This window comes from Vitis vinifera, chromosome 18 (genome assembly GCF_030704535.1).
Source record: "Vitis vinifera cultivar Pinot Noir 40024 chromosome 18, ASM3070453v1".
NCBI lineage: Eukaryota > Viridiplantae > Streptophyta > Magnoliopsida > Vitales > Vitaceae > Vitis > Vitis vinifera.
Window position 1 is genome coordinate 26,774,391 of NC_081822.1, and position 72,089 is coordinate 26,846,479.

Consider the following 72,089-nt stretch of genomic DNA (forward strand, 5'->3'; position numbering starts at 1 on the left):
TTGTTAAAGAAAACATCTATAATATTTAAATATAAAAATATATTGAAAATGAAAGAAAAATTGTATTATATAATATTATATATATGTTCACTTATATTATTTTTTGAAATAACATATGTAATTTATTTTTTGTTTTTATAATTTTTAACATCAACAAAAGAGTGACAGAGTGGTGAAACCATTCTACACCTGTCGTCCAAGTTTATTTTTCTTTAAATTAGCCACTACAATGATGAATCTAGCCCAGTTTGCCAAAAAAGAAAATGACATTTAACCGTTTGATTCTTGAAGAACCGTTCAACTCCATCGATCCAATCACCGGTTCAAACAGTTCAAAATTGGTCCAATAAATAAACCTTTTAAAAGGAGAAATCGAACCGGAAATGTCACTTGGTGGTTGGATCAATTAGACCACTTGATTTGGTTCAATTTTCAAAAAATATTGCTTTAACATGTATGATAATCAAAACATAGAAAAAAAAACTATTTACTAAGAAACGAGATTATTATAAAATAATTGAAAATGTAATTTATTTTAATGATATGATAACTTGTAACTAGATGAAACTTTGACCGGCAAAGAAAAAGAAAAAGAGCTTAAGGAATTAGAAAATATTATTTTTTTATATTAAACTTATCTTTTTGTAAAAGCTCTCTACAATTAACTATATGTTTTCATAAAGCTTTATTTAGGCTATGTTACATTCTTGGAAATTAAAAAAAAAAATGTAAGAAAAATAAAAAATACAAAAAATTAATAAATTATTTTTTTTCATTAATATAAATTAAATAATTTAAAATAGCCCATGCATCATCTGCTAAAGTGAAGCACAACAGCCTTATAATAGTGATGTCACATAGCAATTCATTATTCATTATTTTGTTTTCCCTTTTCAATGTGGATTTTCTTAAAGCTATTAAAAAAAAACACACAATATCAAGATTTGAGTGTGGGTCTTTCACAATATCTTTTATAGACTAATAATTATAAATTAATTAAAATAAAATTATTATAAATAAGTTAATTTCAATTATCTTATTATGTATCTTATATAGTGATGAAATATAGAACAAATATAAATTTATAAATAAAATTATTAACATTTTCAAAAAAAATATATAAATATATATATCAATATATTTTTTTTTATATCCTTTAATATATCTAAACTTAATGCATTATCATTTTATTATTAATATTTCCCAATTCGGTATATTATTTTCTAATATTAAAAATTTATTATACATTTATCAATTTTTCTTAAAACAATTTCAATATATATTATTATTTTTTCTATCATTTTTTGAGTTATTTCTAACATTTCATGAGTTTTTATCAATTTCCATCTCATATATATTTCAGAATTTTCATTGATATTTCTTTATATAACTATAAACTCCAACTAATGATACATCGGTAAAAATCAATATTTTCATTTTTACTTAACAAAAATAAAAAATTATTCAAATGATGCGTAAGTTAATGTGACCTCTTGATGAGAATGACAACAAAAACCATGAGTCATAGTTAGTGTACGTGTGTGGTAAATTAACTTAGTGTTTGATAAAATAATTATTTATCATCATTTAAAATTAAAAATAAATTTAAATATTAAATCAAAATAATTAACTTATTTTAAATACTAAATTTGTTTATTTTCTTTGTTCATATTTGGTGATAATCACGCTTTACTTTTAGAATTCTTTTTTTTTTTAGTAAATATTTTGTAGTTATTTTGTAGCTTCACAATAGTACTTTTTAATATAAATATTTAACAAGCTTAAGTTTATGAAGATAAATATTAATAAAAATTAACGAGTTTAAATATATCAATATAATAACATTAAAAAAAAAGTTGATTTTACTAAAATAAAAATAAAAATAAAAATAATTCATCTTAAAATTAATTTCAATAATTTAGTCATAAGGATTAAGTTTTATCATACACTCTCTTAATTAATAAATGGCATAACTTCTTTCAACAACTTCTTCATTCTACTTTTGAAAAAATAAATTAAATTAAATTAAAAAAATTAATGTGATATTTAATTATTTATTTATATCTAAAATTTAAATATATTTGAATTTGACTTAAATCTAAATATAGTTTAATATCATTAAGTGTTTAGACTTTTTTTTATTAGTGTCTAAACATTATTAACTGCTAAATTGTTTATTTTTATTAATATCAAAATATGTGAAGTGTTAAAATTATTTATTTTTAGTTAAAAACATTTATAAAAGTAATTTTTATATTTCTTCTTATTTTAATTTGAAAAGCTATAATTTAACAAAACAGTAATTTAATTAACACATCTAAAAATATTATAATACATTATCAAAGTAAAATTTTATAATGATAATTATGTAATTAGTAAATTATATATATTATTATACAATCCATTGTTCCATGTCATATATTATAGCATAGTTGTGCATACCCATCAATGCATAGACATATATCTTTTGATAATCTATCATGAATGTCTTGTGGATATAAGTGACGTATGTAGCTATTATAGTATAAAGATGGCGTAGGAAGTCCATGTTTACTAGTTCATATTCAACCATAGCAATAGGGAATATATTGCACATTATTTCCATCTAAAAAAAAAGGTAGAAAAGACCTTAGAAATGGAACTTTTAGATAACACCTAAGGGTGGCAATGACATGAGTCTAAGAAAGATCACCTCAATCTCAATCTTGTGTCATTTATATTATATTAAATGGGGTGAGATTAGACAAAATCATATTCGAACCTATCTTGAGCTTGGTCCAAGGGCAACAAGGGTCTTTAAAAAAATCAGCTTCATTGTCATTCTTAGGTACACATCTATACCAATGAAAGTTTTTACATCTATTCAAAAATTCAATGTTCCCGATGTTAATTAACTTCACCAAACTACATACACTTAATATGCATGAAAATGTGTCAAAAATTCTCAACCAATCAATGACATAAACTACAATCAAGTTTAGTACATCGTAACCCTAAAATACCTCCAAACCCCATTTCTTGTAGGACCCCCTTCTAATTAGATTGCAAGTGTTGAAGTACTTTATACACCTAATTAGGCGAATAACAAGTGTCAAGATAAGACTGTAAGCCATACATACATATATATATATATATATATATATATATATATGCATATAAATTTAAATTTGAAAAAAAAAATATTATCAAATTTTAAAAAGATAAATTTCAATTTTTTATTTATTTATTTATTTATTTATTTATTTTTTTTACGTTTGATACATTTTTTGACCTTGAACCCTTTTGTTTTACATATTCATTGGAGCATTTCTTTGACTTCCCCAAGAACTTTTTTTTTTCTAGGACTAAAATTTTTTCCTTATTCGACTTGGGATATATATACACCCACAACCTAACTTAATAGTTTTAAAATTAATTAGTTAAAAAGAATGAAATAATCCCAGAATTTATAAATATAACAAGATTGTGTTTTTGCTTGAAAAGTAACCCATTTTGACATAAATATCTTTCACCATTTCAATTATTTACATTTAAATTTTTTAAAAAAAAATTATGACATTTTTGTCAAAAGGAGGACAAAAAAATCAAAAGTTAAATTTCTAGATTTAGATTTTTAATGAATATTTTAATCAAATAACCCTTAGTTTTATATCACACAATGTTTCTTCTTTATTGTTCTTTAATCCCTTTTATTTATTTTTTTTATCATACACAACCTATTAAATTTGAAAATTTTAATAATTTCTTGTACTGCATGTGCTTATCACATGAGCTTCTCTATCTATGCTAGCTAGGGATCCATTTGATAATTTCTTGTAGTGTCTACATGTTTATCACATGGACCTCTTCATTTATATTAATAGGAGTCCATTTGGTATTTCAAAAATAGTTAAAGGGGCTTTGCTTAAGAAAAGCTTAGAGATCAATTAGAAACAATGTTTTTAGAACCCAACTAGTTATTGAATAAAAAAAGTTATTGATTCACGGTTTAGTAGTCGAACCAATGTTTGAACCGTAGTCAAACTGGTATCATAAATATATAAATTATATATTAAAAATAAATTATAAAATTATAAAACTTATTTTTCATCTTTGATATTACCAAACTTAAATCATGAATAAATATAAATGTATTAATATTTTAAATTTTATAAATAAAATTTGTATAGCATTCATATGTAAAGAAATATATTTAAATAGAATAAAATTCTTTTATTCATAATTTATTTTACTTATATTATATTATTTAGTTATATTAAAAAATTTAAAATAGTTATGTTAATTTTGGTTTAGTTTGCATTTTTTAAATTATAATCATTAATAACAAAGTGGTTATAGGCTAAACATGATGTAAAGGTCCATGGTTTAAACCCTCGGTTCCTCATTGTTTTCCTGGTCTCATGAGGTGGGCTAGGCTTGGTATGTGAAGGGCTAACCTTCCACCCATGAACGAACCTTTTAGTTGATGAAAAAAGAAGGCTAACCTAGAACTGACAGACCATGGTTCAAAGTTGTGGTCACGGTCACTAACTTGGAGGGTCTTGAGACACATCAATCTTGACATCTCAGCTTGATATCAGATGATATGTAAAATAAGATAAATAAAAATTATAAAAATTATAATAAATATTAAAAACAAATAAATATAATTAAATAAACTTAAAAATTAATAAAATAAAATATTATGAAAATTAAAATTGTTCAATAAATTTTTAATATTGAAATTGAAAACAAAAACTCTTTAATTACCAAACTCAAATTAAAAAATAAAATAAAATGTGATGATTTTTACCACACATTAGCATTTAAAAATTGAAAAAATAAAATAATATATAATATTGATACTAGCAGTTAAAACAACAAATATATTGTTGATAATGGCATTTAAAACAATAAAATAGTGCATTAGACCTGCATTCAAATCTTCAATTCTCAAACACCGCCAACCCACCCATGAATAGAGAGAGAGAAGAGAACCCTAGCAAAAGTAGAGAGCTTACTCTGCAACCCACACCCACTCCCACGCCGACGTCGGCGACACTATGGAGATGAAGTAGAGAGATAAGAGATCAACACCCAAGATCGTCGCTAATGAAGGAGGAGGGGTCCACGAAGGTGTTGCAGTCCACCCTGTGGTGAGGCTAGCAAAGAAATGCCCTCCACCTCCTCTTCTCATACACCTCAAAGACAATCACGGCTTGGACTAAAAAACTTTTCAATGACTTCATTGGGGTCATCTTCTTCATCATGGGTCGTGATTCTCATGAAAATTTTTTCCTTTGAAGAGTCATTATTTTAAAAAAATTTATCAGTTATGGTTGTTGTTTTGGTGTTTTTTTTTTCTCAATTTTGGGTGTTGTTTTGCTATGATTTAGAAGGACATTTGTTTGTATTGAGTTTAACTCAAAAAAAATTTAGTAACTCGAATGATTTGCGCAAGTTAACTCAGTTTCTCAACTAAATCAACTGAGTTTAATCGATTCTTGGCCGAGTCTTTACTTAAAATGGCATGGAGTATCGGATTTGGCGTGGAAGGGGTTGAGGCGGATACAACTCGTCGATACTTTGAATCATGCAACAGACTGGTTCATTGACTCACTAGTCCAACTGTTAGTCTATCCGATTCAGGGCTGATTCATTGTGTACTCCAACTCAAAGGCCAAACTAGACCAGGCTTCGGTCGACAGTCCGGCTTGGTCCTGGTTAGATTTTTTAATTTATCCAAACTTTTAAGAAACCTCAAATGTAAAAAAATATTGATAATAATAATAATAATAATAATAATAATAATAATAATAATAATAATAATAATATGTTTTTCAACTTTTGAAAAAGAAAAAAGGAAAATATATTATTATTTTCTAATAGTTAAATTGCTTATTATATAATGGTAAAGCTTTAGAGGAATCTTAAATATAAAAAACTATTATTACAATCTCCAGCTTCTCAAAATGAGAAAATTGAATTTTATTTCCAACTATAATAAATTGTATAGATTGATAAATATATATAAAAAAATGGGTTTCATATGCATCTTAGGGTGTGTTTGGTATATAAGAATGATGAATGAGAATAAATATTTTGTTTCCATTTTTATTTCCTCTTGAATAGGAATGAATTTGGTGATTCTAATTCTTGTGTTTGGATGCATATAGGAATGTAAAGTTGGAATAACAATTTGTTTCCATTTTAATGTTATAAAAATGAGAATGAAAATGGGAAAAAAGAATACATACGGTTTAAAATAATTTTTAAAAAAAATTTTGAGAGTTTTTTCTGCTTAATATTAACAATCTATTTCGGTGCATGATTTTCAATAAAAATTGTGGACCCCGCATTTTGGTTCATGCGCTTTCACTCGATGGCGAGCTCAATTTTTATTTAAAAAATGATTTTTATTTATTAAGAAAATAACTTGGAGTCATCACTTACTTTTGTTTTATTTTTAAAAGATAAACAAAATAAGAAAGAAACCCTAAATGTGACTCCTTATTTTGGAAAAGGTGGTCTGTGAAAAACCGGATCAAGCTTGGGGGTCAGGTTACTTATCGGGAATATACGGTAAAGACCGTAACACCCCTCTAAGTCCCTAAAGTCGGGTCTCTACTAATAAAATGAAGTTGACATGATAATTGATGAGGAAATCAATGAATACTCAAAGTGATCATGCACATGTGAGAATCAAAACACTCAATAAAGAACGACCGAAATGAGAGCGGGGCATCAAACGATCAATGTGCTATCAAGAGAGGGGGTTAGTGCACAATTAAGGAATAATTTCATGCATGTCATAGAGCAGAATAAATAAATCATTTATGACCATCGAATCAACCAATCATAAAATCCCGTATGTGGGGACCCCCACCAAAGCCCGATTTATTCCAATAAATTCATTATTCGGAATTATAAAATTTAATTCATGCTTATTAAAAATGTGAAAATTAGGAAATTATTAAAAAAACAATGAGGATTTATAAAAAAAAATGTTTGCCAAAAGTAAAGATGACAATCAATTTTATTTTATTATTATTATTATTATTATTATTTAAAAAAAAATATTTAAAGTCAAGAAAAGAAGACAGAAAGAGAAAATAATAATAATAATAATAATAATGAAAATAATAATGATAATAATAATAGAAAAAAATAAAAATGAAAATATGAATAAAAATAAAAATAAAGTAAAGATGCACGATTAGTGGAAAATGATTAGAATCAATTTTTTGAAAACAATGCATGGGAATGTAGGGGTGAGGCACGTGGGTTTCCGGAGTGGCCCACCAAAGGTGGCCATGCATGCCAGGCTAGAAAGGGAGAATGGGTCCTGAAGGTGCCATAGAAATTGCCGCATTCATTGCCTCAGCCGTTGCTTCAACATTCCAAACACCCACGTATAATATAGAGCCAAAATATGTTGATCATCCGATACAGATAGCATGCTGTTTGAGAAGTAAATGGCATTAGCTTGAATTGTCGGCCAAGGAACATCAAAAGCTTGTATAGTTGATGCCATATAAGTATCAACCCTGGAGGATAGACGTAGAGAGAATGGCTTTGAAAGGTCTCTGACAAAGTCCTCATAATCACTTCGATGGTCGGAATTAAAGGAATGAGTATTGAATAGGGCAAACATTCCTTCTCTTCACTTAATGTTGCAGGTGTCTCCACTGGGGCCTCTGTGACGGAAGCAGGTTCTTTTTTTCAGCTCAGTTTCAAACTCCTTTGCTGCTTGTTGAAAGCTTTTGGCAGTCTTTCCAATGCTGCGGCCTACCTCCGGCAACTTCTTGGGGCCGAAAACGAGTGCTGCGACGCCGGCCATGACGACAAGCTCCGGTACGCCGAGACCAAACAAGCAGGTACAGGTAAGACGCTTCTGGGTTCGGATTCGGGTCTGGCTCCGAGCCACAACCAGAGACTTGGGGTTGAAAAAAATTGGAGTCAGAAGAAGAGAAGGAGAGGGTTTGCGTGGGTTTTGGAATTGAAGAGAGACAGAGGGCGGCCGCCATTTTCTTCTTCTCTTCTCTTTCTCGTTTCCTTGCTCTGTTTGTTGACGAGTATTTACCTCTCTAGAATCACCCAGTACGATTTGGAGGATACTCGGCTACGCATCATTCCGCCGAGAAATCCAAGCTCCGACACGGATGTCTGCGCTGGCATTGGTTCTGGGCAAAGACTTCAACTGCTAGCCCATAGTGAGCAGCGTTTGTCTTTCCGATCACCTCATCCAGGTCCTTGAATTTCAAAATGAACTGCACTGGTATAAGAATCTTTTCTGTTGCTATCAACATATTACCATGGACATTTGAGAAGTCGGTGGATTGGATATAATAGCTTTTAGAACCGAATTTCCCACCTCTGACTCCTAAAATTGCACCAGCTTCAATACCAGATTTTGTGTAACCAAGGATCTGATGAAATTGCTGATGATTAACACAAGGTCCTTATTCAACTCTTTTCTTAAAAGGATCATCAACTATACGTTTTAGAGCATAAACTCATCATTTTGCATACGAATATGGGTGATCCATTACAGCAACACTGCCTCGGCGCCAATTGACCCTATGAAAGCAAGCTTTCTCACATCCATATGACCAGAAAGAGTGCCCTAGCTATATGACCGAAGCCAGAACCCACATTTAAATCACCAAGAGGGAATTTCGCTTTGTGAAAGCCCGTTTTATAGTTTCTGATCACCTCGCATGGCTCTGTTTTAGATCATTATTTCTTCTCCTTCTAAGAATAGCTGTAACACGATACCCTTATGTCTGAGTAGAACATCTGTTGGCTGACTTTTCTGGCAGAGACCTTCGTATTTCCATATTAGAAAATAGGCAAAGACAGTGGACATCAAGATCCTTATGCTGTAAAGCAAGACTCCATTTTTCCTGAGCAAATCCCAACTACATCAAACTTGGTGAACAGAAAACAGCCGACATCGGGATGATTAATAATGAGACTCAGATCGAAATAACATGGCGTGGAACTTCAGCCTGGAAACACTCTTTCCGGGGAACATTACTCTCATAAAGCCACCAGTGCTGCTTGTCTCAGGTAGTAAAATGGGGATCAAAACTTTCCACAACTAGTTCCATGAGGGCAGATAGGTGTGAAGGATGAAATTGCTTAAAAAACAAGAGTAAAAATGATAAGATCCAAGAAATATTCAGGCAAAACCCCATTTGATGAATAATGAATGAGCTCAAAACTGGTGGGACAAACGGGAAATCTTCAATACAACTATTAAACATCAAACTCAAACCCAAAAGAAGAATCCCGCCATTGCAGGGGAAAAGATCAAGAGTATAAGGGGAAAACAAAACAGAGCATGTATAGATCGATAATCATATTCAACCAAAACAATCTGTGGCCCTTGATGTCCACAGAAAACCACAAAACGATATTCATAGATTAGCAGAGAATGAAGTGGGACATTAAGAATCGAAAACGTACCGAGTGTTGGGCTTTGTGGAGCCTAGTTTTGTTTGATCGGGTTTGACGACCCGACCCGAATAATATTGCATGGCTTTTTAATGGGAGATTTATTGAGGCCTGTTGGACCCGTTTAGCCCATTGTGGAACCACCTTTTGTAATTAGGGTTTTTTTAGTGTGGTGGGATTACCGTGTTATATATATAGAGAGAATATTGTAGCCGCTAGGTTGTACTCTGTATTCTTCCCTAATAATAGTGATATCCCTACAACTCCGTGGATGTAGGCAAATTGCCGAACCACATAAATACTGTTTTGTGCGTGTGATTGGTTTTCTTTGACGTGTGTTTTCTCTAATTTTTGTTTCTCACGGGTTGGGAATTCGGTTTAATTCCCTACAACTGGTATCAGAGCCTCGGGTTAGGTTTAAGTGGGAGCAATGGCAGAGGAAGCAGGAAAGGCGTCTAGAATAGAAAAGTTTGATGGCACAGACTTTGCGTATTGGAGGATGCAGATTGAAGATTATCTCTATGGGAGGAAATTGCATCTGCCTCTTTTGGGGACAAAACCTGAGAGTATGAAGGCTGAGGAATGGGCGCTTCTTGATAGACAGGTTCTAGGAGTTATTAGGTTAACTCTGTCTAGGTTTGTTGCACATAATGTTGTAAAGGAGAAGACCACAACAGATTTGATGAAGGCTTTGTCCGGTATGTATGAAAAGCCGTCCACAAACAATAAGGTGCATCTGATGAAGAAATTGTTCAATTTGAAGATGGCAGAGAATGCATCAGTAGCACAACATCTGAATGAATTTAATACAATCACAAATCAATTGTTGTGTGTAGAAATTGATTTTGATGATGAGATTCGTGCTCTGATCGTCTTGGCTTCTTTGCCAAACAGTTGGGAGGCAATGAAGATGGTAGTAAGTAATTCTACGGGAAAGGAAAATCTCAAGTACAATGATATACGAGATTTAATTCTGCCTGAGGAGATTCGCCGAAGAGATGCAGGTGAAACCTCAAGATCTGGTTCTACCCTAAACCTTGAGACAAGAGGCAAAGGTAATGACAGAAATTCAAATTGGGGTAGATCAAATTCCAGAAATTCTAATCGGAACAGAAGCAAATCTAGATCAGGCCAACAAGTACAATGCTGGAATTGTGGGAAAACAGGTCACTTTAAAAGGCAATGCAAAAGCCCTAAGAAGAAGAATGAAGGTGATTCTGCTAATGCTGTAACAGAAAAGGTACAGGATGCATTACTTCTTGCAGTAGACAGTCCACTTGATGATTGGGTTTTGGATTTAGGAGCTTCGTTTCATACCACTCCACACCGAGAAATCATATAGAATTATGTTGCAGGTGATTTTGGTAAGGTGTATTTGGCTGATGGTTCAACCTTGGATGTTGTGGGTCTGGGAGACGTCCGGATATCATTGCCCAATGGGTCTGTTTGGTTACTGGAGAATGTTCGACATATTCCTAACCTGAGGAGGAATCTGATTTATGTTGGACAACTTGATGATGAAGGACATGCAATACTATTTGTTGGTGGTACTTGGAAGGTTACAAAGGGAGTTAGGGTATTGGCTCGTGGAAAGAAGACTGGTACCCTGTATATGACCTCATGTCCAAGAGACACAATTGCAGTTGCTAATGCAAGTACTGATGCAAGCCTATGGCACCGCAGACTTGGTCACATGAGTGAGAAAGGGATGAAGATGTTGTTGTCAAAAGGAAAACTACCAGAATTGAAGTCCATTGATTTTGACATGTGTGAAAGTTGCATCTTAGGAAAGCAAAAAAAGGTGAGCTTCTTGAAATTGGCAGGACACCGAAGGCTGAAAAATTGGAACTAGTACACACTGATTTGTGGGGGCCTTCTCTGGTTGCATCCCTAGGAGGTTCAAGGTACTACATCACTTTTATTGATGACTTAAGTAGAAAGGCATGAGTTTATTTTCTGAAAAATAAATCTGATGTATTTGAAACTTTTAAGAAGTGGAAGGCCATGGTTGAGACAGAAACAGGTTTGAAAATAAAATGTTTGAGGTCAGATAATGGAGGAGAGTACATAGATGGAAGGTTCAGTAAGTATTGTGCTGCACAGGGAATTAGGATGGAGAAGACCATTCCTGGGACACCACAGCAGAATGGTGTGGCTGAGCGCATGAACAGAACTCTCAATGAGCGTGCTAGAAGTATGAGGTTGCATGCTGGACTACCAAAAAATTTTTGGGCTGATGCTATTAGCACTGCAGCTTACCTGATAAACCGAGGACCATCAATTCCCATGGAGTTCAGACTTCCTGAGGAGGTTTGGAGCGGTAAAGAGATGAAGTTTTCACATTTAAAAGTTTTTGGTTGTGTTTCTTATGTTCATATTGATTCTGATGCTCGTAGTAAACTTGATGCAAAGTCAAAAATATGTTTTTTCATTGGCTATGGTGATGAGAAATTTGGTTATAGGTTTTGGGATGAACAAAACAGGAAAATCATCAGAAGTAGAAATGTGATATTTAATGAACAGGTTATGTACAAGGATAGGTCAACTGTAGTGTCAGATGTTACAGAGATAGATCAAAAGAAATCTGAGTTTGTCAAATTAGATGAATTGACTGAAAGTACTGTCCAAAAAGGGGGTAAAGAAGATAAGGAGAATGTAAATTCACAGGTAGATTTGAGTACACCTATAGCTGAAGTTCGCAGATCTTCCAGGAACATTAGACCTCCGAAACGTTATTCACCTGGTTTAAATTATCTCCTGTTGACTGATGGTGGTGAGCCAGAGTGTTATGATGAAGCCTTGCAAGATGAGAATTCAAGCAAGTGGGAGTTAACCATGAAGGATGAGATGGATTCCCTATTGGGGAATCAGACATGGGAACTGATTGAATTGCCAGTAGGAAAGAAGGCTTTGCACAACAAGTGGGTATACAGAATAAAGAATGAGCATGATGGTAGCAAACGTTACAAGGCCAGATTAGTTGTTAAAGGGTTCCAGCAGAAGGAAGGCATTGACTACACAGAGATATTTTCTCCAGTTGTGAAGATGTCAACAATTAGACTTGTACTTGGAATGGTGGCTGCAGAAAACTTACATCTTGAGCAGTTAGATGTGAAGACAACATTCCTTCATGGTGACTTGGAGGAAGACCTTTACATGATTCAACCAGAAGGGTTCATTGTTCAGGGACAAGAGAATCTAGTCTGCAAACTGAGAAAGAGCTTGTATGGCCTTAAACAAGCTCCTAGACAGTGGTACAAGAAGTTTGACAATTTTATGCATAGAATTGGGTTCAAGAGATGTGAAGCTGATCATTGTTGCTATGTTAAGTCCTTTGACAATTCTTACATCATATTATTGTTGTATGTGGATGATATGCTTATTGTAGGGTCTGACATTGAGAAGATTAATAATCTGAAGAAGCAATTGTCCAAACAGTTTGCAATGAAGGATTTGGGAGTTGCAAAGCAAATCCTTGGTATGAGAATCATTAGAGACAAGGCTAATGGTACATTGAAGCTTTCACAGTCAGAGTATGTGAAGAAAGTTCTCAGCAAGTTCAACATGAATGAAGCTAAACCAATGAGCACACCCTTGGGTAGTCATTTCAAACTAAGCAAAGAACAGTCATCGAAGACAGATGAAGAAGGGGACCATATGAGCAAGGTGCCCTATGCCTCAGCTATTGGCAGCTTGATGTATGCTATGGTGTGTACAAGGCCAGACATTGCACATGCAGTGGGAATTGTGAGCAGATTCATGAGTAGGCCTGGAAAGCAGCATTGGGAGGCAGTCAAGTGGATTTTAAGATATCTGAAGGGTTCATTAGATACATGTCTTTGCTTCACAGGTGCAAGTTTGAAACTGCAGGGTTATGTAGATGCTGATTTTGCAGGTGATATTGATAGTAGAAAGAGTACTACTGGGTTTGTTTTTACTCTAGGTGGTACAGCTATATCATGGACTTCAAATCTACAAAAGATTGTTACTTTGTCTACTACAGAAGCTGAGTATGTTGTAGCAACTGAAGCTGGAAAGGAGATGATTTGGCTACATGGTTTCTTAGATGAATTGGGTAAGAAGTAGGAGATGGGCATTCTACACAGTGACAGTCAGAGTGCAATTTTTCTTGCCAAAAATTCGGCTTTTCATTCAAAGTCGAAACATATACAAACAAAATACCACTTTATCCGTTATCTTGTTGAGGATAAACTGGTAATACTTGAGAAGATTTATGGATCTAAGAACCCTACAGACATGTTGACTAAGGGTGTCACTATTGAGAAGTTGAAGCTGTGCGCAGCTTCAATTGGTCTTCTAGCTTGAGGATAGGAGGATGAGTTGTAGGGATGAGGGATTGTTTCTTGGAGGATAGCGGTTTGATGTTGGTGATTGAACTAGTCTCCAAGTGGGAGATTTGTTGGGCTTTGTGGAGCCTAGTTTTGTTTGATTCGGTTTGACGACCCGACCCGAATAATATTGCATGGCTTTTTAATGGGAGATTTATTGAGGCATGTTGGACCCGTTTAGCCCATTGTGGAACCACCTTTTTTAATTAGGGTTTTTTTTAGTGTGGTGGGGTTACCGTGTTATATATATAGAGAGAATATTGTAGCCGCTAGGTTGTACTCTGTATTCTTCCCTGATAATAGTGATATCCCTGCAACTCCGTGGATGTAGGCAAATTGCCGAACCACGTAAATACTGTCTTGTGCATGTGATTGTTTTTCTTTGGCATGTGTTTTCTCTAATTTTTGTTTCTCACGGGTTGGGAATTCGGTTTAATTCCCTACACCGAGCTCAAGGTGATCTTCCCTGATGATCCACAACGCAACTTTCCTCTACTTTTTCTCCTCCTCTAATTTTCCTCTGTAACCTTTCTTTCCCCTGTTTCAACTTTCCTTTGCCTTTTCTTTCCAACCACTCTCCTGGTTCTCACTCTAGCTAGAGAACCCTCCTCCTGCCTCTAGCTTCTCTCTAAAAATCTTCTCTAGCAGCCTTTTCCTTAGCTCCCCGAAATCCCCTCCCAACCCAAAGCTCCCAAACTCCTCAAAAAATATCCCTCTACTCTCTACAGCCACCACCCTCTCTCCACTAACGGCCTGCCGCCCCTCTCAAAGCTCCATGACCCCTAAAAAATATCTCCTAACCGAAAATCCGCTCCCCTCTGATTCTCTTGTCCAACTCCCATTTCATCTCCCATCCACTATTATGATTCTCTGAAGACCTCTTAGGAGTCGACACGTGGCTGACTCTAATCCTAGCACCTGGCAAAATGAACTGCATGTAAATGAGCCCCACATGGGGGTCTATAAAATGTTTTTAAAAAATTATACCTAGTTATTATTCTTTAGAAACAATTTTTAAAAATAAAGTAAAATACAAAATTGTCATTCCATTTTTTTTTTCATTTGAGAAAATACATTTCAAATAAAGTGAACTTTGTATTGAATTTATTAATAAGTTTAATAATTTAAAACTCAAAAAATATATGTAACAATTATAAATAAAAATAATAGACATAATTAATACTTTCAATTTTTTAATAAATCTTGTAATTTTTAAGAATAATTTAATATTTAAAAAACTAATTAATTAATATTAGATTAAATAAAACAATTTAGAATGTCATCTTCGTAATTGAGTGATAAATATATGCATATAATGAAAATTTTGGCTTATTTATACCTTACAATTTTAAGGGCAAGGAAGTGATCTAATGCGAGTTGCTTAATATGAAAAGATGCTTTAAAATTTAAGAGCTTTTCATGGAGCTCATCAAATGTAATTGGGGTGTCATGTGCTTGAATGACATAGACTAGTTCTTTGTATTCGTCAACAAGGCCATAAAAGATTTTCTCCATGGCATCCTCTTCATCCATTAGGGCACCAAGGAGAGCAAGTTCATTGGCACGAGCTTTAATGGTATGTAGGAAGGCAGTGATGGTTTGCAAACCCCTGGTGAGATTCTTAAGGTGGTTGTTGACTTTTTTAATGTAGACATGCGATAGTTTGACATAGGTATTGGTGAAGATGATCTATGTTTCACAAGAGGTTGTGGCACAAGCAATGAATGGAAGTATGGTGGGTGAAACAGAGCCAATAAGTTCATTTAGGATCAATTGATCTTGACGAAGCCATGAAGAATAGGTTGAGTTGGGTATTACGGTGTCATTGGCAATGCGAGTGGTGGGTGGACAAGGTTTGGTTCTATCAATATAGCTAAATAGGTCAAAGCCAATAAACAGTGTTTGGAATCGAAACCTTTATGATATGTAGTTGGTAGTGGTTAGTTTAAGTGGGGCTTGAGCAAAAACATTTATTGAGATGAGTATTTGGTGTGATTCATGGGTGTTGTGAATATTGAGAGTAGAAGTTGTAGAAGTGGTGGCATCTTAGGTGGCCATGAGGCTATGATGATGGGGAGGAGCATTAGATGGCTTTGGCAGAGAAAAAGAGGTAAGGAAGAACAAGTGGTGGTGAGGGTTTTCAGGTCAAGAAGCTTGAATGCTCTGATGCCATATTGAAGAATGAGATAGGTAAATTAATTATTGTGTTTTTTTTTCCTTTGATTATGAAGAATATATATATACATGTACAAAGAATATAAATTTGGAAAGTTTCCTAATTACCTAAAATGATAACCTAGAATGTAACTAATTTACGATCACTACGTTATTTATAAAAGGAAACAAATTATCTATAAAAGAAAACAAATTATCTACAAAAGAAAACAAATTAGTGATTGATAGAGAATATGTTGACTTCCTTTATTAGCGTCAAGTTCAACACTCCCCACATCACGAGGTGTATTTGGAACCATGTACATATCTCTGTTCTTGAATTTCATTAATTAAGATGTCCAACTTTTTTGCCTTTCAAAGAAATTTCTCCTTCTCATCAATCTGAAAATTGTAATGGAAAGCTTCAAAAAGCATCAATAGTCTCCCAGTCTATCACCAATCAGAGTGCAAATGCCACTATACAAGCTTTGCTACCATCATATGACCTTTCTGTTGAAATGATGACATTGCCCCTTGATTTTTTACAAGTTAAATTATTCTAAAAGTGGTTATGGACTCAGTTTAAGGAAAAGTACCGGAGCTAGGCAAGGGTTGCAATGGGTCATCACAGCGCTAAGATCCTTAATTAGGTTTTGCCATTCCCAATTCCACAAATATTGTGATCCCATACGAGTCTCCCACTTAGTCCAATGCATCAATTAGCACATAATAAGACCCTATGCTTAGAAATTGTACATGTGCAACATTGTGAGTTTTGTGTTTGACAAAAATATGAATTCTAGTTAAAACAAAATCTCGTTAAGAAAACACCTCTCCATTAGGGACAAGTGAAGTCATTAAAATGGAGAAACAATTTTTTATTTGCAAGCCTATCATAGAATGCCCATTTACGCATATCATATATTTGCAATGCCTAATATAAAATTTAATAAAACAATAATAATAATATTTTTTTCAACTTTTGAAAAAGAAAAAGGAAAATATATTATGATTTTTTATTTCAGCTATGAATGGTATTTTTTTTAGCAACTAATTAATATCATGCAATAGAAAAACAAAGTTAAAATTTGAGATAATAAATATAATTAAAGTACAAAGAAAGTAACTTATGGGGAGCGAATTTCGCCTCTAGATTGAATATAACTTTATTTTTATCATTAAGTTAATAGATTGAATAATTTATTAGTAATATCTTCTTTCTTTCTAAACTTTATCGCGATTTATGGAAGTTTCTAAAAACCAATGCCCAAAGCCCAGACTATAAAAGGGAGACAATCACTTGGAGAGAGGGGTTGTCTGTTTTTTGAGAGCCCAATAAACACAATGTCATAAATAGAAAGAGGCGGAAGAGGTGATCTGGAGGATCAAGAACCACGACCGTTCTTCTCTTTCATTATGGTTTTTGGCTCTAAGTCTGACACCGCCATACCTTCCTGGCCTCTCATTTCTATACATATCCTTCCATGCATTCTTTGGCTCTATTTGGTTTCCAAGAAAGTGGTCTAGGTCTCTTCCTTTTTCTTGATTCATCTTTGGTTTAAAACAATTAGGAGTGAAGTAAAGTGTGTTCTTGATTTATTCTAGATTTCTCTTTTTCAAACCTACGTTTTGATCTTTTCTCTCCTGCTCTGTTTAGTTTCCAAGAAAGTGGTCTAGGCCTAATATGCATTGTGTTTTCTTTCTTTTTTCTTAGTTTCTGTTTGGTTTTCTAGGAAAGTGAAGGAAAATGAACTCTCTGCTATCTTTTTCTTGGTTTATCTTTGGTTTACCAAGCACAACGGTGAAGTAAATGGGTTTTTTATTTACGTTTGACTTCTCTTTTTCAAACCTCCGTTTCGATCTTTCCTCTTCAGTTCTGTTTAGTTTCCAAGAAAGCAATCTAGGTCTAATATGGATCATAGTTTCTTTCCTTTTCTTAGTTTTTGTTAGAGGTATTCTTTTACTTGGTATATCTTTGGTTTACAAGAAACAGGAGTGAAGTAAAGTAGGTTCTTTATTATTATTTTTTTTTGTACTTTGGTTTCTCGTTCTCAAACCTACGTTTTTATCTTTCCTCTTCTGCTCTGTTTGGTTTCCAAGAAAGTGGTCTAGATCCAATATGCACTGTGTTTTCTTTCTTTTTCTTGCTGTCTGTTTGATTTACAAGAAATAGGAATGAAGTACAGTGCATTCTTGATTTTTGTTTGGTTTCGAAGAAAGTGAAGGAAAATGATGTAGTACTTGTTATCGTTTTTTTTCTGGATGCAGAACTTAAACATCTTCAATGTTCCTCACCCCCAAATGCATCATACAACATTTAGTTGTTCAAAGGTCAGATGGAAAATCTATCTGTTCTTGTTGCCTACATGTTTGTCTTCACAAATCATAGATGACTTCATTAGCATGCATATGTATGAGCTGACATGATAGTGCACATGGCATATGTTGGATTGGAAAATACATATGTTTATATGTTTTCATAGTGCTAGGATAAACATATACCAAACAAACAATTCTGTAAATGAAATATCATTTTATTTATTTTAATTGTTGCTTATAGATATGATTTCAATATACTCAGAGACTCTTATTTTCAGTCTTTTCTTTGGTGCCAAATTAAGCTAGAGACCCACCCTCCAACTTGTCGCATTAAATGTAGGCACTCAAGTTTAAAATAGGTTCCAAGTGTCATTTTATCCTTGTATTTATTTTCAGGACAAGTTAATTAAATTAAATATCATTGTATTTATTTTATTCAAAATTATTTGATATTATTGTGAAGTCCAGACGACCAATTAACTAACCCCCTAGGGAACCAAATCTGAAATTGCTTGTCCATATTTTTGTTCTCATATTCTAGGAAGTGATGTATATTAATATTTCATGGCTATGTTGAGCAACTATTTTAGACATGTTGTTAGGAACCTTAGATTACTTCGTTCCCATGCCTTGGATCATGTAAGGTGCATGCAAATCTATCCTAAACTCTCTAAATCTATTACAGTGAATAAACAGGTATTCAAAATAATAAGAATACAATAGAAAGCATAGATGTAGAGAATAAAGCCACATACCTTTGATCTGAATGTTCTTGGACCGATTCTAATTGATGTAGATAACCCCAAAGCTGTAGTAGATCTCGTAAACACCATGATCTTCCGCTCGATGACTCTTCCTTTTATTTAAGCACTAAGATAGTGGAGATCTCAAGGGTGGAGGTTAGGGTTATCTCTAAGACATTGAAACCCTAACCCTTAAAGGGGTATTTATGGATTTCCTACTAGGCTTAAGTGACTTAAGTCCACCATGGGCTTGGGTTACTTAATCTAACCCATAAAGGTTGCTAATTGATTAATTAACTATACAAGACCTTAATTAATCAATTAGCTCAATCCAAAGATGTTGCTCACTCATCCCTATGCAACATTGCATAATTACCAAAACACCCTTATACACAAAAGTGAACTAAAAACCCATCCAACCCTCATAACTATGCCATTAAGGAATATGAGCTCAGAGTGAGGACCATTGGGACCCATAAGAGTACTGATTCCCTCATAATCAAATTATAAAATTGAACATCTCACTATAGAGAGTCAACTGCTCTCTAGTATGCTATGTAAATTACAACGAGACACCAAGTGCTCAGGTCCATGACTTACTATCCACTACATGTAGACTCACCATGAACTAATGTCCATAATCTAACAAGACAGTACTATCACCTATCAAGATTACCTTTCAAATCCTTGAGTTACAGATCCAACTTATTATGTGGTCAACTAACATACTTTAGCTCCAAGGAGTATACGACAAATTCCACTAAAGGAATTACTATAGTCATAGATTTCATGATCATATTTCCTTTGGATCACCCAAGGGGACACACTGTCTCAATCCCATGAGATATCATGGTGCCTTTATTGAGAATACCTATTGCCACCAGCCTCCATCAACAATGACCCAATCCATAGGGATATATGACCACTTTAGGGTCTCGCCCATAGGTCAAAACTTCCTGTTGATTTGGGCATAGGCTCAATATCCTCTCAAGGTTGAGAGTCCATGCAGTTTAGTAGCTTGGTGAATCATGACAATTAATAGCCTTGTATCATGATTCATCGTAGGTCCTATCTAGTGTGCATCACATACACTAGTACACTCATCATAGGAAACCCATCTTGATGGCCAAGACAAACCATCCCTTCAATTAGGAGGTGGTGCACTACAGTCTTAATTGGATTGCCCAAATCCATGAACCAACTGTGGACAACTTATCTACTTATAGGGAACCCATGACTTGTATCTTCTACGCAACTCCTAATGTACCCAAGTCATGTACAATGTAAGAAACATGTGTTGAATACTCAAATCAATGTCAATATACCAAGGGGATAGCAAGAGGATAGTTAAGTATAACTTTGTCACATCATGTCTTGCTTTTTGGGGCTCAATCCCAACAATGTGAACATTGTAGGTTTAGGTTGAATATTTTTATTCAAAATCTGAATTCAAATGCAGATTTAAGGAAGAATAGGTTCTGTACTCCTTCTGAATTAATTCCTAAAAGAAATGCCAATATGAATAGGATCCTTGAGATAACTCAGAAACCCATCTTTATTTAGTCCATGTGTATATATAATTACCCTTTCCAAGTGGTGCAAATAGGTTGTGTTGAGAGAGAGAACATGAGGATTTTTGTAGAAGTATGACATGAGAGTGGGCTGTTGAGGAGGATTCACGTGAGACTTAGAGGATAAAATCAAAATTAGTGAAGTTGAGAGCATCAGAACGTGGAGAACACCTAAGCTGATTGTGGAAACGGTGGCAGTTGATGTGAGCACTAGATTTTTCTAGAATTGAGGCTATTTGGTGCACGATTTGTGGAAAAAAAAAAAGTGGCAGAATGTTCTAGAGAGTCACATGGATTCAGTGCATGGTTTTGGCCTAGAGGGAAGATGATGAGAAGGTTTTAGAGAGGTGGCTGTTAGTGGACAAATTTGAATTTTTGAGGGAATGCAAGAATGGTCAGATTTTTTAGAGGGAAGTCTCTAGAACTTTGGGGAGGTCTGAATACAGTCGGGGAGGAAAAATAGAGTGAACTGAATTTTTCTTCAAGAGAGAATATATATTATGCGACATAATTCTTTAGTGGAGAAACGTGCAGCTGAATTCGGTCTTAAAGGAGGGAAAGATGCAACCGATTGAAGAGAGATTATACGGGAAAGGAAAAACTCAAGTACAATGATATACGAGATTTAATTCTGGCTGAGGAGATTCGCCGAAGAGATGCAGACGAAACTTCAGGATCTGGTTCTGCACTAAACCTTGAGACAAGAGGCAAAAGTAATGACAGAAATTCAAATAAGGGTAGATCAAAATCCAGAAATTCTAATCAGAACATAAGCAAATGTAGATCAGGCCAACAAGTATAATGCTGGAATTGTGGAAAAACAGGTCACTTTAGAAGGCAATGCAAAAGTCCAAAGAAGAAGAATGAAGATGATTCTGCTAATGCTGTAACAGAATAGGTACAGGATGCATTACTTCTTGTAGTAGACAATCCACTTGATGATTGAGTTTTGGATTCAACAGCTTCGTTTCATACCACTCCACACCGAGAAATCATACAGAATTATGTTGCAGGTGATTTTGGTAAGGTGTATTTGGCTGATGGTTCAGTCTTGGATGTTGTGGGTCTGGGAGACGTCCGGATATCGTTGCCCAATGGGTCTGTTTGGTTATTGGAGAAGGTTCGACATATTCCTGACCTGAGGAGGAATCTGATTTCTATTGGACAACTTGATGATGAAGGACATGCAATACTATTTATTGGTGGTACTTGGAAGGTAACAAAGGGAGCTAGGGTATTGGCTCGTGGAAAGAAGACTGGTACTTTGTATATGACCTCATGTCCAAGAGACACAATTGCAGTGGCTGATGCAAGTACTGATACAAGCCTATGGCACCATAAACTTGGTCACATGAGTGAAAAAGGGATGAAGATGTTGTTGTCAAAAGGAAAACTACCAGAATTGAAGTCCATTGATTTTGACATGTGTGAAAGTTGCATCTTAGGAAAGCAAAAAAATGTGAGCTTCTTGAAAATTGGCAGGACACTGAAGGCTGAAAAATTGGAACTAGTACACATTGATTTGTGGGGGCCTTCTCCGGTTGCATCCCTTGGAGGTTCAAGGTACTACATCACTTTTATTGATGACTCAAGTAGAAAGGTATGGGTTTATTTTTTGAAAAATAAATCTGATGTATTTGAAACTTTTAAGAAGTGGAAGGCCATGGTTGAGAAAGAAACAGGGTTGAAAGTAAAATGTTTGAGGTCAGATAATGGAGGAGAGTACATAGATGGAGAGTTCAGTGAGTATTGTGCTGCATAGGGAATTAGGATGGAGAAGACCATTCTTGGAACACCACAGCAGAATGGTGTGGTTGAGTGCATGAATAGAACTCTCAATGAGCGTGCTAGAAGTATGAGGTTGCATGCTGGACTACCAAAAACTTTTTGGGTTGATGTTGTTAGCACTACAGCTTACCTGATAAACTGAGGACCATCAGTTCCCATGGAGTTCAGACTTCCTGAGGAGGTTTGGAGCGGTAAAGAGGTGAAGTTTTCACATTTAAAAGTTTTTGGTTGTGTTTCTTATGTTCATATTGATTATGATGCTCGTAGTAAACTTGATGCAAAGTCAAAAATATGTTTTTTCATTGGCTATGGTGATGAGAAATTTGGCTATAGGTTTTGGGATGAACAAAATAGGAAAATCATCAGAAGTAGAAATGTGATATTTAATGAATAGGTTATATACAAGGATAGGTCAACTATAGTGTCAGATGTTACAGAGATAGATCAAAAGAAATCTGAGTTTGTCAACTTCGATGAATTGACTAAAAGTATTGCCCAAAAAGGAGGTGAAGAAGATAAGGAGAATGTAAATTCACATGTAAAACTAAGTACACCTATAGGTGAAGTTCGCAGATCTTCCAGGAACATTAGACCTCCGTAGCATTATTCACCTGTTTTAAATTATGTCCTGTTGACTAATGGTGGTGAGCCAGAGTGTTATGATGAAGCCTTGCAAGATGAGAATTCAAGCAAATGGGAGTTAGCCATGAAGGATGAGATGGATTCCTTGTTGGGGAATCAAACATGGGAACTGACTGAATTGCTAGTAGGAAAGAAGGCTTTGCACAACAAGTGGGTATACAAAATAAAGAATGAGCATGATGGTAGCAAACGTTACAAGGCCAGATTAGTTATTAAAGGGTTCCAGCAGAAGAAGGGCATTGACTACATAGAGATATTTTCTCCAGTTATGAAGATGTCAACAATCAGACTTGTACAGGGAATGGTGGTTGTAGAAAACTTACATCTTGAGCAATTAGATGTGAAGACAGCATTCTTTCATGGTGACTTGGAGGAAGACCTTTACATGATTCAGCCAGAGGGGTTCATTGTTCAGGGACAAGAGAATCTAGTTTGCAAACTGAGAAAGAGCTTGTATGGCCTTAAACAAGCTCCTAGACAGTGGTACAAGAAGTTTGACAATTTTATGCATAGAATTGGGTTCAAGAGATGTGAAGTTGATCACTGTTGCTATGTTAAGTTTTTTGACAATTCTTACATGATATTACTGTTGTATGTGGATGATATGCTTATTGTAGGGTCTGACATTGAGGAGATTAATAATCTGAAGAAGCAATTGTCCAAGCAGTTTACAATGAAGGATTTGGGAGCTACAAAGCAAATCCTTGGTATGAGAATCATTAGAGACAAGGCTAATAGTACATTTGCTTCACAGGTGCAAGTTTGAAACTGTGGGGTTATGTAGATGCTGATTTTGCTGGTGATATTGATAGTAGAAAGAGTACTATTGGGTTTGTTTTTACTCTAGGTGGTACAACTATATCATGGGCTTCAAATCTATAGAAGATTGTTACTTTGTCTACTACAGAAGCTGAATATGTTGCAGCAACTGAAGTTGGAAAGGAGATGATTTGGCTACATGGTTTCTTAGATGAATTGGGTAAGAAGCAAGAGATGGGCATTCTACACAGTGATAGTCAGAGTGCAATTTTTCTTGCCAAAAAATCGGCTTTTCATTCAAAGTCGAAGCATATACAAACAAAATACCACTTTAGCCGTTACCTTGTTGAAGATAAACTGGTAATACTTGAGAAGATTTGTGGATCTAAGAACCCGGTAGACATGTTGACTAAGGGTGTCACTATTGAGAAGTTGAAGTTGTGCGCAACTTCAATTGGTCTTCTAGCTTGAGGACAGGAGGATGAGTTGCAGGGATGAGGGATTGTTTTTTGGAGTATAGCGGTTTGATGTTGGTGATTGAACTAGTCTCCAAGTGGGAGATTTGTTGGGCTTTGTGGAGCCTAGTTTTGTTTGATCCGGTTTGACGATCTGACCCAAATAATATTGCATGGCTTTTTAATGGGAGATTTATTGAGGATTGTTGGACTCATTTAGCCCATTGCGGAACTACCTTTTGTAATTAGGGTTTTTTTGTGTGGTGTGGTTGCCGTGTTATAGAGAGAGAGCAAATATTGTAGTTGTTGTGGTTGTACTCTATATTCTTCCTTGATAATAGTGATATCCCTGCAACTTCGTGGATGTAGGCAAATTACTGAACCACGTAAATACTGTCTTGTGCGTGTGATTGTTTTTCTTCGGTTTAATTCCCTACACATAATTCACCAAGCAATCCACATTTAATCATTTAGTTTCCTAAATATCAAATTCTAACAACACTCATGTGTAGCCCAAATTGTCCACACCCAACCTAAACTAACATGTATTCAAAAAAATCATGAATAAAGTGAAAATATTGGCAATAAACATTAGAATTAAGGAATCGAATATTATACTTGGAACTAAAATGACAACACTAAACATGTAGAAGAAAAAAATAATACATATGAACAAGGCACCATAACTTGTCATCAAGAGCCACTAAAAACACTTATTGCTGGTTATACATCTACTTTTCTATATGTAGCATTTACTAAAAAAATCAACAAGCATCAACATTATCCCGTAACCCATTGTGTATTATTTACTACAACTGCCATTATTCCATAACATATATCTAGATATAGTAATCATAGTCAGCCTCTATTCATTCTCTAATTTTGATAAAAGCATGTCACAAACAGCCGTGAGTTTCAAAATCAACAAACCAATTTCATCTATTAGCCTTAACTTCATCAATGAATAACTTAAAAATCATTAATAAACTAATTCAAATGGTAAAGATTCATTGAGACTTACCTTCATGTCCAACTGTTGTGGTGAAGAATAAATGAAGAAAAACACCAAGTTTGGCAGCACAATATGGAAATAATGCATGCTTGAGATTCAGATCAATGCAAAATCCGAGTTCATCTATGGAGATCCGATGCACATAGAAACCGGGATAACCTTCGAGATACAAGTATAGAGAGTGAAGACGATGAAGAGATTCACGTCTCTTCTTTCAGAACTTGTGCACGATCGTGAAGATGATGGAGGTCAATCAATCATGGAGGTTCAGGAATCGGGATGCCAATGCTGCCGTGAAGAAGATGTTCATGAAGGTCTAGAATGACGAGAACCTTGACTCTAACGAGAAGCTCTATAAATTCTTTGAATCGGTGCATGTGATGATCTTCTACAGAAAGAAGATCTTTGAACTCTCTTCCAAAAAACGCCCAGAAACAGAGACTCTCTGTGTCAGTTTTCCTTTCCTCTCTCCTCCTCCGAAGTCTCTAGAACGGCCCTCTTTATTCTTTCTGGCGTGATCTTTATATTCCCGATGCATGGCAGTTAGAGAACGTGACTGGCATGCTCCCTTGCATGGCTTATGGTGATCTCTCTCACGCGCAGGAGTTATGGTTCTAAACCGGTCAGTTTCAAATCCAAGGCGATGCAAGAAGGGCCCAATGTGGAGGACCACGAAGAGGAGATGACCTATTCATGAAATATTAAAAATAAATTATCGTATTTTATGTTTCAAAATGTATATTTAATGACAATATTAAAAAAATTATTTTAAATTATGGTTTATGAAACAAAAAGAAAGAATATCACTTGTATATACATCTTTTTATTTACTTTTATTGTGTGTTTTTATTTTAATTTTAATTTTTAGAGATAGAAAATGGGTAGATGATTAGAGATATAAGAATGGTGTGATGCTTGAATGGAATATTAAAAAATATGGGTGATGTAGACTTAAATAATGTGGTCTTGAAATGCATGGGGTTATGATGGCTAGGTGGATAGATCATGGATGATCATATGAAAAATGAAAAAATATGTTTATTGTTAAAATCTACAAATACAATAGAGATAATATGTTTGTTATCAATAAAAACTAACTTATTTTCGTATTATTTAAGCATAGATTTAATAATAATGTAAAAACTCAAACTCTTATATTAATTTACAATTTGTGAGATATTTTCAATATGTTTAAAACTTATTTTTTATTTTGTCATTTGAAGTATAATTTAATAGTCGTAATAAACTTGAATTTTTAATTTTAATTTATGGTTCATGAAATATTGGGAAGAAGATTATTTAAGCATATACAAAAAAAAAAAACTTAAAACATGTATTGAGTAATCATAATACATTAATTTTTAATTTTGCTCATTTAACCATCTTCATTAATATTTGATGCTAACAAAATAGTTGGATCAAATTAAATCATATCCGTGAAAAATCATTTCTTAAATCAATACCAATCCTTCATTGTACATTTTTAAGAAAATAAAATCTATTATCAATTATTCCAAATTACGAATTTATCTTATGGCATCAAAGGTTTTAAAAGTTCTAAACAAGCCTAAATATGTTATAAATCAATCAAAACAAAGTCCTAAACTAATATATTTGTTTTTTTTTCTTTTCATTTCTTTTATTTTTTTCACATTCAATTGTTTTTCATATTCTTCTTATATTTTAAAACAAAATAATTTCTTTAAATAATAAATTATAAAATGATTTTTTCACCAAAAGTAGATTATGTAAAATGATTTTATTATATTCAATGTTTTAATATGAAATTCATAACTCGATTTTTTTAAATAAAAATTATTATTAAAATTTTAAAATAAACAATATTTAATTGAAATGGTTTTTTTTATATTAGACCATCATTAAGGACTGAAAAACACGTTAGACCACAATTACCCACTAAAGCATCAAAGGATGTAGGAGGGCAATCCTAGGTGGAATGTGCCAAGAGGACAAAATAGAAGGTTTACACCATTGTGTCTTGTAAGCCAAAGATAAACCAAGAAAAGGGGAGTAGAGAGTTCATTTTCCTTCACTTTCTTGGAAAACAAAATAGAAACCAAGAAAAAAGAAAGAAAACACAACACATATTAGACCTAAACCACTTTCTTGGAAATTAAACAAGAGTTGGAGAGAAAAGATCAAAACGTAGGTTTGAAACAAATAAATCAAAAATAAATCAAGAACCCACTTTACTTCACTCTTGATTCTTGTAAACCAAAGATAAATCAAGAAAAAGAAAGAGACCTAGACAACTTTCTTAGAAACCAAACAGGGTCTATGGGGAAAGATGTAGCTTTGAAAAACAGAATCGGAGAGCGAGAGAATGCATGGAAGGATATGTATAGAAAAGAGAGGCCATTATTCTAAGAGGAAGGTAAAGACGGTCTTAGATTCAGAGCCAAAAACCATAATGAAAGAGAAGAATGGTTGTGTTTCTTGATCCTCCGAATCAACTCAAATATATGATATGCATAAATGGGCATTCTATGATAGCAAATGAAATATTGTTTCTCCACATCTATGGGCATTCTACAATGTTAGGATTAATTTTCTATACTAAGAAGTGCATGATATATACACCAAGGAAATACTAGACCCAAGTAGTAGCTGGAATCATTTAACAAATAAAAATGACTTGAACATGAAGATAGGCATATGCTAGAGTACTTGAGGAGTTCTTTAAAACTGTTATAAAAAACATTTAACTCAGTTTAAGAACTTGGCATTCGCACCAACCTTAACAAACTCTAATTTTCCTTTCTCATACCTTTCTATGCTTACCTTTATTATTCCAATTGACCACACGACAACTTCGAGTTTTCAAAGGAGAGCGACACATAATCTAAAAAAGCCCTAAGTCAAAATAAATGAAACAAAATTATCAATCTTAAACTATATAACTTAATGTACCAACACTCACAAATAAGAAACCTTGGGGTTCATTTAACAAGAGGGATTTCTATCAAGCATGTTGGGTTTGCTTCGAAAATGACTTATTATGAGATGAGAATCATACCAAAATGCTTCAAAGTATAACAAATACTATGGTGCCAATCACAATATGGTGGAATAAGAAAATATATGACTAGTGAAGTGCTTATTTATTTAAGAAAATTTTAAGGTTAGGTTGTTAGGATGTCCTAGCATTATAAATTAATTATAAAGAAGTCATTAAGGAAACCAAGGGAATTGGTTGAACTGCTGGAGTGCAATATATTATTAATCCTTCATCTGGTCTGTCATTGGGTTCAGCCACCCTTAGCTAATGCTTGTCAGAAACCCTTGGTGAATCATGCATATAAGAAACATAGAATCAACCTAGAACAATAATTTACCAATCTCATTCTTCAATATGACATCAGAGCATTCAAGCTTCTTGACCTAAAAAACCTCACCACCACTTGTTCTTCCTTCTTACCTCTTTTTCTATGCCAAAGCCATCTAATGCTCCTCCCCATCATCATAGCCTCATGGCCACCTAAGATGTCACCACTTCTATTACTTCTACTCTCAATATTCACAACACCCATGAGTCACACCAAATACTCACCTCAATAAATGTTTTTGTTCGAGCCCCACTTAAACTAACCACTACCAACTACATATCATAAAGATTTCAATTCCAAACACTATTTATTGGCTTTGACCTCCTTAGCTATATTGATAGAACCAAACCTTGTCCACCCACCACTCTCACTGCCAACGACACTGTAATACCCAACCCAACCTATTCTTCATGGCTTCGTCAAGATCAATTGATCCTAAATGCACTTATTGGCTCCGTTTCACCCACCATAATTCCATTCATTGCCTATGCCACAACCTTTCGTGAAGCATAGATCATCTTCACCAATACCTATGTCAAACAATCACATGTCTACATTAAACAAGTCAACAACCACCTAAAGAATCACACCAAGGGTTTGCAAAGCATCACTACCTTCATACATACTATTAAAGCACGTGCCAATGAACTTGCTCTCCTTGGTGCCCTAATGGATGAAGACCCATGATGAAGAAATGCTCCAATGAATATGTAAAACAAAATGGTACAAGCTCAAAAAATGTATCAAAGGCAAAAAAAATTGAAATTTATCTTTTTAAAATTTGATAATATTTTCTTTCAATTTCAAATTTATATGCATATGTATATGTATGGCTTGCAATCTTATCTTGACACTTGTTGTTCGCCTAATTAGGTGTATAAAGTACTTCAACGTTTGCAACCTAATCATAAGGGGGTCTTACAAGAAATGGGGTTTGGAGGTATTTTAGGGTTACGATGTACTAAACTTGATTGTAGTTTATGTCATTGATTGGTTGAGAATTTTGACACTTTTTCACAATTATTAAGTGTGTGTAGTCTGGTGAAGTTAATTAACATCGGGAACATTGAATTTTTTAATAGATGTAAAAACTTTCATTAGTATAGATGCGTACCTAAGAATGACAATGAGGCTGATTTTTTTAAAGACCCTTCTTGCCCTCGGACCAAGTTCAAGACAGGTTCGAATATAATTTTGTCTTATCTCACCCCATTTAATATAAATAAATGACATAAGATTGAGATTGAGGTGATCCTTCTTAGACTCATCTCATTGTCACCCTTAGGTTTTATCTAAAAGTTCCATTTCTAAGGTCTTTTCTACCTTTCTTTTAGATGGAAATAATGTGCAATATATTCTCTATTGCTATGGTTGAGTGAGAACTAGTAAACCCAGAGCCTCTTCCTATGCCATCTTTATACTATAATAGCTACATACTTCACTTAGAGTCCACGAGACATTCATGATAGATTATCAAAAGATATATGTCTATGCACTGATGGGTATGCACAACTATGCTATAATATATGACATGGAACAATGGATTGTACAATAATATAATTTACTAGTTACATAATTATCATTATAAAATTTTTACTTTGTCAATGTATCATAATATTTTTAGATGTGCTAATTAAATTACCATTTTGTTAAATTATAACTTTTCAAATCAAAATAAGAAGAAATATAAAAATTGCTTTTATAAATGTTTTTAACCAAAAATAAATAAATTTAACACTTCACATATTTTGATATTAATAAAAATAAACAATTTAACCGTTAATAATATTTAGACACTAATAAAAAAAAATAGTTTGAACACTGAATGATATTAGGCTGTATTTAGATTTAAGTTAAATTCAAGTATATTTAAATTTTAGACATAAATAAATAAATATCACGTTAATTTTTTAATTTAATTTAATTTATTTTTTCAAAAGTAGAATGAAGAAGTTGTTAAAAGAAGTTAAGTCATTTATTAATTAAGAGAGTGTATGATAAAACTTAATCCTTATTACTTAATTATTGAAATTAATTTTAAGATGAATTATTTTTATTTTTATTTTGGTAAAATCAACTTAATTTTTTAAAAGTTATTATATTAATATATTTAAACTCATTAATTTCTCTTAATATTTATCTTCATAAACTTAAGCTTGTTAAACATTTATATTAAAAAGTACTATTGTGAACCTACAAAATAACTACAAAATATTTACTAAAAAAAAAAAAGAATTCTAAAAATAAAGCATGGTTATCACCAAATATGAACAAAGAGAATAAAAAAAAAAATAGTATTTAGAATAAGTTAATTATTTTGATTTAATTTTAAATTTTAAATGATGATAAATAATTATTTTATCAAACACTAAGTTAATTTGCCACACACATCCAGTAACTATGACTCATGGTTGTTGTTGTCATTCTCATCAGGAGGTCGCATTAATTTAAGCACCATTTGAATAATTTTCTTTCTTATGTTAGATAAGAATGAAAATATTGATTTTTACCAATATATCATTAGTTGGAGTTTATAGATATATAAAGAAATATCAATGAAAATTCTAAAATATATGTATATGAGATGGAAATTGACAAAACCTCATGAAATGTTGGAAATAACTCAAAAAATGATAGAAAAATATTAATGTATATATTGATATTGTTTTAAGAAAAATTGATAAATGTATAATAAATTTGAAATATTAGACAATAATATACCGAATTGGGAAACATTAATACTAAAATGATAATGCATTAAGTTTAGATATATTGAAGGATATAAAAAATATATTGATATATATATTTATATTTTTTATTTGAAAATGTTAATAATTTTATTTATAAATTTATATTTGTCCTATATTTAATCACTATATAAGAGACATAATAAGATAATTAAAATTAACTTATTTATAATAATTTTATTTTAATTAATATATAATTATTAGTATATAAAAGATATTGTGAAAGACCCACGCTCAAATCTTGATATTGTGTGTTTTTTTAATAGCTTTAAGAAAATCCACATTGAAAAGGGAAAACAAAATAATGAATAATGAATTGCTATGTGACATCACTATTATAAGGTTGTTGTGCTTCACTTTGGCAAATGATGCATGGGCTATCTTTGGTTGATCAAAGGCCCACTACCATGATTAAAATTTTTGAAAAACTTAGGTATCTTAATTATTTATTTTATATTAATGAAAAAATAATTTATTAATCTTATCTATTTTTTATTTTTCTTACCATTTTTTTTTTTAAATTTCCAAGAATGTAACATAGCCTAAATAAAGCTTTATGAAAACATATAGTTAATTATAGAGAGCTTTTACACAAAGCTAAGTTTAATATAAAAGATAATATCTTCTAATTCCTTAAGATCTGTTTCTTTTTCTTTGCCTGTCAAAGTTTCATCTAGTTACAAGTTATCATATCATTAAAATAGATTACATTTTCTATTATTTTATAATAATCTCATTTCTTGGTAAATAGTTTTTTTTTCCTATGTTTTGATTATCATAAATGTTAAAGCAATATTTTTTGAAAATTGAAACAAATCAATTGGTCTAATTGATCCAACCACCAAGCGACATTATGGTTTTTGGCTCTAAGTCTAACACCGCCTTACCTTCCTGGCCTCTCATTTCTATACATATCCTTCCATGCATTCTCTGGCTCTCCCATTCTCTTTTTCAAAGCTGCATCTTTCCTAATGGCTCTATTTGGTTTCCAAGAAAGTGGTCTAGGTCTCTTTCTTTTTCTTGATTTATCTTTGGTTTAAAAGAATTAGGAGTGAAGTAAAGTGTGTTCTTGATTTATGCTAGATTTCTCTTTTTCAAACCTACGTTTTGATCTTTTCTCTCCTGCTCTGTTTAGTTTCCAAGAAAGTGGTCTAGGTCTAATATGCGCTGTGTTTTCTTTCTTTTTTCTTAGTTTCTGTTTGGTTTTCCAAGAAAGTGAAGGAAAATGAACTCTCTGCTCTCTTTTTCTTGGTTTATCGATCTTTGGTTTACCAGGCACAACGGTGAAGTAAAGGGGTTCTTGATTCACGTTTGACTTCTCTTTTTCAAACCTCCGTTTCGATCTTTCCTCTTCGGTTCGGTTTAGTTTCCAAGAAAGCGGTCTAGGTTTAATATGGATCATAGTTTCTTTCCTTTTCTTGGTTTTTGTTAGGGTTTTTCTTTTACTTGGTATATCTTTGGTTTACAAGAAACAAGAGTGAAGTAAAGTAGGTTCTTTATTTATTTATTTTTTTTGTACTTTGGTTTCTCGTTCTCAAACCTACGTTTTTATCTTTCCTCTTCTGCTCTATTTGGTTTCCAAGAAAGTGGTCTAGATCCAATATGCACTGTGTTTTCTTTCTTTTTCTTGCTGTCTGTTTGATTTACAAGAAGTAGGAATGAAGTACAGTGCATTCTTGATTTTTGTTTGGTTTCGAAGAAAGTGAAGGAAAATGATGTATTACTTGTTATCGTTTTTTTCTCGATGCAGAACTTAAACATCTTCAATGTTCCTCACCCCCAAATGCATCATACAACATTCAGTTGTTCAAAGGTCAGATGGAAAATCTATCTGTTCTTGTTGCCTGCATGTTTGTCTTCACAAATCATAGATGACTTCATTAGCATGCATATGTATGAGCTGACATGATAGTGCACATGGCATATGTTGGATTGGAAAATACATATGTCTATATGTTTTCATAGTTAGGATAAACATATACCAAACAAACAATTCTGTAAATGAAATATCATTGTATTTATTTTAATTGTTGCTTATAGATATGATTTCAATATACTCAGAGACTCTTATTTTCAGTCTTTTCTTTGGTGTCAAATTAAGCTGGAGACCCACCCTCCAACTTGTCTTAGCATTCAATGTAGGCACTCAAGTTTAAAATAGGTTCCAAGTGTCATTTTATCATTGTATTTATTTTCAGGTCAAGTTAATTAAATGAAATATCATTGTATTCATTTTATCCAGAATTATTTGATATTATTGCGAAGTCCAGACGACCAATTAACTAACCCCCTAGGGAACCAAATCTGAAATTACTTGTCCATATTTTTGTTCTCATATTCTAGGAAGTGATGTATATTAATATTTCATGGCTATGTTGAGCAACTATTTTAGACATGTTGTTGGGAACCTTAGATTACTTCGTTCCCATGCCTTGGATCATGTAAGGTGCATGCAAATCTATCCTAAACTCTCTAAATCTATTACAGCGAATAAATAGGTATTCAAAAACAATAAGAATACAATAGAAAGCATAGATGTAGAGAATAAAGCCACATACCTTTGATCTGAATGTTCTCGGATCGATTCCAATTGATGTAGATAACCCCAAAGTTGTAGTAGATCTCGTAAACACCATGATCTTCCGCTTGATGACTCCTCCTTGTATTTAAGCACTGAGATAGTGGAGATCTCAAGGGTGGAGGCTAGGGTTCTCTCTAAGACATTGAAACCCTAACCCCTAAAGGGGTATTTATAGGTTTCCTACTAGACTTAAGTGACTTAAGTCCACCATGGGGGGCTTGGGTCACTTAATCTAACCCAAAAAGGTTGCTAATTGATTAATTAACTATACAAGACCTTAATTAATCAATTAGCCCAATCCAAATATGCTGCTCACTCATCCCTATGCAACATTGGATAATTACCAAAACACCCTTATACACAAAAGTGAACTAAAAACCCATCCAACCCTCATAAACTACGCCATTAAGGAATATGAGCTCATAGTGGGGACCACTGGGACCCATAGGTACTGACTCCCTCATAATCAAATTATAAAATTGACTCAACATCCCACTACAGAGAGTCAACTACTCTCTAGTACTCTATGTAAATTACGAGACACCAAGTGCTCAGGTCCATGACCTACTATCCACTACATGTAGACTCACCATGAACTAATATCCATAATCTAACAAGGCAGTGCTATTACCTATCAAGATTACCTTTCAAATCCTTGAGTTACAGATCCAACTTATTATGTGGTCAACTAACATACTCTAGCTCCAATGAGTACATGTCAAATTCCACTATAGGAATTACTATAGTCACAAATTTCATGATCACATTTCCTTTGGATCACCCAAGGGGACACACTGTCTCAATCCCATGAGATATCATGGTACCTTTATTGAGAATATCTATTGTCACCAGCCTCCATCAATAACGACCCAATCCATAGGGATATATGACCACTTTAGGGTCTCACCCATAGGTCAAAACTTCCTGTTGATTTGGGCATAGGCTCAATATCCTCTCAAGGTTGAGAGTCCATGCAATTTAGTAGCTTGGTGAATCATGACAATTAATAGCCTTGCATCATGATTCATCATAGGTCCTGTCTAGTGTGCATCACATACACTAGTACACTCATCATAGGAAACTCATCTTGATGGCCTAGACAAACCATCCCTTCAATTAGGAGGTGGTGCACTACAGTCTCAATTGGTTTGCCCAAATCCATAAACAAACTGTGGACAACTTATCTACTTATAGGGAACCCATGACTTGTATCTTGTACGCAACTCCTAATGTACCCAAGTCATGTACAATATAAGAAACATGAGTTGAATACTCAAATTAATGTCAATATACCAAGGGGATAGCAAGAGGATAGTTAAGTCTAACTTTGTCACAGCATGTCTTGCTTTTTGGGGCTCAATCCCAACAATGTGTGAACATTGTAGGTTTAGGTTGAATATTTTTATTCAAAATCTGAATTCAGATGCAGATTTAAGGAAGGTTCTGTACTCTTGTTGAATTAATTCCTAAAAGAAATGTCAGTATGAATAGGATCCTTGAGATAACTCAGAAACCCATCTTTATTTAGTCCATGTGTATATATAATTACCCTTTCCAAGTGGTGCAAATGGGCTGTGATGAGAGAGAGAACATGAGGATTTCTGTAGAAGTAGGGCATGAGAGTGGGCAGTTGAGGAGGATTCACGTGAGACTTAGAGGACAAAATCAGAATTAGTGAAGTTGAGAGCATCGGAACGTGGAGAACACCTAAGCTGATTGTGGAAACGGTGGCAGTTGATGTGAGCACTAGATTTTTCTAGAATTGAGGCTATTTGGTGCACGGTTTGTGGAAAAAAAGGTGGCAGAATGTTCTAGAGAGTCACATGGATTCAGTGCATGGTTTTGGCTTGGAGGGAAGATGATGAGAAGGTTTTAGAGAGGTGGCTGTTAGTGGACAAATTTGAATTTGAGGGAATGAAAGAATGGTCAGATTTTTTAGAGGGAAGTCTCTAGAACTTTGGGGAGGTCTGAATACAGTCGGGGAGGAAAAATAGAGTGAACTGAATTTTTCTTCAAGAGAGAATATATATTATGCGACATAATTCTTTAGTGGAGAAACGTGCAGCTGAATTCGGTCTTAAAGGAGGGAAAGATGTAGCCGAGTGAAGAGAGATTATAGGAGAATTGAGGGCACGGATCAGCTTGGAAAATTGAGAGAACAATCAGAATTTTGGGAAGAAAAGTTGAACACAGAATGGTTGTTATTGGTTGAGAGCATGAGATTCTTGGGGAGGCAAGCTGATTGTGTATGACTGTTAATGGTGGAGAGGTAAGTTGATAGTGCATGGCTGTGGGGAGAAAAGCAACAAGCATATGATCACACCATCAGATTTTGAAACCACCAGATTGCTAGCATAAGCATGCATCAGGTTGCTGAATTTTGAGAATTTGCATAAGCTTGTGAAGAACAACACCACGAGCTGAATTTTGGAGAATACACACTAGCCGAACTGATGAAGAAGGCATGCATAGCTGCATAGAGAAGGAGACCACCCACCAGGTTGCTGATTGAAGCAACACGCATCAGCCACTGAAGATACCATCAACATGCATCAGCCATTGAAAACACCATCAGCATGAATCAGGTTTTAAAGAGATACATCACTGAACTTTGAAGAGGATTTTGAGGTAAGCTGCTGAATTTTTTTTTTAGTTTTTGATTTCATCTTCTTCAGCTTTTTCTTCTTCTTCTTCTTCTTCTTTTGCATCTTTTGAATATGAGATTTTACCATGCTTGGGTGTGGTTATTGGAGGCCACACAGATTGTTGAATCTGATTGAGATATGCTTCTCTTTTTAATTATGAATTCATGTTGAAAATTGGATCATGATGTGTTCTCTTTTTAGTTGTGATTTCATGTGGAAATTTGTTTGTGATGCTCTCTATCTGTGGCTGTGAATTCATTAGCATTGTTGGCAATTTAGTTTCTATTAATCTTTGTTAGAATCTCAAATCATTTTTCTTAAAATCTTCTCATGTTCATCACCTAATTCAAGCCTTTGGAGACCACATGAAATAAGACTTTGTGTGAAATTAATTTTTTGATTTTGTTTTCTTTGCTTTGATCTCAATTTGGTTGTTTGGTTTTGTGATGATCAACTTGTTCACTTGCAGCCATGATGCCACTATGAACACACAAATATCAGCCACACTTTCACTTTCATCACACACAACTCAGCATGCTTCACTCACTTTCAGCACACACCACTTTGTTTCCTGAGGAATTTTCTTCTTTTACTTGTGTGATTATTTGTGTTTGTTAGTGATTTCAAAATGCTTATCAATCTACCTTTCTAAAAATCAATTCTCAAATTTTCAAATTCATCTTAGACATTGTTAGGTTATGAAAATTAATTTTTCAAAATCATGCAACCACTTTATTTCGGTATGCATTCTTACTTTGGTTTTCAATGATTTTCAATTTTCTTACACTTAATAAAATTCACAACTCTAAAATAATGGAGTAATTCATGGCCTTCATGAGCTTCATCATGATTATTAAGGGTTTAGGGAAGTGTGGATCAATTCATGAAAATTAAATTAGGCCTTGGTGAAGCCCAACATTCTAAGTCTCCAAAACAACCCCTTAAGCTATGAGTCTATGACCTTCAAGATATTAAATTGAGTTTGGACACTTTAGAAATTATCAAAAAATCTTTTTCATGATTGGATGAATTTTTTAATCTTCTTGAAAAAGTTGGAGAAATTTTATTTTGAACAAAAATAATCTCCAAGCTAATAAGTAAAATCAGTTTTTTCAGAAGGTCTAGATTCAATTCAATTTTTGATACATGACATGTTTCTATAAAATTAAATTGGTTTTAGAGGTTTTTTAATTTATTTTGATATTTTTCTCATATTTTGGACTTCTCAAATAGAATTTTAGGCTTTTATTTCACTCAAAAATAACTTTCTATGTATGAGAAATAAACCCATCTTTTTGTGTATTGTGCTAACTCTAATCTGTAGATGTTGAATGTTTAATTAAATTTTTGAATTGATGAATATATTTTTTTAATATCCTAAATATTTTTCATGTAATCTAGACATCTCAAATAAATTGTAAAATTTTTAGTTTGATTTTATCACACTCTTAAGATAGTTTTCCAAATTCACCTTTGCATATAATCATATTCTTCCTTATTTTTGAATGATCAAATGTTTGATTAAATATGGGATAGATGGGGTATAATTAGGATTCTTGGACACTTGGGCTCTATTCTAGATCATTAAGGATGATGCACAATTTTTATTTTTTATTTTTGGATTTAATATCACCTCTAGCTATTTTTTACGGATTTATTTTGTGCATGTATATGTTATGTCTTGTTTTATGAGTGATCCCAAGTTTAATTAAATGTAGGGTAATTCAAGTATAATTAAGTTTCTTGGTCACTTGGGTTTATTCAAAACTCTTTAAGGATGATGTACAATTTTTGTTTTGATGAAATATCACTTCCAAATATTTCTTACGGATTTATAAAAGCATGCCACTATTATGACAGTTGTGTAATTTGTATGTTTTTATTTATTCAACATCTTTCCACATATTTTTGAATTTCTTTGATCCTTCATATGTATTGTGGACATGTTGTACATATTTGATAAACCTTCTTGTCTTTGCTTTGTTTCATGATCTCATATTTAATTTAGTTTTGAAAAATTATTAGTTTGGTTGCTCTATTGATATTATGTTTGGTTTAATTATCTTAAAAATCATTAGGTTGATTTTTTTTTTAATCTCATGCTTAGTTTAGTTTTTAAACATTATTAGTTTGGTTGCTTTGTGGATATTACTCATAGTTTAGTTTCTATTAAAAATCATTAGTTTGGTAATTCTGTTGATCTCGTGTTTTGTTCAATTTTTAAAAGTTATTGGTTTAATAACTTTGCTGATATTATGCTTAGTTTAGTTTCTTTGAAAAATCATTAGTTTGGTTATTCTTTTTATCTCATACTTAATTTAGCTTTTAAATATTATTAGTTTTGTTGTTTTGTTGATATTATGTTTAGTTTAGTTTCTTTGAAAAATCATTAGTTTGGTTATTCTTTTCATCTCATGCTTAATTTAGCTTTTAAATATTATTAGTTTTATTGCTTTGTTGATATTATGCTTAGTTTAGTTTCTTTTAAAAATCATTAGTTTGGTTATTCCATTAATCTTATTTTTAGTTTAGTTTTTAAAAAATTATTGCTTTAGTCGCTTTGTTGATATTATACTGGGTATATTCTTTTAAAAATCATTAGTTTGGTTATTCCATTAATCTTATTTTTAGTTTAGTTTTTAAAAAATTATTGCTTTAGTCGCTTTGTTGATATTATACTGGGTATATTCTTTTAAAAATCATTAGTTTGGTTCTTCAACCAGTGAATGCAAAGTCTCCATGTATTTCTCAATGCTAGGTCCCTTTGCATCCACAACACACATTGCACTTATCATTTCATCAAGCTTTTCAGTAGCTTCATCTAATTTATTTTTTCTAAAATGCTTCCTAGATGATTCTAAGACGTCACAACTCTTCTCAAGATCATCACGATCAAAACTTTGTGAAGGTAAACCGGGATATAGCATAGTTAATGTCTTTCTCTAAATTAAAACGTGGAGCAACACGAGAGCTCCCCGTTACTAGCACACCTTCAAATAAACTTTCTAGCTCTTCAACAATAGCCAATGGCCTACTCAAAAAATATTTTGCTTTTGGATGGTTCTATTATTCATGATTTCAACTCATTATTTATATTTATAGAATATAAGAGCTAAAAGAAAATATTGCTCACCTTCACATAGTTTTCCCACCTCTCATTAGGCCAATTGAATGTTTTTGTTGATTCGTAACCATGTCATGTTGCCTCAATCAATCTCTTCCTTATTAAATATTGTTTTTTCATATAATCCCACCCATTCCTACACTGTTTAATATTAAAACCAACTCATGTTCGCTTCTTCATTTCTTCTATAATCCTAGCCCATGCAATAGGTTTCAATGTTCCTCCCAATCTAAAGCCCATATTTGCTTTTTGAGACAAAGCTCAATAAAATTTTCCCTAGTCGTAGGATCACTCCAATTTGCTTTAGGCTGTTACCCATCTATAAAAATAATGCTAATTAGGGATATTGAAATGATATTTATAATATTCTAAGATAAGCTAATAAAAAGGGAAATTGAAATTTAAACATCAAGCATGATAATATAATTTAAACACATAAAATAACATGAGGATATTCCAAATTTTTTAAACACATTTTTATTCTAAAAGGCATCATAGAAGTGCATTTGAATACTTTTTGAAAACTATTTTTTATATACTTGAAAGTACATGTTTCAACCACTTTTTACATTATTTCAATATTAATATAATTAGTATAAATCTACAAATGTTCCCAGTGATCTCACCTGCCCACAAAAATGCCTATTTTCGACTCCAACAAATCACAATTTCCCATTAATTTTTTTCATTTAAAAACCCTTAAAAAATAAATTAAAGGAAAAAAAAAAAAAAAAGTGAACAAAAGTTGTACCCACCAAGCCTTTTGTATAAAATTGGGGACTAAAAATGAAGACTTTAGGGTGGTAGTAGCGCAGGGTGATTCATCAAGGAGTTGTCAATCAACACTTTTGATCTCATGTTTGGTGCCCATGACACACCCTAAGGCCTTTGAATGCTAGGAATATTCATAGAAAAAATTCAAGATATTGGTTTCATACTATATTCTCACCAAATCTCAATTAATAGACCAATAACTAAAAAATTAGCCTTCAATCAATGTATTAGTTGGGGCATGAGAAAAAATTTAGGAAAAATTTAAACATATAAAATAATAATCCCACTTACAAAAGAATGAGCACAAAATATAGAATAATAGGTCGGATATGAAATGTACTTGTGATCATATTTTTTATTAAGTATTGATTCAACAAGGGTTCAATAAAATTTATGAGGATACTTTTTGGGTTTTAAATATGATGTAAAGTGTATTTAACCCTAATAATGATATCTACATGGACATTGTTCCAATCTGTTTATTTGTTCTTTGTACTTGAGGTTGATTTTATGAGAGAAGAAGGGTGGCTTACAATGAGCAAGGTAGTCGATTGCACAAGATCATTAACTATTCTATGGTTGAGAGAAGCATCTTGAGGTTGTTATAGAGCATCAAGAATGGGATATTTATGCATGATTTCAGAGTGATGGAATGTCTACATTTTGATATTGTGCACCAATCTTTAGTGTCGATCATGCAAGAATTTAACTCATAGGATCAATATTACTAACAAATAAATAAATAAATAAATTACAAAACATTAAATTGATGGCAAACAAATAAACAAACAAACAAACAAATAATCAATAATTAAGTGAATCAAGACTAAATTGAATAAAGAACAAATTATATTTATATTTTTTCAAAGTAAAGCTACATAAAATTATGTTTTCTTCTAAATGTAATAAAATAAGTTATAATCTTTAAACACATGCTGCCATATTTAAAGCAATTCACGCTAGAGCTAGTATTGTTGGTCAAACCACCCAATACAATAATAATTCCACTAATAATAATAATAATCTAGACGTGCACGCACTGTTACTGAAAACCCATATAATAACAATTCTAATCTTTAAACTCATGCTGCTATATCAAAACCAATACATCTAGTAAAAGTCAAACCACCCAATATAATAATAATTCCACTTGAAAAAAGTAATCTAGACTTGCACTATTACTGAAAACCCATACATAGAAAAAACAAATAACTCACCTAGCTGGCTTACCAAACAACCTGGTGGTGTGTAGCTGTTTTCACTTCTCTAACGGTGCTCGGGAACAATGGCGTGCTGGTTGATGGGAAATGATTGATTTTTTTTTTTATTCCTCAGCTAATACATTTTCAAGGATGCGCGGATGGATGGGTTGTTGTCCATATGGTCCCGTCAGTGAGTTTAAATGTCGTCTCTCTTCCCTTTGAAAACTCTCTACCGATCCATTCAGACAACCGTATTTCTCACGCTCTCAAAAACTCTTCCTTTCGATCCCTTCAAACAGCCCCTCTCATGCTGTAAAAAATTTTCCTTTTTGATACCCTCTCATAGCCTTTCTATCTCTATAAAACCCTCCATCTCTTATCCCAAAATGGAAGCCTGGTGATGATAAAAAAAAATCAAGAACAGCCCGTTGATAATAAAAAATCAGTAGCAGCCCGGTGATGATAAAAAATCATAGCAGCAGCAATCCACTCTTCCTTTTTTTTTTTTTTTGTTCTTTATGGCAGCCTCCTCCACTCTGAAAAACTCCTTCCCACTCATTTTAAAATGGCACCCTTCCTCCCAAACTCTCTTATTACGGATCACTTCAAATATCCTCCCTCCTACGTTGTACTCCTCTCATTTTTTCTCAAAACTCCGTCAGACTCGTCTCTCTCAGTCAATCCGTGGTTCCTCCAATCAGTCCTGTTGACTTTACCAACATGGAAAAAAAACCCCTCACCAGTCTGGAGAAAACCCGTAATCTTTCGCGTCAATCCAACATGATTAGAACCCTCTCCTTTTGAACCTAGCCTTCATTCATCCCTATACACACCGAACATCTTCTTTTCACCTGCCAAAATCAGTTTTGGTAAGTTTCTAAACCTTCCCATCTCTCTCTTTCTTCCCTTTTTCATATCCGTCTTGGGTTGAATGCTCTTTCAAATCACGGCTAAATCTCTCTTCCATAGAACCATGCAATAAAAATAATAAAAACAAAATCATCCAATTTAAAAAATAAAAAAATAAAAAATAAAATAAAAATAAAAATAAATAAATAATAATAATAATAATAATAATAATAATAAAAATGATTAATCATATACATGTATAAGATAACCAAAATATTATTTCATGATAAAGAAACATAACGTTAGTATCATATAATATCCTAAAATAAATAAATAAAAGAACAAATAAATAAATAAACAAATAAACTAAAACCTACTTAAAACAAAAATCAAACAAATAGAATTCCAAATGACAAACCTTAGTGTACTAAGCTTAAAGAACTACCTAAGGGATTCTAAGTGGACCTAAAGTGGTGCCTAGGGTGGTGCCTAACAGACCTAGGATGCGTAAATGGGCCTAGAGTGGTGCCTAATGGGCCTAAGTGTATCTAAGTGAACCTAAGGTGCCTAAGTGGGCCTATGGTAGTGCCTAAGTGGGCTTAAAGTGGTGCCTAATGGGTCAGGTGTGTTTAATGGGCCTAGGGCGGTGCCTAATGGGCTAGGTGTGTCTAATGGGCCAAGTGTGTCTAATGGGCTTAAGGTGTACTAAGTGAACCTAAGGTGCCTAAGTGGGCTTAGGGTGGTGCCTAAATGGGCTTAAAGTGGTGTCTAATGGGCCTAGGGTGTACTAAGTGGGCCTAAGGTGGTGCCTAATGGGCCAGGTGTGTCTAAGTGGGCCTAAGGTGGTGTCTAATGGGCCAGGTGTGTCTAAGTGGGCCTAAAATGTACTAAGTGAACCTAAGGTGCCTAAATGGGCCTAGGGTGGTGCATAAGTGGGCCTAGGATGCCTAAGTGGGCTTAAAGTGGTGCCTAATGGGCCAGGTGTGTCTAATGGGCTTAGGGTGTACTAAGTGGGTCTAGGGTGGTGCTTAATGGGCCATGTGTGTCTAAGTGGGCCTAAGGTGGTGCCTAATTGGGCTTAAAGTGGTGCCTAATGGGTCAGGTGTGTCTAAGTGGGCCTAAGGTGTACTAAGTGAACCTAAGGTGCCTAAGTTCGCCTAGGGTGGTGCCTAAATGGGCCTAGGATACCTAAGTGGGCTTAAAGTGGTGCTTAATGGGCCAGGTGTGTCTAATGGGTTTAGGGTGTACTAAGTGGGCCTAGGGTGGTGCCTAATGGGCCAGATGTGTCTAAGTGGGCCTAAAGTGGTGCCTAAGTGGGCTTGAAGTGGTGCCTAATGGGCCAGGTGTGTCTAAGTGGGCCTAAGGTGTACTTAGTGAACCTAAGGTGACTAAGTGAGCCTACGGTGGTGCTTAAGTATGCCTAAGTCTAAATAGGGTTGCCAAGAATGGGTTAAGTAAATCCCTTAGCCAATGTCTCCAAGGTGGCTTAGAAAAAATACGCTACATGAGTAGCAATGGGCCACTTGGAAATTGTTGTAAAGTATCAAACAAATATCTAATAAGACATGTGCTAGGAGAACAAAATGGAGGGTCTAAAAATATGCCCCTCTTTTGTAGAGATCATGAGTGTAGGGAATGTGAGTAAAAATAAGAATAATGAGCAGAACAAAGTGAACTATACCGAACAACTAAAAAAAAAGGACCAGAGATTTTGTCCAAGCACATGATGAGAGTAAGCTCAAAACACGGGGTCGCAATCACAAAGATGGAACAACTCTATGTTGTGAGCTCAAGGCTCTACGCAGAAAATGATGACTCTGGGTCATAGAAGAGAAACACCTTTGGGTGGTGAGCTTTGGGCTCTCTATGGAAAAGAAATGACTCTGGGTCATAAATGAAAATGGACTCTAAGTTGAGAGCTCTAGGCTCTAAATGGAAAAGAAATGAATTTGGGTCATAAATGAAAAAATCGACTCTAGGTCGAGAGCTCTGGGCTCTAAATGGAAAAAAAATGACTCTAGGTCATAAATGAAAATCAACTTTGAGTTGAGAGCTCAAGGCTCTAAATGGAAAAGAAATGATTCTAGGTCATAAATGAAAAATGACTCTAGGTCGAGAGCTCTGCGCTCTAAATGGAAAAGAAATGACTTTGGGTCATAAATGAAATCGACTCTGGGTCAAGAACTCTGGGCTTTAAATGGAAAAGAAATGACTCTGGGTCATAAAAGAAAAATGACTCTAGGTTAAGAGCTCTAGGCTCTAAATGAAAAAGAAATGACTCTAGGTCATAAATGAAAATGACTCTAGGTCAAGAGCTCTAGGCTCTAAAGGAAAAAGAAATGACTTTGGGTCATAAATGAAAATCAACTCTGGGTCGAGACCTCTAGGCTCTAAATTGAAAATAAATGACTTTGGGTCATAAATGAAAAACGACTTTAGGTCGAGAGCTCTAGGCTCTAAATGGAAAAGAAATGACTCTGGCTTATAAATGAAAAAACGACTCTAGGTCGAGAGCTCTTGGCTCTAAATGGAAAAGAAATGACTCTGGGTCATAGATGAAAATTGACTCTAGGTCAAGAGCTCTCGGCTCTAAATGGAAAAGAAATGACTCTAAGTCATAAAAGAAAAACGACTCTAAGTCGAGAGCTCTAGGCTCTAAATGAAAAAGAAATGACTCTGGGTCATAAATGAAAAATGACTCTAGGTCGAGAGCTTTGAGCTCTAAATGAAAAAGAAATGACTCTAAATCATAAATAAAAATCAACTCTGGGTCGAGAGCTATGGGCTCTAAATGGAAAAGAAATTACTCTGCGTCATAAATGAAAAATCGACTCTAGGTCGAGAGTTCAAGGCTCTAAATGGAAAAGAAATGACTCTGGGTCATAAATGAAAAAAAATTGACTTTGGGTTGAAAGCTCTAGGCTTTAAATGGAAAAGAAATGACTCTAGGTCATAAATGAAAATTTGACTTTAGGTCGAGAGCTCTGGGCCCTAAATGGAAAAGAAATGACTCTGGGTCATAAATTAAAAACGACTCTAGGTCGAAACCTCTAAATATAAAAAGAAATGACTTTGGGTCATAAATGAAAAACAACTCTAGGTCGAGAGCTCTAGGCTCTAAATGGAAAAGAAATGACTCTGGGTCATAAATGAAGAATCGAATCTAGGTTGAGAGCTTTGGGATCTAAATGAAAAAGAAATGACTCTGGTCATAAATGAAAATCGTCTCTAGGTCGAGAGCTCTCAACTCTAAATGGAAAAGAAATGACTCTGGGTCATAAATGAAAAATCAACTCTAGGTCGAGAGCTCTAGGCTCTAAATGGAAAAGAAATGACTTTGGGTCATAAATGAAGAATCGAATCTAGTTCGAGAGCTCTAGGCTCTAAAGGAAAAGAAATGATTCTGGGTCATAAATGAAAATCAACTCTAGGTCGAGAGCTTTGGGCTCTAAATGGAAAAGAAATGGCGACCAACTTGGAAGTGGATAGGAAGGAAATTGGCTCAAATCCGTATACTCGAAATGTCGAGGGTCGGACTACTGAACTTGTAAGGAGAAATATGCCCCAATATCTAGGGTGCTCACACTCCTGAAACAACCAGTGAATCAATCATCCGTCGAAATCACTGGGTCAGAAACTGATGCATCATGGCAAACCTCTGAAAAAATCTGAACTGAAAGAACTCTCTATGTCTCAATAGTTGCTCTATCGACGGATCTCGAAAGGTACATCTCAGAGTATGTATCGAAACTCATCTAAAAGCATATCTTGAAGTGCACAAAAAATATTACTCATCTAGATAACCTAATTCGCAATGTAACAATGACGAAAGCAATCTATCTCATGAGCATCTGGCTAAAAGATCCACCCATGCTCCTCGGGTGGAGCTTGATGTGATCCATCTCTATCTCAACAAATCCATGTAAGGAGGTCCTGATACAGTCAATCATCGAAAGCCCTATACTAGTACTCAATCTAAAACCAAGTTGGTCATTGTCCCAATCTCAAGAATACTTAAAGAAAATGAGGAAATATGCCCCAGTAAAAGATCTGATGTCAAGGTCATGAGATAAATAAACAACACCTATTATCCATCGTCATACCACCGCGCAAACAAAATATCATCAAGGAGAGGGGAATATGCCCCAGTATGGATATTTGATGTCGAAATCATAAGGTAAACAACCAACAATAATCATTCATCTATGCACAATCTCATCAAAGAGAGGGAAATATGCCCCAATATGGATATTTGGTACACAATAAAAAACATGACATCGTCAACCAAACATCTGTCAACATCAATCAATCTCCTCATAACATCAATCAAACATCTCAATGATCAAGATCAAGGATAGCCACATAACCCAACCACGACTAAGGATCTCATAGCAAAGGGAAAATATGCCACAGTGTGGATATCTGATGCACAGCAAAAGGATGAATCCAATATCATCAATGGACTGTCTCCAACTCAAAAATCCAATAAACATTAATATACCAAGCAGGAGAGAGAAACTAAATGCTTCCAAAAGTATCTCACATAAGAGAAAGCATGGTAACGACTAACTTCAACCAATCTACAAAAGTCTGTCCAAGTGAAGACTATCAAAGATAACGTCTGATCTCATGGCCTTAAGGTGGTCTTAAGACACGAGATGTAACGTAAGCCAAGGTGAGAAGACAAAGAAATGAAAGAAAACTAGGATCAAATACCCAATGATCAAACCCATACCCTCGTGTATAGTGTACAACGCATAGGAAAATCTCATGATCATGTGAACTTAAAAGCGGTCGATGGGAACATCGATGGTGAAATGAGAAAGGAGGAGAAGTGGTCAAGCCATCAACAAGTCATGTAAATGATGTGAAGAAAAGTGTCGAATCGGGAAAGTATATAGGTGTTGGAATGGCATGAAAAAGGGAATAAATAGTGGGAAAGAAGTGATGGAAAATCAAATCAAGGTAGTGAGAAAGTAAAAAGGAATAATGAGCAACACATATTAGTACAACAAGGTAAACCGTATCACTCATGATGGAGTAGTAAAGAAGACACTGATTCGGGGACCTTAGTGAAAGGTTAATCAACTCTCATACCTATAAAGTAAAACAACTCTGATCCTGGAAACAAGGGATCTCATAAAACTAAAAAAAAAAACCTCACGAAAAACTCTCATCCCTCAAATTGCTTAATGAGAGTGACTCATGAAGTGAAAAAGTCCTCATGGAAAACTCGCACAAACCCTCAATGATAAATCCAGTAATCAACCCTCGAATAACAACGCATGCTTGATGGAATAGGATATCAAGTACAAACACATCACTGTGCTCTTTGTTTCTTTCTTTTTTGTATTTTTTTCTGTATATCCAGGTCATCAATAAATCATACTCCAATGAGAAACTAAAAGGAATGAATAAACTCTCTCAAATCACTGATGAACACACAAAACCCTATCCTATGAAGGCAATCTCTCAAACTAAAGTCTTCGAATCAATGCCAGATGATGGAATGAAGAGAGTGATATGACTACCCTATATGCATCAATATGTGAAGAATCAACATTCCCAGTGAAGAGAATATGCAGTGTAACGACCAATAATGAAAGCCAAGATAAAGATGAAAATGTGAAAATAGTCGAATGTAACAAACGGGGTGGTGAGGTGATAATAGAAAAGGTGAGAAAGATAAGCTCATAAATCCAAAGCTCATGAGACTGTCCTAGCAAAGCATGACTATACATCAAAGGACCCTAACCCGGGTGTATAAATAAGAAGTAGGGCTATAGAAAAGAAAAAGGTTATAACATACCACGTGAGGCTCGATGGGCTAGCAATAGTCTAATATATAGATAGGGGTGATAAAGTGTAAGACTAACTGAAATGATGGCCACCCATCCTGCGACCATGGTCTCAAACGTAATACTTGTTCAACTGATCCACATTGGTAGGCTCTGAAAATTGGTTTCCATCTAAGTCGTCAACCATGCAGCTCCTTCTGGAGTCAACTCTCGAATAACATGAGGCCCACTCAACCTAGGTCTGAACTTCCCTCTAGGGTCTCCAACTAAACTCTCTGAGAATCCTCAAAACAAATCCCCTTTCTGTAATGGTCTAGGCTTAACTCGTTTCCTGAAAGCACGAGCCATCTTTCTCTGATAGGCCTGAACATGATCTGCTGCTCTCAATCTCTTCTCATCTAAAAGGTTAAGTTGATCAAATCTAACCTAAGCCCACTCTATCTAAAAAATTTGCTGCTCGAGAGCTACTCTCAATGAACCCATCTCTGTCTCGACTTGAAAAACAACCTCCATACCATACACTAGAGAGTAAGGTGTAGCTCCCGTAGAGGTGCAAAAAGAGGTACGGTATGCCCATAATGGGAAAGAGAGTTTCTCTTACCAATCTCAAGAAGTCTCAACCATCTTCCTCAAAATCTTCTTTATGTTCTTATTTGCGACCTCTACTGCCCTATTAGTCTGTGGCCTATATGCAAAAGATCCATGATGTCGGATGCCATATTTCTACAGCAAAGTGTCAACCTCAGCACGAAAGTGTACCCCTCTGTCTGAAATAAACTCATGTGGCACCCTATAACAATAGATGATGTGTGATCTGATGAAACTGGCGACTCTAGCAGATGTCAACCTTGCATGTGATGTAGTTTCCACCCACTTGGTGAAATAATCTATGGAAACTAGGATAAACTCATGACCATTGGAATATTTTGGTGAAATCTTACTAATAATATCAATACCCAATACTGAAAACGGCCATGGCGAGGTCAAAGCATGTAACTCTAATGGTGGTGCATGAATGAGATCACCATGAATCTGGCACTCGGGACATCTTTGAACAAACTGATAGCAATCTATCTTCATAGTCAACCAAAAGTAATTTGTCCTCATAATCTTACGGGCCAACATATGTCCTCCCATGTGTGGACCACAAACTCCTGCATGAACCTGTCTCATCACTTGATATGCAGAGGCTCAATCTAAACATAATAAAAGCATACCATTAGTTGATTGCCTATATAGAGTCTCTCTGCAAATCACAAATCTACTGACCAACTGCCTCATTGCCCTCTGATCCTTGGCCGTGGCAGCCTCTGGGTATGTGCCAAATCTAAGAAGCTGATAAATGTCATGATACCAAGGTAGATCATCCCAGGCCTTTATCTCGCCAATCAGACAATAGTAAGCGGGTGCAAACCTTGACTCAATCAACAATGGACGTATAACCACATCAGTTGGAATGTCTACAGAAGAAACTAAGTAGCTAAGGCATCGACAAACTGGTTTTGCGCTCGAGGTAGACGAGTATATCTCAAGTCCTCAAATCTCCCAATTAGTAACTCTAAATAAGCATGATATTGCCTAAGCTTTACATCCCTAGTCTTCCAATCTCCTTAAATCTGTCTAAGTACCAGATTGGAGTCACCAAATACCTCCATCTATCTAATTTCAAGCTCCAGTGCAGTCTCTAAACCAAGGATACAAGCCTCATACTCAACTATGTTGTTCATGGCGGGATGTTGGTCTGAAAACGCCAAGCGAACTGACCTCGGAATATGATCACCTTGGGAGGATATCAACAAAATACCTATCCCAAACCTTGAGTGGTTGGATGCACCATCAAAGTGCATGCGCCAACCTGATAAGTTAGTCATAGCAATGAACTCTTCATCTGGAAAATTATCGTCAACTGGTCTATTCTTAGATATCGGTAATGAGGCCAAGTGATCGACGACAATACTTCCCTTAATAGACTTCTGAAAAATATACTGAATATCAAACAATGTTAGAAGTACGAGACATCTCATCAATCCACCAGTCAATGCGGGTCTATCAAACAGATACCTTAACGGATCTAGCCGAGAAATCAAACACACCGAATACTCAGTCATGTAATGCCTCAATCTCCTGGTGGCCTAAACTAACGCTAAGCAGAGGTGCTCAATCATAACATATCTCATATCATACTCCAATATCCTCTTACTCAAATAGTAAATAGCTCGCTTCTTCCCGGAGTCATCGAGTTGAGCTAGCATGCATCCCAAGTCGATGTTTGAAAGTGACAAATATAGAAGAAGTGGATGTCTTGGCATAGGAGGCACTAAAACAGGAGGAGAAAGCAAGTACTCCTTGATATTCTCGAATGCAATCTAACAGTAATCATTCCAAACTGTTGGCTGATTCTTCCTCAAAAGACGAAAGATGAGCTCACATATTGATTTCGTGCCCAACTGGTGTATATCCTGTTGATTAGTGCTCAATCAACTGGTGTACCTTGATTTCGGTCCTCAGACGGGAGTAATCAAAAAAATTTATAACCTATTTCACCATGTACTAAGATAGCCTCAGCTAGCATAACATAGTGGCTCTAGGATCGTTCACTAGGATGGGTTTTCAAATTACAACTGATATTAATTCAAAGCTGAATTGATGCTTTTTCATTTCAAGGTTAGCATTAAAAGAAAACATAAAGATGTTTGAAAAGGTTGGTTTTAAAGTGAAACCAATAGAGTAACGGAAATTACTTACAAAGAAAAGTGTTTCTTGGAGTTTTTGGATCACTAGGCTTAGGTTCCTATTACAAAAAGAGAGTTATGGTCACTTGAATCTTTTCCTCGCATTGGGGATTTAACATAGAGTTATTTCTCGAATCGGTGTGGTATAGATGCTTCCCCTTAATGGGTTCAAACACTAAATCCCTCTCACTGATGCATCTTGTAATGGTTCATACCTCTCACCTAGTATTGGCCATTCAAGGTGATCCTTAACCTTGGATTACCCGTCAAAAGCTCGCAAGAGATAACTAATGGATGTCTCCTTGGAGTCCAAAAGCTTACCAAGTGTTGGCTATTCTAGAAAATCCTACCTTTAAACCACCTCCCAAAGGCTCGCAAGAGATAAACTAGTGTATCTCAATGGACAGAGACCACTTGCCTTACCAAGTGTTGGCCCAGGTGATTTTAAGGCGTTTTAAGTTAACTAAAAACATAGAAACCATTAACGAGTCACTCTTTCTCTTCATTAAAAACTGAAACAACAAAACTTCCAATTTTTGCATTTGGAACCTTACCTGACTTTCTTCACTCCAAGAGACAAAAAGTCTAGCCACTCATCCTCTGTGGCCTCAGCGGATGTTTGGCTAGGAAGAAAATGAAAACAAAAATGTGAAGGAAAAGCAGAGCAAGTGCTTTGTAAAATATATTTCTTATTATGATCCTCCTCTCGTGGATTTCATATTTACATTGGTTTAGAGATATATATAGAAGATATTTTCTAAGAAATATCCAGAGAGACATTTTTAACCTCCCTTTAGATATTCTAAATATCCCAATAATATCTTTAGCTGATTACAAGGAGAAAATAGAAATTTACACAAAATATCTTGAGAAAAAATCTAACTGAGTCGATCGCAAATATCTGATATTACACAGGTGGATTTCGCAAGTTCTAATGCAACTTGTGAAAATTTCACAAGTTGAAATTGTCCATTTCGCAAGTTAAATTTGTGATTTCACAACTTGGAGGTGATTTCACAACTTGGAGATGATTTCGCAACTTGATTCACAGCTGCGAAAATGGAATTTGAACTTGCGAAGTGGCACACGTGTGCCTATAGGTGGTTTCGCAAGTTGATTTCGCAGTTGCAAAATTTTCGCTTAGCTTGGTGCGATTGTCTTCAAATGACCATAACTTCTTCGTTTCAGCTCCGATTCGTACACCGTTTGAAGTGTTGGACTCCTACACTTCCCGAAATTCGAAATGATATATAGTATGTATAAAATGGACTCCATAAAATTCTCAAAATGTGTCCTAAAGCTGCTCTCCTCTTGAATTTCTTCATGTTAGATTCCTCTCTGTTTTTCCTCCTTGTATTCTTGATTTAGCTTTGGAAAAGGACTACAAAGCTCCAAAGCTTGGATTCTTCATGTAAATGACTTCCATTTGCTTTGCCATGGACTATACAAAGATCTCCCTCATTTTTGGATTGCTTTGGTGATCAAAAAGCTATCAAAAACACCAAAACTTAACACAATTTGATTAGAAAGGATTGCAAGAGTCCTTAACATGTCAATTGAGTTAAAAGGTAACAACTACTACTCAAAAGTGTTTAAAAGAGTTTACCAACTATAAAATAGCACTTTTTGAGTAGTAATCACATATGTCTGTCAATCTGGCTATGAAACAACTGATATACTATAACCTGCCCAGAAAACCCTTGATCTCTTTCTCAGTCCTCGGCACAGGCATGTCAAGTATGGCTTTGATCTTATCTGGGTCAACCTCTATACCCTGGTCACTGACCATATGCCCCAACAATTTCCTAGAAGTCACTCCAAAGGTGCACTTCTTGGGATTCAACCTCGATCTGAATTTCCGAATCCTCTCAAAGAATCTCTCTAGAGTCGCTAGGTGATCTGCTCTGCTTCAGGATTTCACAATCATATCATCCACATAAACTTTCACATCCCTATGCATCATGTCATGAAACAAAGTCATAGCAACTTTATGATAAATAGCTCCTGCATTTTTCAACCCAAATGGCATAACTCTATTACAGTAGGTACCCCACTCGGTAATGAAGGTTATCTTTTGCATATCCTCTGGAGCCATCAAAATCTTATTATACCCCAAAATCCATCCATGAAGGACAACATCGAATGCCCTACAGTATTATCAACTAACAGATCAATGTGTGGGAGAGGAAAATCATCCTTAGGGCTGACTTTATTAAGGTCTCTGAAATCGACACAAACTCTAACATTGCCATCCTTTTTGGGAACTGGGACGACATTAGCCAACCATTTTGGATACTCAACCACTGATATAAACCAAACACTAAGTTGTTTCTGAATCTCCTCTTTCACCTGTAGACTCCAACGTGGGTGTAATCATCTCAATTTCTGCTTAACTGGTCTGACATATGGCAAGATAGGCAGATGGTGTTAGACTATAGAGGGATCTAGACCCGGCATGTCCTCATAAGACCAGGCAAAAACATCTAAGTATGACCTAAGTAAATGAATAAGTCTATCCCTCTCGTCTGTAGACAGGGGTGAACCAATCTTCAACTCTTTAGGATGATCCTCTATGCCAAAATCAATAGTCTCAACATCCCCTATAGCAGGTGAAACTCTCTTATCTATGGGATCTGAGTCGTGATCAGAAAAGTCTCTATCTGCATCAGGCTACATGATCTCATCATCTATATCAAGTATCTGTGGAGTGAGTGAATAGGGTGCAGATATATAAATACTATCATAAGAGACAGGAAAATACTCGAAAATACTCAAATCCATAGATAGGGAATCATAAACATTGTCAGAGCAGGAAATGAATCCCGATAAAATGTCAAATGAAAGAGGTGGGTCCAAAAAGTCGAACGCTCCCTCAATAAAGCCAAAAGTGTCCTCAAACTCAACATCACCAACTATAACATCCTTCATAAGCTTTGGAGCAAGAACTGTCTAGGTCTTCTCGGCAACCTCGATAGCAGACATCCCAAACAGATCGAAAGGTGAAGCAGACTCAGGCTTAACCACCTCGACAATCTGACTCATACTCATATCCATCTCATCCCGATACCCGTAAAGAGGAATAACTCCATCAGTCACCCTAGTAGGCTCAAAGTCTACTCCATAATTAGTAGTCTCATCTGGAAAGCTCAATGATAAGAAACTGGCTTGACCTGGTGACGAAGAAGCAATCATCACTAAAACTGGTGCACCAGAAGTCTCATCTCCTAACTGTAAATGGTGAAACTGATGATGAAGCTCATCCATTCTCTCTAAATCAGTCACAGTGCTAGAATCCCCCATATGAGGATGAACCTCTGGTCCTGTGGCAAAGTAATCTGCTAAGCTCATCCTATAAGGACAGACATGATAATCTAATGGTGTGGAAGTTAGACGGGTTCTCACTCTCTCCCGGTGCAAACATGCCATATACCTATAATCAGCCTCTGTAGGAACAAACCCAAGCCCAAATGGTGTATCATGATCGACAGTAGCCACAAACTCCATGGGTCCATGTTGGCGTCGTCCCAACCCCAAACTAGGCATAAAAGACATACCCCTCATCATGTCGAGTACCACCATACTGCTATGCTGATCAAATGACATAGCTACGAGATCTTTGCAGAAGTCCTTAACCTCGAGAGTCTACACCTCATCAAATGTAAACCTGGTAAAAAATAGGTCATCCTCACTACGACTTATCTGAAGCACCAGCTTGGATAAGGCAAACATATCTCTAGGAGACTGTATTATGATGACCTACCCGTCATGTATAAACTTCACCTTTTGATGAAGGGAAGATGGAATAGCCCCGACCTTATGAATCCATGGTCGGCCTAGAAGCAGGTTAAATGATGTGGGAATCCTCAAAACCTGGAATAGGATGGGGAATGTAGCCAAACCAATCAACAGCTCTATCATCAAAGTACCCATGACCTCCATCTTAGTACTATCATATGCTTTGACCGTCTGTGTAGAGGGACCGGAGTCTGAAGGTGCATAACCAAGGGAAATAGTAGTAGCTAATGGGCAGACGTTCAAGGCCGAGCCATTGTCCAATAGGACAGATGAAACTCTGTGGCCTGAACAACCAACTGTAATATATAGAGGGTGTGTATGGTCTGAACCATTTGGTGGCAAGTCATCATCTGAAAACACAATACATATGGCCCCATCGGCCATCATCATATGAATCAACCTCTTCGGGGTAGTAGTGGTCTCCATGCGTATTTGGCTCAAAGCCCGAATCAATGCATCTCTATGAGTACTAGAAGATGCTAGCAAACTCCAAATAGATATGCAAGCCTGTGTACTCTGTAACTGCCTCAGTATCTCATCATCCTCTCTCCTAACCTCCCCATGAGAGACTGCACCATCAAATGGCCTGGCTACTAGAGGTGGGGGTTGAGCTACTCTCCCACTACGGGTCACAATCTGCACATCTCTCCCCTCCATATCATCATCATCTAGTCGTAGGATAATTGGGATGGATAAGCCTTGACATACCGTAGCTGACGATATAGTAGGAGTCAACTCAAACGGTACCCAATCTGAAATCAAGATGAACGGAGTAGAAGTTTGAGAACCCACTGTGTCAACCTCATAACCATCATCCAAAACAATCGGCTCTAGCAATCCATCATCCTAACTCATCATGTGTATGTTGTCATCCTCTACAAAATCTATGTGATGGATACCGCCCGGGGATGGTGGCACTGCATGCATAGAGTGAGTCGGTAGAGGGTTCGTGGTTACACTTGGCTGCCCCAAGTTAACCAAACCCTGATCTATCAAGTCCTATATAGCATGTCTCAAGGTGACACAATGATTCGTGTCATGCCCTGGACCATGATGGTAGGAACAATGCAGATCCATCCTAAAGCGTGGTGGCACGGGCTGGGGTACAGGCCTAGGTGCCAAATGAGTCAATAAACCACCCTCCATGAGCATCTGGAAAGTTCGACTCAAAGGCATACCTAGCTAGGAGAACTACCGTGTAGGACTCTAGAAGGACGATCAACAATCTGGGCGATCTTCTCCCTCCATCAGGAGATAAATGAAGTCACTGACTCATTTGGTCCCTATCTCAAGGCCTCTAACTCTTTCCTCAAGACATCAATGATAGTATTAAACGTGAACTATCTCAAAAATTCTTAGGTCAAGTTATCCCAATCCTACGTCGTGAAGTGTCTAAAGAAGCAAACCAACGCTATGCTGCACCACTCAAGGACATGGGAAAAAGCATAATCAAGTGGGCCTCATCTAACCCGTGGGCCCTCATCACACTACTGTATAGCCTCAAATGAATCTTAGGGCAACCTATGCCCGTATACCTCTCAATCTCTGGCATCCTGAATTGGGCTAGTAAACTAGCTACCGGTGCTCCATCAAAATCATCCCAACTGATATCTCCTTCCGAAACCCTCATCCATCTCATCCTCTGCTTGAGTCTATCCATATGAGCATGTGCATCCTCTGAGGCCTAAATGGGTGCTATGACAGGAAGTGGGGTAGCATCAATCTGACTATGTAAAACATACGGTGTCGGGTGTGGAACCGACTAACTGAGTGGAGGGGGTGGTGGTGCCGTAGAGTCATACTGTGCACTATCTTGTGCGGGGCCTGCTGCCCATCTATCCTCTGGCCAAGGCCAACTATAGAAATATAACACACGACATGTATTTAATCATAGCAAATCAAGCACACATCTAAGCACCTAAAGATCACATCAAACATAAATTAAATTCATAATAACATGCATGTTCATAAAATTTTGAAAAGTAAGTGATAGAGAGCGTACCTAGATAGCATGCATAATTTATAAGATTCCTAAAAATAAAATCTAGAGTGGTTAGGACAAGTATATATCATATAACATCTTTATTATGTCTATATATACATTGCCAAAGCCAAAATCGAGCTAAGAAAAATCAAATGCCTCCAAAAATAATACTAATTCAAGCAAGTACTGAGTCATCAGCACGCATATAATAAAGGGAGCATCACAAAAATAATTTCTAAAAAAATGTCTTGGAGTGGAATTTAATCACAAAAAATTGTGGGAAACAACTCCTACACATCTAGAACAAGATACCAAAATCCAAACACTCATTCAAATGTCAAATTGCAGCAAAGACGCCCAAAAGTTCCACAAAGTCTATATTAGATAAGAAAAAAAAAGTGACATGCATAGACGAATTTAAAAAAAATAATAAATGATCACATAAAATCATAAAAAAATCACACACATATTTCAAAATTTCTATATCAATAAAAAATGAATCTAAGGTTGGATAGTACTTGAAAACATTTTTAAAACACTCAAGCTAATCAAATGTCCAGAATTCAGCATGCATAGTAGGTACGAATTTGAAAAATCATATCTCCATCAAAAAGGCATATTTTTTAATATTTTATGTGTCCAATATCAATTTCAAGAAGCCTATAACTGAGAAAAAATATTGAATCAAATTTAAACTGGTATTTTATTTTTGCAAAAATCTCTTGGGTGTCTAGAATTGGGTGAAAACGAAGCCCCCCTAAAGACTTGTTTATATCTTCTATTCTAGAATGACTTTCTAACTCAAACAAAACTTTAAATTCAAGTTTGAGAAATGAGGAAAGTCATACAAGTTTTGGAAATATTTTAAAAATATTCTAAAGTTGCTAAAATGACTTTTAAATCTAAAGGGTCAGTGGCTGAGCAAAAACTTGGTAGCAAGGAAGAGGTTTGAAACATTTTCTTATGTAGGGGTTTCATCAATTCCCCAATTGGTATACACAAGTTTAGCCTAGAATCATCCCATTTATTTGGGACCACAAACTTTGATTCGTGTTTTGTTCAAAACCAAAATTTTCATTGAAAACTGAGAAGGATGCAAACCGATCAAAAAAATGATTGCATATTATTTTAAGAAAATGAGTTTCAATTCTAAGGACTCTAAATGAATTTTTAAAATAGATTTTAATGAGGAACATTTTGAGAAAAGTATCTTATTCTAAAAAAAAGAAATTATTTTGAAAAAAACAACAAAATGTATGAGACAAAATATCAGGCAAAACAAAAGAAAACAAAATCACCAAGTAGAATTTTCGATAACCCAAAAAAAAATTGAAGTGGTGAGAATGGAGACCAATCTTCACTATTTTCCGATGGCCTCCGAAAAGTAAATTTTACCAGAGACTACCTAAGCAATAAACTATTCAAACTTAAACCAATTAAATTAATGACTAATGTTCAAAAAACATATCAATTAACAGTAATAATAACAAATTAGCACGTGATTGATTAAACATACAAACACATCTTAGACCAATTAAAATGGCCTAAATCAAATCAAGGCAAACAATAATTTTCAATTTAAGAATTAATTTATTAACTAACTAATATTATGGAAAATACCTAAACTGAATCGATGAGGGAAGCTAAATCAGAATAAACTAAAAACAGTCACCTGTGAATATAGAATTGATTTAATTAATAACTTAAAATTATAAACACACCTAAAATAATTAAAATGAATCAATTTAAATGAAAGCAAACTAAAAACAAAATATGAATTTAGGGAATCTACTCTCTAAATAAACTTACATTATTAAAATGAAATCAAGGCTTAAAAAAAAAATATTTTCAACACTAATTTAGGCAAGTCTAAAATCAAATATTTAACACTTAAGATTAATTATTTTAACAAACAAAAATTTTATAAGAGCACCTAAACCTAAAGTTAAATAAAAACATTAACCATAATATATTTTAAAACGAGATCTCTAACCTATAGAATTAATCTTATTGACATATGGATAAATAGACAACACATAAATAAATAATATAATTAAAAAAACAAAATATGAATTAATGGAATCAATTTTCTAAATATACTTGCATTATAAAAATGAAATCTAAACTTAAAATGAATTAAACACTAATTAAATCCAATCTAAACTTAAATTCTTAACACACATGATCAATTATTTTTAAAAACTAAAATTTTACCTTAACCAAAAATCAAATTATAAAATTACCTGAGACTAAATTGCTAACCTATAAAATTAAACTCATAATCAAATGGATAAGTTGATAACACATAGACAAATAAATATGAATGAAACAAAATATGAATGAAACGAAATACGAACTCATGGAATTAAATAATTTTTTATTTTTAATAAACTTACGTTATTAAAATAAATTTGAGCTTAACAAACATTTTTAACACTAATTAAGGCAAGTTTAAAATATAATACTTAACACATAAAAATCAATCATTTCAACAAACTAAAATTTTACTTAAACCTAAAACCAATTCAAATAACCTACAATAGGTTTTTTATTTTTTTTTTAAAGAAAAAATAAATTTTTAACTCATAGGATCAATATTACTAAGAAATAAATAAATAAAAAGATTACAAAGGATTAAATTGATGGCAAACAAATAAAAAAATAAACAAATAATCAATAATTAAGTGAATCAAGACTAAATTGAATAAAGAACAAATTATATATATATTTTTTCAAAGTAAAGCTACATAAAATTATGTTTTCTAAATTTAATATAATAAATTCTAATCTTTAAACACATGCTGCCATATTTAAAGCAATTCACGTTGGAGCTAGTAATGTTGGTCAAACCACCCAATACAATAATAATTCCACTAAATAATAATAATAATAATAATCTAGACGTGTACTGTTATTGAAAACCCATATAATAACAATTATAATCGTTAAACTCATGTTGCCATATCAAAACCAATACATCTAGTAAAAGTCAAACCACCCAATATAATAATAATTCCACTTGAAAAAAGTAATCTGGACTTGCACTGTTATTAAAACCCATATAATAATAATTCTAATCTTTAAACTCGTGCAACCATATCAAAACCAATACATGTTGGAGCTAGTAAAAGTCAAACCACCCAATATAAGAATAATTCCACTTGAAAAAAGTAATCTAGACTTGCACTGTTACTAGAAACCCATACATAGAAAAAAACAAATAACTCACCTAGCTGGCTTACCAAACAACCTAGTGGTGTGTAGCTATTTTCACTTCTCTAAGGGTGCTTGGGAACAATGGTGTGTTGGTTGATGGGAAATGACCGATTTTTTTTTATTCATCAACCAATACATTTTCAAGGATGCGCGGATGGATGGGTTGTTGTCCAGATGGTCCCATCAGTGTGTTTAAATGTCGTCTCCCTTCGCTTTGAAAACTCTCTACTGATCCCTTCAAACAGCCGTATTTCTCATGCTCTCAAAAACTCTTCCTTTCGATCTCTTCAAATAACCCCTCTCATGTTGTAAAAAAAATGTTCTTTTTGATACCCTCTAATAGCCCTTCTATCTCTGTAAAACCCTCACTCTCTTATCCCAAAAGGGTAGCCTAGTGATGATAAAAAAAAAATCAACAACAGCCCGTTGATAAAAAAAAAAAAATCAGTAGCAGCCCGATGATGATAAAAAATCATAGTAGCAACAGTCCGCTTTTCCTTTCTTTTTCTTTTTTTTCTTTATGGCAGCCTCCTCCACTCTGAAAAAATCCTTCCCGTTTCTTTTAAAATGACACCCTTCCTCCCAAACTCTCTTATTACCGATCACTTCAAATATCCTCCCTCCCACATTGTCCTCATCTCATTTTTTCTCAAAACTCCATCAAACTCCTCTCTCTCAGTCAATCCGTGGTTCTTCCCATCAGTCCCGTTGACTCTACCAACATGGAAAAAACCCCTTACCAGTCTGGAGAAAACCCGCAATCTTCCGCATCAGTCCAACATGATTAGAACCCTCTCCTTTTGAACCTAGCCTTCATTTCATCCCTATACACACCGAACATCTTCTTTTCACCTACCAAAATCAGCTTTGTTAAGTTTCTAAACCTTCCCATCTCTCTCTTTCTTCCCTTTTTCATATCCATCTTGGGTTGAATGCTCTTTCAAATCACGGTTGAATCTTCCTTTCATATAACCATGCAATAAAAATAATAAAAACAAAATCATCCAATTAAAACTAATAATAATAATAATAATAATAATAATAATAATAATAATAATAAATAAATAATAATAATAATAAAGATGATTAATCATATACATGTACAAGATAACCAAAATATTATTTCATGATAAAGAAACGTAACATTAGTATCATATAATCTCCTAAAAATAAATAATAAATAAATAAAAGAACAAATAAATAAATAAATAAACAAATAAACTAAAACCCACTTAAAACAAAAATCAAACAAATAGAATTCCAGAAGACAAACCTTAGTGTACTAAGCTTAAAGAACTACCCAATGGATTCTAAGTGGTGCCTAAGTGGGCCTAGGGTGGTGCCTAAGTGGGCTTAAAGTGGTGCCTAATAGGCCAGGTGTGTCTAATGGGCCTAGGGTATACTAAGTGGGCCTATGATGGTGCCTAATGGGCCAGGTGTGTCTAAGTGGGCCTAAGGTGTACTAAGTGAACATAAGGTGCCTAAGTGGGCTTAGGGTGGTGCCTAAGTGGGCTTAAAGTGGTGCCTAATGGGCCAGGTGTGTCTAAGTGGGCCTAAGGTGTACTAAGTGAACCTAAGGTGCCTAAGTGGGCCTAAGTCTAAATAGGTCTGCCAAGAGTCACAATGGGGTTAGGTAAATCCCTCAACTAAAGTCTCCAAGGTGGCTTAGAAAAAATACGCTACACGAGTAGCAATGGGCCACTAGGAAATTGCTGTAAAGTATCGAACAAATACGTAATAATAGGACATGTGCTAGGAGAACAAAATGGGGGGTCTACACATCTTTTCTTTAAAAATGGAGTTACACTAGGGCTTTATTTCTTATTTTGTTCTCTTTTAAAAACAAACAAAAATAAGTAACGAGTCAAACTTAAAAAAAAAATATTAGTTTTTTACAATAAAAACAAGTTTCACCATCAAGTAGAAACACACATGACAAATGCAAGTTCACAATTGTATTTATACTTAAAATATAATACAATTACTAAATCAACGAATGTTATAAGTTTTTAAATCTTTGATCATAAAAGACTCAAAGCACAATGAAACAAATAGTTTTCAAAAGGAAAAAAAATGTTTAAAATGGAAAATCTAACAATAAAGACAATGAAACAAGGTGATATGGTAGGAGTTAAATAGAAAAATCTTTTATCCATGAATTTATAGTTTATTTAGTAGAAAAAAGTTCAAAAGAAATATTGCATACATTAATGGATTAAGTAGATAAAAGTGATTTAAGTAATTTGATATTTATGCTTTAGTTAGATAACATCAAATAAAAATTTGATACTATTAGTTTCCATACTGAGTTTAGAAATCTATCAAATGGATGTTAAGATTATCTTTCTTTGAATGGTTATATAAATTAAGAGTATATGGGGCAATCTAAAGGATTTATTGTTATAGGATAAGAACACAAAGTTAGGGATAGATACATTTAGCTAGGTTGGTTTTTAACCAATCTAAGAATCAAATAAGAGTTCATTGGTTTTAACTTAAGTACAACAAATTTATTTATTTACTCAAACTAATCCAACTTAATATTAGTTCGATTCACTTTAGTTAACTCAATTTAGACAAAACTATTAAGTCTATATGTTTTTTTTTCCATATTGATCATACAACCAAAATGATCAAATTATTTTAGATAAAAATATTTTTTTTACAAATAATACAGTTAAAAATTTTAAAAATAATGTGTAGGAGCATACCTATAGGTTATTTGCTTGTTGGGAGTAAGTCAATGAGTAGTATTATTGACATATTGGGTGCTTGTGACTTGAAATTATATTATCATCATTATTAAGTCTCAAAGTACAAGGATTTTAAGTTTTAGATCATGCTTATGCCATAAGCAACTTTTAATCTGTAATAAATCCATACAAGTTAGGCTCCAACACCAAACTGTAGCCCAGCTAAGTTGGCTTTGGATGAGCATAGTTTGACTCACAAAGTCCCAAGGTTCTCCACAACACTCCAAAATCTAGGCAATTATATTTATCCTACTCCTCTACTACTTGGGTTTGTTTGCTAGTTCACTTTTGGTAAGTGATCTAGGTTGAATCTTCCATAAGCCAAATGCATAAAGTAGTTTGATCTCTAGTTTCACTGTACTACCAAAATAGAGTAATTCAAGTAAGAAGACTTCTAAAGAGAATAGTCTAGAGGGCTACTACAAATGAGAATAGTCTTTTGAACATATGTAATCGATTGTGCATTACTTAAGTAAGAAGGCTTCTAAAGTTGGATAAGTTGTTTAGAATTTTTAAGAGGGAATTTGTAAACATCATAGAATTGATTTTAGAGACATTTACCACTATCATGATAATAAAGTATTAAGGAAAAACTGTACCACCAAAACCAAGTTGTATTTGTTAATAATACTTACTACATTTCTATTAAGAAAGAAACTATCTAGTGGTAGAAGACAAGTTGATAGTTTTAGTTTGTAAAGTTTTCACTACCCAAGCTAACATCAAAAGCTATAACAAGACAAATCCCAATAAGTTAAGATAAAAGGCTACATAGAAGGGACATCTTGCTCCTTGTTGAAAATCTCATTCAATTGCAAATCTACTACATCAAGAATGCTCCCTCTTCTATAATTTTCTCATACCCAATCCACAACACTATTATTATAGTTGTTCTACATGTTTTTTTTTTTTTTTTGTGGCTTTCTAAGTTAATTTTTCTTTGGTTATAGTAATAACTTCATTGGTGTGTTAAATTCTCTTATAGGTAATTCCTCAAATATGTTGTCCTCATTGTTGCTATTAAGTCTTGTAGTATGAAACGAAAAATTAAAATTCTTGTATTTAAAATCAAATGGAAGCACAATAATTAAAAAAGGCAAACACAAGAGAAACACTCAAATCCAATTACAAAGAGTAGCATCAAAGTTTCCATATCTACAAAATTCAAGTGTTTACATTTCCAAAAATGAAAATAATAATAATAATAAGGTTCATTGAGAGAAGACATACATCTACAAAACATCAAGGTGTAAGGTTAAGAGAGAAGAATTCAATCCATACTTGATATGGAGACATGGAGTGGAACACATTGACAAGATTTGAAGAATGCAATTCATCTATGGGAACTTGTGTACCATAAGAGGGTTGGTTTTTGGAGGCATTGGAAGGTGGTCAGAGTAATGGTGGTGGCCATTGAAAGGGTCAATGGTGGTGGGAAGCCATAGCCGCTAGTGAAGAGGAAGTTAGGTGAATTGGAGACTCGGTGAAGAAGATAATGCGAGCTTGATTCCTCCATCTCTTCCTTCTCTCTTATTTTCCTCACTAATTTTTAAGGAAAGTAGTAGGGAAAATATTACAATATTTTCTTTAGTATTTTCCTTTATATTTTTTTTCCATCATATTTTTCATTTCACACAAACAAAGGAAAATAACTTTCCACAATTTTTTTTTTCCTTTCCCTAGCATTTTCTGAAAACTAAACACAACTTTTATAAATAAAAATGAAGAATTACAGTAAGATTGTATATTCTTCCTCTTTCTTCCTGCATTTCTACATCCATTACTCTATTTTACATCATATTTTTACTCCCTTCTTAAATCAGCATTCCTCCCTTTATATAGAGTTATCTTCACACCAATTCATTCGATTAGAAAGATGAATGAACCTTGGGGCAAGGTTGGACAACTGGTGGCAGCTTGTCAAGGCTAGAAGTCAACTTTTGCTCGACTTTTTGGGCATGGGCAGCAACATGTGGACCCCTCTTTAGCATGAAAATGGCTAGAACATGTTAAGCTCTCTTATTAGATGATGTGTCAACTATAGGGCAATCATAGGGTGGGGAATATAAGGCAATTATGCACACAAAAAAAAGAAAAAAACCAAATATTAAATATGAATATAGTTTAAATATGAAAAATATTATTATTTAGGTTTAATAATTGGGTTTGCTAGAGGAGTTTATATATATATTAGTTTCTTCTTCTTCTTTTTATTTAATCCTATCTATGTTGATGATATTAATGCATTGAATTTGATGTTACCTAAAACAAAATTATATTTCATGTCCTCTATTATAAGTGGACAACCATTCCTTATGTTAGATTTTAGATAAAGAATGAATATTGAAGATTGGAGTTGTAAGAAATTAGGAGAGAAATTAGGAGATCCTAATTTTAAATATGTAACAAAGTTCTATAATCACTTCAATTCACGTTTAAAAATAGTATTTCTTTCTAATATGGGAGCAAACTTTTTCTTTCTTTTTTTGTAAATTTCATTTGGGAATAATTTAAAAATAAATAAATAAAAGCCCTGCTAAATATTAAAAAAAAAAAAAAGACAGTCTTATAAAAATTAATTAGGTGGATGGAAAGGTCAAATTCGGGATAGCTTCATATTTTTTTGCTTTAAGTGAAAATTAAAATCAAAATTAAAGTAATAATTTTTAAGATGTTGTAAAAGTTTTATTAAACATAAAAGAACTTCATGTGTAAACAAAAATAGAATTATAGAACATAAAAGAACTTCATGTGTAAACAAAAATAGAATTATAGAATTCTTATAAGAAATAACATTTTTATGACTTCTATGTGAAACTTTTTTTAACTCTTAAAAGTCAATCCAAATAAAATTTAAATATATTTGAAAATCATTTTTAAAAATGCAAAAATCACTTAAAAATAATTTCTGAACTTTTTTTTATTTACATTTAAATACTAAATGATTCTTTTAAAAATCATTTATAATGTCAAAATATTTTTTTATGGATAAAAATATTACAAATAAAAAACATTTTAATCACAATTAATTTATTTTTAATTCATGAAATTTCATTTATTGTTATTTATTTTTTGGGATTTAATTCTTTACAATTATTTTTTAGTGTTTATAAAGTATAATTAGGTTATGCCCAAATTCATTCCTTTAACTCTATCCATTAGATATAAGTAGCGTGAAATTTTGGTCTGTCTCCACATTTTTTCGCTTCTGACATTGTCATGCACTGCTTCGTGAACTCCAAACAGAACGGCTAAGGATCGAAGAAAATGAGACAATGGTCAATGAATAATTTCTTAATTTAATAGCATTGAAATGTCAGCTGGAACAAAATGAAAGTTTAATTATTTAATCTTTTTTGGCACATCACCGCCAACTTAACATATTGACTTGGACTTGGAGGGTTCGGTCAATTGCAGCAGCTTAGTTAATTGTAAGTGTCTTTTCTCTAAACCATAAATTCAAATGATCACCTCCTACGTTTTAATTTATAAAAGCGAGTGATTTGTTTTTACTAGTTATTTGAATTTAAGAAAGGAGGAAAGGGTTTACTTTAATATAAAATAAAAAAATAAAAAATAAAAAATGAGAGTTGAAAAGTAATGAAATCACTAAAAAAACAGATTTGGAGTTCTTTCGGTGTGGGGTTAGACTGTTAGACTTAATTTGTACTCATGCAATGGAAATGGACAATTTTTTTTTTTCCTTTTCCTTTATCTTGGTGTAGATCTTGTAATATTTTATAAAAATATAAACTATATGCCAATTATTTTAACTTTAGGAAAAAACACTTATTCTAATTTAAAATAAGTAAATAAAAAAAGAACTGATTTTATCTCAATTGTATAAGACTTCATAAAAATTATCTTATTTGCAAAATATTTTCAGATGTAAAAGTAAAAATTAAACAAACCATTTGATGATATTTTTCATCAGTATCCATTTAGATCATACGCTAATTTTAAAATATTAGAATAAATCAATTACTCTAAACTATATCATTTATAATTTTTTTGATTATTAATATGATACCTAACCTTCCAAGGAATTGGAATAAAATATGGATAATTAAAAAATGTCAACTATCCCATTTCAAACTTTTCTAATACAACATGATATTTTATCATGTTGAATGAAGTGGGTATGGTCAAAAGTTGTCAACACAATAGATAAAGATATATCTATTGTGGACATGGCATTCAGAGGCTTCTTAACATTGTATTGGTCTATTTAATGAGTTGTTCATATTGAAATTAATTAAGGTTGAAACAGGAACACAACATCTTTATAGACTTTTAACAATCCAAGAAATTGACATTAATAATCCCAAATACAATATTCTGCTACTTAACATTATTCTTTTTATCTTAATTGAAGAGGAATACTAACTTAGTCAAATATAAAATAAATCACGAAAGCTTAATAATACAAATATTCAGTGAAATCTTTGGCATGTTATTTCCTTGCAGCTTCAACATGGTGGCATGTCGGATGGAGGAGGCAGCATTTGAGCTTCTGGGTGTTTACCATTTTTCACTATGAACGCAGTTTCCATGCCCCAAGTCAAATGGCGTTCTACATGGCAATGCATGAACCATACTCCTGCAACAGAGAAAATATACCAACATTACACCTAACTTAATTGTAATATTAAGAAAAATTATTTCATTGGTATGCAGGTTGGCAGTTTCAAGGGTTTTTTTCTTTAATAGAGGACATGAATGCTTGCAACATACCAGGATTGGATGCCTCGAATCTGATTGCAACCCAACCTTTCGAAGGAACAGAAATGGTATTCTGAAGAGGAGGATCCACCAGATTATAGCGCAAAGGGTCCCTATTTCCATCGAAATTCCCAAATCCCCATCCAACAACATAGAAACTGTATCCATGGAGATGCATGGGGTGGTGTGTCTCTGCAAGCACGGCTGTCCCTTGAAAAATAATCTCCACTGTGGAGTTATACTCGAGCACCCTTACTTCTGTTCCGCTACTCGGCAACTGATAGGTTAATGGAAGATAATCATATGTAAAATCGAACACAAATGATGGAAAGCTAGGAAAGTTATTTCCATATACACCACTGATGTTAAAATAGTAAGCTTCCAATATGTCAATTGTAGGCAAATCGAAGGTTATGTTGTTTATACTTGAGGAGAACCGCGTCCCATTGGGCCCTGCACATGAATCATTGACGCATGGGTACGAGTTCATAGAAAGAGTGTAAAACAGGTTAGTGCTTGTGCTCAATGGGACATTGCAAGGATGTTCCACATCTGCTAAGCTTCGGAGGCCGGCCATGACCTGAACCGATGCATTTGTGTCATTGTATGCAGGAAGATAAGGCAAGGAGAGAGGTGAAGATGGAGTGTAGTATCCCCTATACTGTACAATAGCTGTGGTGGTTGTGTTATCATAAAAGTTTTGATATTTAGGGGCAACAGAATAAGTTATAGCCGCCATGTAATAGTGATCTGGGCGTTGGTTAGCTTCAAGTAAGACATCGTAGGTTTGGCCAGGAAATATTGTGATATAATCTCGTGTCAATGGTTTCGTGTAGCTACCATCTGTTCCAACCACTGTCATTTTATGCTTGTCAATGGCGAAGAAAAGAGCCTCGTGCAAGGCAGCATTGATTATGCGAAGTAGATATGTCTTTCCATGATCCACCGTTAGCTTGAATGTGCCTACAATTAGAAAGGGAAAGTTGTATACTTATGACTAGCCAAAAGAAAAAGAAAAAGTTTCCATGAGGATCCACCAATTATGAAGTGATTGATTGATTAAGGGTGTAAATTTGGCTCCATAGTTCAAAATTATATTTGGACTAGATGTGTTAAATCATGGCTGTATCATCCTTATAGCTATATTCCTCTTTCTTAGCATTAAGCTTTAAATATGTTGATGTTAATAAGAAAAATTAATATGGTTAACATATAAGAAAATGAAATCATGTACAATTTTAAAATGGAAAGTTAATCTTTGTACTTGATTTTGAGCATGGATATAGATCACCGGGTTGTCCATTTATCAATAAAGCATCAGAGGGGTCGGGGTCGCCTCCGGTTGCAAGCCCTTCATCTCGAACCGTATTCACATCACTCTTCCACCATTCTCCTGCATGTCAACAACTCCAGTAATTTTAGATTTTGCTTTTTTAGTTCATTCATAATATGTAAATTAACCTTTAAAAATAACAACACTTATACCTAATATGATGGGGACTTCTGCGTAAGGTTTGTGAAAAGGATACTTGGTTCCATTCTTGGGATAGATGATTATAGCTCCATGAACAGTGGCTCGGGTCCAATCACTATGAGCATGCCACCATAAAGTGCCTTCCTCAGTGGAAAGGATGATCTTCTGGGTAAACTTTGACCCTGGCTGAATTGGGCATTGTGTGATATACTCGGGACCATCCGTCCATGGATATCTAGGCATGGTCACCCCATGCCTACAAAACCATAACTATACGTTAAAACTAGTACTAATTTTCAAAGTAACAAAATATAGCATGCAACAAACATCAACTGTATCTCAATGGAACTGAAGCAAATAACCCTAAAGTATTGTTTTAAATTTGACTTTATTTTCAAAGCAATATATTGCGGCCCCCTCTTAGAAATAAAAGAATGTAAGCCATGTCTTTCTCTGTGACACACATAGGACCTACCAGTGAATGGTGATGTTTTCTTTTCCTCTGTTATAAACGTCGACAATGATTGTCTCTCCTTTCATAGCATATATAGTTGGTCCCGGAAATTGTCCATTTACTGTTAAGATGTTCTTGGCGCTACAAAGCCTTGTATATGAAGCTTCCCTCACCTACAACCAATTAAAAGTTAACCATGCAAACTCATCCCAAAAGAAATATTACATGCATGAATAGTTCCATTGATCCATTCATGTAAGTGTATAACCAATTAGAAATCGATGGCATGCATGAACGACTCAACGACACCCATAGCATACATGAACAACTCAACAACACTAGGGTAAGAGGTCATACGGTAAAAATGAGAGCCATACTACTCCTTAAATATTATGATTAGAAGGTGGCGTTAAGGCCAGAATCACATATAGTATTTACCACAAAAGTAAGCCGACGGGTTGAAGCTTGGCAATGGATGCCACCACCAAAAACTAGAAACGCTAAAATTTGCAGGAGGAAAACCTTCATGATCAGCCACATTTTCCTTGGAATAAAAACCTCTTCTCTTCTCTTGTCCTAAACACAACTCCTTCAATTCTCTTACTACTTTTGATGTATTTCTTTCACATGTGATTCATTATATAGGCATGGTAATTCTCTCGGGATACAATACTTCCTCTCCACGTGTCAATACAAGAGGAAGTAATTTGAATGTGTATTGGTTTTCAATGTTCTTTCAGGACGACTTCAATGAGCAGGACCACTTCAAAAAAATTAATTATGATATTTCTTACATGAGCAGGACCACTTCAAAATAATTAATTATGATATTTCTTACATGAGCAGGACCACTTCAAAATAATTAATTATGATATTTCTTACACGTTACCTAAACGTTATTTCAGAATAAATTTAAAATATTCTTTCACAAGTCTTTTATTGATTATTTCAACAAATGTTAATTAATTAAATATATGTAGAATACTTTTAAAACTTTGACCTCCCGTATGAGTACCCTTATCAAGATTAGTCATGAAAGCTGTTTTTCATTGACAAATGCTTTTAAGAATTATTTTAAAACTGATGACTTTGGTGGTTGGTGGCAAAGTTGTTTTTGTATTGTTACTTGATACAATTAGTCATTATCATTGTTTTCATCTTAATGGGACAAAGTTGTTTCCATTCTTTTTTAAACTTGAGAATTGAGATTATAAAAGACAAGATGATAAACTAATCTGGCATTTCAGAATTTTCCATAAAAAACACAAAAATATATTTTGTAAAAAGTTGAAAATAGGATACTAACAGCCCCTTGTAGTATTTTTTTTTTCTCAACAAAAATCAATTTAATAGTAATAATAATAAATAATTATAGATTTTTTTATTTAAAAAAAGCTTATTTTTCAAAACAAATGCAATCTATAATTTATTTGTTCGAATGATATGTATATCTTGATTAAATAAATAAATTATGGAAGGATTTATATATTTTTAAATTATTTATAAACAGAACAAATGATGAATAAATTTTAACTAGATCAAATAATAGTTGTATAATAATGGCTTTAACATACGTTTTTTTATGAGTAATACCAAATAAACATCTCAACAAATATTATATAAGATGATCGCTAATTTCACTATCTTCATTTTATTTATGTTATTCTTCTTTATTCAGTGGATTTAATTATGTGTTGTTAAATGAATAAGGACCTCTATAGTTATAATCTCACCTGAAAAGTTGGGGAAGTTATCTCTACATTATGGTTCATCCATGCATCAAATAAATTATTTTTGTACTTCCATCATCAGAGATGCATGTATGTCTAAGAATGGCAAAAGAATCTATGAGGTCAAGAAAAAAATGAAAAAATTTTATATGTTTTTTTTAATTCATTTCATTTTTTTTTTCTAATCTATATAAAAATTCAATATATATATAACTTTTTAACTAATTTTAATTATGTTTTTCTTTCATATTTTATATAATAAATCAAAAATTATAAAAAAGGACATTTTTTAATATTTCAACTATAACAAGGTGGGCATAGTTAATTTATAATGTTAGGATATCCTAACAACCTAACCTTAAAATTTTCTTAAATAAATAATCACTTCACTAGTCATATATTTTCTTATTCCATCATATTGTGATTAGCACCATAGTGTTTGTTATATTTTGAAGCATTTTGGTATGATTCTTATCTCATAATAAGTCATTTTTGAAGCAAACCCAACATGCTTGATAGAAATCCTCTTCCTAAATGAACCCCAAGGTTTCTTATTTGAGAGTGTTGGTACATTAAGTTATATAGTTTAAGATTGATAATTTTGTTTCACTCATTTTGACTTAGGGATTTTTTAGATTATGTCTCGCTCTCTTTTGAAAACTCGAAGTTGTCGTGTGATCAACTAGAATAACAAAGGTAAGTATCGAAAGGTCTGGAAAGACAAATTAGAGTTAGTTAAGGTTGGCACAAACGTCAAGTTCTTAAACTGAGTTAAATGTTTTTTAAAACGGGTTTAAAGAACTCCTTGAGTGCTCTAATGCTGCAGAGAGCGCTTATGCAGTCCTTAGAGCACTCAAGTGTGATAGAATTCTCTAGAATTTCAAAGCTTTGATTTTCCAACTTTTAAAAGCTTTATTTTGGGAAAATTCTAA

At 34.0% G+C, this 72,089-nt stretch overlaps 1 protein-coding gene and 1 pseudogene across 1 annotated transcript; both read right to left on the reverse strand.

Moving 5' to 3' along the window:
* Positions 1-7,371: 7,371 nt before the first annotated feature.
* LOC132253144 (uncharacterized) lies at positions 7,372-50,405 on the reverse strand (annotated as a pseudogene).
* Positions 50,406-67,193: 16,788 nt separating this feature from the next.
* On the reverse strand, positions 67,194-70,014 carry LOC100262882 (laccase-14). The gene is made up of 6 exons (XM_010666914.3): positions 69,866-70,014; positions 69,449-69,600; positions 68,985-69,229; positions 68,764-68,892; positions 67,512-68,462; positions 67,194-67,377 (listed from the first exon to the last, which is right to left on the reverse strand). The coding sequence occupies exons 1-6, from the start codon at positions 69,965-69,967 to the stop codon at positions 67,247-67,249; spliced, it is 1,710 nt and encodes a 569-aa protein (XP_010665216.1). The 5' UTR covers positions 69,968-70,014; the 3' UTR covers positions 67,194-67,246.
* Between the last annotated feature and the right edge of the window lie 2,075 nt (positions 70,015-72,089).

Excerpts from the sequence above, each read along its gene's own strand:
- LOC100262882 (XM_010666914.3), bottom strand. The coding sequence starts at position 69,967 with ATGTGGCTGATCATGAAGGTTTTCCTCCTGCAAATTTTAGCGTTTCTA. Across the intron at positions 69,230-69,448 it reads GAAAACATCACCATTCACTG|GCATGGGGTGACCATGCCTA; the intron begins GTAGGTCCTATG and ends ATGGTTTTGTAG. Across the intron at positions 68,463-68,763 it reads ATATCCATGCTCAAAATCAA|GCACATTCAAGCTAACGGTG; the intron begins GTACAAAGATTA and ends TTCTAATTGTAG.